This window comes from Leucopleurus acutus (assembly GCF_964270905.1).
Source record: "Leucopleurus acutus genome assembly, chromosome: 16".
Classification (NCBI taxonomy): Eukaryota; Metazoa; Chordata; class Mammalia; order Artiodactyla; family Delphinidae; genus Leucopleurus; species Leucopleurus acutus.
Window position 1 is genome coordinate 57,489,746 of NC_139158.1, and position 64,368 is coordinate 57,554,113.

The following is a 64,368-nucleotide window of genomic DNA, read 5'->3' on the forward strand; positions in this document are numbered from 1 at the left end:
ACCTCCAGCTGCCTCACCTCATTCAGCCTCAGGCCATTGAGCCTGGGCACATACAAGATGATTATATTCATATTGTCACAGCATCCCTGAGACTATATTAATTATATATTGCACATCATTACACTATTATAGCAGGTGCCAGATCTTGGCACACCGGGCAGAGATGTGATGGTGTGAAATCTTACTTTAAATGGAGTCCCAGGCTCCAGACACCTGATCAGCTGTGGGTCATGGGCATGGAGAGCATCCAACTCTGGGGCCCACAGGCCAGAGTCTTCCCTTGCATTGTCCCCTCTGGTCCTTTGTCCCTCCCAGTCTTGCAGATCAGCTGTAAATTGGGTCATACTTGTATCCGTTTCATAGGGTCATTGTGAGGATTAAACAAGTTAATACATGTAAGGCACCTAGCCCAGCACCTGGTATGCAAAAAGGTATGGGGTAAGTGGTAGCACTTTTTATTATTGCTGTTATTAACAGCAGCAGCAGCAGCAGGGATGAGGAGTGCTGAGTGACCATGCCCTGCACCAAGTGTGAACTTCATGGCCCTGGGCTACATGGAAAAGAGCAGAAAGGGGAACATGTGATTTTTATCCATAAAGAGCTATCACTTCCAGCACAGACTAGCCCAGGGACCCTGAACACTACTCTCCCTGAAGGTGGGGATGGAGGTGTTCCTTGGCCATCAGCTTCACGATAGTGCATTGGTAGAAAGCAAGGGACCTCAAGGCTTGAATGACTCCATTTCTAAGGAGACTCCTATAAGAGCAGGACACATGCTGTGAAGTTTGAATCTGGCCAAGAATGGGAATTTCTGCCTGCTGGAAGGGCTTTGTCAGAGCCTAAAGGAGACTCCTCGTGCAATGGGGCAAACTGCCACTGGACACACCCGTCAATCGTCACCTCTCTGGGACAGAAGCAGTAGCCAGATACTTCCAAGGAGCTTGTCAGTGAAGGAACCTCCTCTGGTTCTCTACTCCTAAGACGGAACCAGTGCTACTCACACTTTGAACTGGTTCAAGAGGGATGTCACCCACTGAGGCCAAGAAACCAAGAGGGGAATGCCTTGGAAGAAAAAAGAGGGCCTTTGCGACAGAATCCTCCTGTCCCAAGTCTTTCCCTTGACTTTCTGAACTCTTCACTTTCTGACTTACAAAAAGAACCTGTACAGAAAAGGGGGAATCAGGCAGGGATGAACAAGACTATCCATGAGTCCATAATTATTGAAGGTGTGTAATGGGCACGTGGAGGGGAGAGGTAATTATTCTAGTTTCTGTACTTCAGTGTGTGCTTAAAAGCTTTCCATAAAAAAGAAGCTATGAATAATCCATGGCCTGAAAGAGTAAAGGGCATCTTGCTGATCTTTTTTTTTTTTTTTTTTTGGCTGTACGCGGGCCTCTCACTGTTGTGGCCTCTCCTGTTGCGGAGCACGGGCTCCGGATGCGCAGGCCCCATGGCCATGGCTCACGGGCCCAGCCGCTCCGCGGCATGTGGGATCTTCCCGGTTCGGGGCACGAACCCGTGTCCCCTGCATCGGCAGGCGGACTCCCAACCACTGCGCCACCAGGGAAGCCCTCTTGCTGATCTTTGACTAGAAATTCTCCCAAATCAATTAAATCTGAGCACATCCAACCAGGGAAACAAGGTGAGAGTGTGGTATTAGTCTGGCTTCGGTGGGTCATCAAGCAGAATCGGCAGGTGTTTCCCAGGGAAAGAGAAGCAGTGGTAGCTCTTGGGCTTTGAAGGAAATGTTTCAACAGGAGAGAGAGAAAAGATGGAGAGGGATTTATATGTAGGTACCTTGGCTACTGCTGAGTCTGCCCTTAAGCGCTTAGGATGGCACTGGGCCCTCTGGCCCCATCCTGGCCTTTACACCGAGGTAAAGGGTGCTTCCCCATCTCTCTTATCAACTACCCCAAGCCCTCTCCTGGCCACAGGCCAATTCCCAATCCTCCTTGAAGTTGACATTTTATTGACAACAGCCAAAATAGGAATGCTGTTCAATGCAGGCCAAGTCAGGGCTTCTGAGCAGCATAATTTGAAATGTGCCAGGATGGTCCCTAAATGTTTCCTACACACCTTACCCAAAGGTATCTCCCACATGGCTGGTCACTGTGCTTAAAATTCTACCATTTAAGTAGCATATTTTGGGTCTACAAGCTGCTTTCTTGAGATAACTTTTTTCTAAAGCTACCTTGGGAGGGTAACACATTAAAACCAGTACCTATTCATGAACTGTTCACTGACCTGGGTACCTGGGAGGGAGGAAGCAGCACAGAGGGTTAAGAGCAAGAGTGATGGGGCGTGGTTGCAGACAGCTTGGGTAGGGACCACTCCTGGCTTCAGGGTACAGGTGGTTGCATTTGGAGAGAGGGTTGAAGAGAAGCTCAGAGGTGGAAGTAGAGGTCATTAGGTTGCTGAAGTCCCCGAGGGCAGCGTAAAGAAAGGCTGTAGCAGCCAGAGCAGGGTGCAGTACCCTGCAGACTGACAGTTTGGGGGTGGGCCACAGTGAGCCCTACCCCTTATGTCTCCACAGGGTTCTAGTTCCTATCCCTTGCAGAGCTCAGAAATGAAGGTAGCTCCCAAGGCTCCTATGCCTGGCCCTTGTCCAGCAATGGCTGCTAGGAATGAACCCACAAGGATATCCCTCAATCCGTCTGTCTGCTGGGCGGCACCCTAGCCCCCACCCTGCACAGTTGCCCCAGTGGACATGCCTCCCTCCTCACTCCCCAACAATTCCCCAGTGCATGGAATAAAGTAAGGGACAAATATAAAAGGGGCATAGGCAGTAGGGTTTGGGTCTGCTTCTAAAGGCACAGCCAAGTGCTCCAGTCCCTCCACATTTGAATAGAGATAATGTATCCACCCCTAGTAAATGAAATGTCAGGAACCATTCTAAGATTTATATAGATAAACTCATTTAATCCTCACAACACTAGGACATGTATATCTATACATAAAATTTTACTATTCATCCCCATTTTACAGATGAGAAAACAGGCACAGAGAGGTTAACAGCTTGCCCAAGAGCACAGAGTTAGTAAGATGGGATGCAGGCTTAGGCCATCCTACACTGCAGCAGTGCACGCTTACCCACTGGGCACTCTGCCTCTCATGCCCTCATCTCTACCAGGCTGGGCAGGGAGAGGTGAGAAAAGCATTTAGTGGCCACCTGCTCTGGACCAGGCACTTGACAAAGACGTGTATGCTTCAATCTCAGGAGAACCCAGTGAAGGATGAGCCATGATCCTCAGGGTCCACATGAGTAAGCAAGACCAGAGAAGGCTGATTATTTGCCAAGGCCACACAGCCCAAGAGGAGGTGGAGCTGAAATCCAAACCTTGGCCTGAGCTCTGCCCTGCATGTGCTCCCTCTCCAACCCCCATATGGAGCTGAAGAGAACAGAGACCAGGATGAGAAGGCTGGAGAGGGGCACTTAGGTGGTCCTCAGGCCTAGCACCTGAGCGGGCTCCCCAGGGGTCCATGGGAATCTCCAGACCTCCTCCCCAACCTTGTGTGGCAGGGGAGGGGAACCAGAGAGGCAGGGGACTAAGTCCTTGAAGATGGGCCACTCCGCTGCTCCTGGGGCAATAGCCTGAGGCTGGGCCACTGGGGGCTGGAGTGATGTTCTGTGGGGTCTCCTACCCCCCCCCATTGGCTGCCAGGGACCAGGGCAGGATGGGGGATGTTTCCGACCCCCTGCGGTCTCCAGTAGCACCTCCTGATCCTTGCACTTGGGTAAAGAGGGATAAGGCCTAGACGGGGGCACCTCCTCCAGAGGATAAGGGCAACAACCAGATGGCCAGGTGGGCGAGGTCTGGAGCACTCAGGGCGGCCCAGGGCCCAGAAAGCCAAGGATGGTGGGGGAGCTGCCAAGGGCAGGAGCTGGGATGGAAATGCTGCCTCGCCTCTGACCCAGCCTCTGCCAGCCCAGAGATAGCGTCAAGGATGGTGGGACAGCTCAACTCAATGGCTCAGGCAGATGTACCATGGGAAAGGGAGCAGATGCGTGATAGGGAGGGCCCAGGAGTTTCACTGGAGTGGGCGCCGCCGGTACAGTGTGGCCAGGAGCGCAGCTAGGAGCACCCCAGCCACGGCCACCCCAAGCCACGGAGCCCAGGGCAAGTTCCTGACCACCAGCAACTCCTCCAACTCTTCCTCCTCCCGGAATTCTGGGGCTGTGTGTGTCCCAGGGCTGTCCCCCAGGATGGGGGTACTGGGGCCCCCGTGGATCCTAATGGTGTCCTCCGACTCGTACTCGTTTTCCTCCGGAGCGTTGTCAGGCCCCACGCCCAGGGAGTTACTGTGGCTGATGGCGAGGTCTGCGGAGCAGCCCGAGAACGGTTGGCTGTCCATTCTGGATACCAGCCTGCCAGGCTTGCTCAGCTCCAGCTCTGAGCCCCAGCAGTCAGAGCTGCTATCTGGCCATGGCGAGGTGCCTCCAGTGGCAGTACCTGTGGGTGCTGGAGATGCTGGAGTCTCCTGGGAAAGAAAGGAGGGACTGGAGGGACTGAGGATGGTGGGGGGCAAGCCCAGGTTGGGTGGCCCCATTCCCAAAACAGGCCAACCCCTCAGTTCCCAGCCCATAGTGCTGTGAGGCAACCCTCTCTTGGGGACTCAACCCACTGATGGTGCAGGAGGACAGTGGGGGAGGAGGGGACTAAGGCCCTGCAGGAGCATCAGTGGTGAAATCCTCCAGGGCTGAAAGCTCTACTCACTGGCCTGCCTGTGAGCTCACTCCCACCCCAGGGAGCACTTGGTCATGTGTGGCCCCATCTACTTTGACATTATGCCTGGGCATGATGGCCATGAAGCAGCCACAGGGTCAGAGGCTGGACCATGCACCCAAGGGGCCCCATGGACTTGGTTCTTCCAGACAGACAGCAGCAGTAGGGTTAGACATGCAGGCTCCGAGCAGGCAACTGTGGAGGTTGCTAGGGTCAGAGATGGATGGGCTGGGACTGCAGTTTGTAAAACCCTGGTCATGGTGGGGCAGGCCAGATATCCCAGTGGTGAAGAGCAAGGCATCGAGGCAAACAGGCTACCCTGCTCTACCCCTCAATGTTTCCTCACCTGCAAAATAGTATTGATGAGCTTAAAAGGGAGCTGTGAGCTCTAAATGGGTTAATGCATGTGACCAGTGGAGGTGGCCCAGCAAGCCTGACCCTCCTGAAGCATTCACACTTAAGAGTTCTAATGATTATTATTACTCTAAAGGACATGGTGTTAGGTCTGGATGAGGCTAGGTCTCAGCTGTCCCTATGCCCTCAGAAGAAGCCCTGGACCAGCCTAGGCTGGAGACAGAATGGAGACTGGAAAGGGTACAAGGAAGAGGCCTGGATCACTGCTAGGAGGGGCGAGGACTCACCTCCACAAGTCTGTTGCTGTTCCTGATGGTGGGCCCTGTGTTGGCAGGCAGCTTTCTGGGCACCGTGCACATATGTTTCCTGTGGCCAGGCACCAAGCCAGTAGGCACTTCGGGTGGCACCACGCCAGAATGCACTGAGTTGATGGGCAATTTGGATGGTGCTAGACTGGTGAGCACATTAATGGGCATTGCACCAGGGGGCTTCAAGCTGGTGGACAACTTGGAAGGCACTGTGCTGCCAAATGCTGAGTTGGTGGGCACCCCTGCCCCGCTGGAGCAGATGGTACCTTCAGCCTGGTCACCAGCACCTCCTGCAGAGGCCAAGCCAGTGGAGGAGGAGGAGGTGCCAATAGATGGAGCTGACACTGGGGGTCCAGGCAAGCAGCTTGCCCTGGGGGTAGAACGGACCAAGGGCTGGAAGGAGACAGTCGGAGACACAGGCCCATAGGATGATGTGAAACTGGAGACCACGCCTGCAGGTGGCAAAACAAAATGAGAAACACAAACCCACAGGAGTGTTATCCTAAAATCACAGTGGCCTTGGGATCAGAGGGCTGGAGAAGGGTCTCTCTGTCCCAGCTCACACCATCCCTATTGCATCCAAGCCTCCCAACCTCCTACCCATGGAGGACTCTCCACAGTCTCTTTGGTTCCCAGGGCTGAAGGCCCAATGGTTGCAGATAAATCCTTGGTCCTGTCCCTCCTTAGTCCTTGACGTGTTCTCTCACGTCAAAATGATCCCTCCCTTTAACAGGGTCTAGGAGCTTGAAAATCATTATTAATTTTCCTCTCTGCTTTTTCTTCTCCTGCCTAGGACACCCCCCTTTCCTCTTGTGTCTGCCTCTTCCATCCTCTCCTTAGACAAGTGGAATCCTGGATGTTTCTCCCACTGCCATCTTTCCTCTCAGCAGGAACAATCCTAGGCCAGGGCAAGAGGAGCAGGATGGCTCTTCTTAGAAGAGCTCACACCAGTCATGTGGCACCAGAGGCCCAGTCAGCCCCCAGTGTGTGCAAATCTTCTAGGAGGCCCAAGGGCTTGGGGGTACAGGGACAAAGCCACCCCTGGGAGGAGAGTCTGAACTGGGGGAATCAGGAGGGAGCAGGTGGTGATGGTCCATAAAGGCAGCTACATAAGGATTCACCATGGAACTCTTGAGAACACACATGCCTGGCCCTACAGCTGACAAAGGTCGGGAGTGATTCTGATGTCCACCACCCCCCATCCCAAAGCTAACACCACAGAATCTCATGGGACCTGTGTCCATACTCATACTGAAATCAAAGTGCCCTCTGCCTCCCTGGTCCACAGCAGCATTTCTTGAAAAGATGTTCCACAGCAAGCTGACAATGCAAAGTGCAAAAGGATACGTGGGTTAGAGTTTGGTGTGACAGGAGCATGGGACGCTAAGGTGGCTTCTCTGAGCTCCTGTGTCTTGTGGCTGTTCCGTGGGCACTGTGGGCTGGCTGGGCATCACTGTCATGTGGAACACAGTTTGGGAAATAGTGGTGCAGAGATGCCAGCCTGAGACATCAGAGTAGATAGCACTATATTCCTGAGATGTCTGATATAAGGGTCCAGGCCCTTGGCTGATGAAGAACATACTTCTCCTGGGGGCTGAAAAGTTTTAGTGATTCACTGGGAGCTAGAGACCCCTTTAGGGTAGGGCAGTGCTCCCTGACAACAGCTGGCCCAGCCCTGTACTCTTCTTGCACTGTCCTCCAGGTCCTGGCGGATCCCTACATAGTCCCTTTGGTATAGCGCAGGCATGGCCCTAATTCACTTCTACCTGTATCCACGCCCTCTGCAATGTGACCTTGTCAGTCCTCTCATGTAGGGATGGAGTCTATCTTTCTACTCCTTGATGCTGGGCTGGCCTTGTAACTTGCTTTGTCCCACAGAAAGAGGCAGGAGGAAAACTGCGCCAGTTTTGAGCCTATGCCCCAGAAGCCCACTCTCCCTCTCTCAGAACTCTGCTCAGGTATATGAAATGGGCTTGACTGCTGGAAGGTAAGAGACTCATAGAAGAGAACTGAGGTGCCCCAGCCAACAGCCGTAAACAGCTTATATGTACCCTGATGCATATATAAGAGGGAATTCAGCCCATCTGAGCCAGCCCAAATTGCTGACCCACACAATCATGAGCTAAGTAAATAGTCGTATTTTAAGCTACTAAATTTTGGGATTGTATGTTACAAAGCAAATACTAACCAATATGCCCTCTGAGGAACTGGGTTGTTCCCTGGGGTGAACTCATTTCCCTGGGGAATACCACCTTTGCCTCCTGTCCAAGAAAACCAGAGGGGCAACTCTAACCCTTACCCTCACTGGGAGGTCAGAAAGGCCCTATAACTCCAGGGTCCATGCATACCTGCTGTGTGGGTAGTGCCCAGTTCTGTGTCTTGCTCCTGATGTCCACTGCAGGTCAGAGGGCTGAGGGCCACCGTGTCAGATGAGGGCTGCAGGGGGCCACCCAGCCTCTTGAGGACAGCCCCAGAGCTGGGTGGCTGTGGGGCTTTCTTTGAACTCTGCACGAAGGAATATATGAATAAAGCAGTTGCTTCTCCCAGGAGCTGGCAAAGGGCAGCTTATGCTTGGGATGGCTCCTACAGGCCACAGCCCATGCCATAAAGCACAGGACCAAGGAAGCCCTTGCCTCGGCTTTGGTCATTGCCAGGACTTCTATCTGCAGGTGACTTTGAAGCCACCTCATAGAAAATCATCCTATGGGGGGTCCCTATTCATCTGTCTGGCCCTAAAGAAAGGTCCCCATCTTTGGGGCCACTGCACAGACCCCTTTCTTATGCTTCAAGTCCAAGTGGTGTCTCCTGGACACCTCACTGCCCACTCATCCTATCCCAATAGAATCAGTCATCTTAACCCCCAAACTTTACTGGCAATGATTACAGCTCCAAACATCCCCCCCTTCCCCCATCACCTCCTGCTCCCTCACTCTCCCTCATCTGGTCATCCCCTGATCCCTTGACCCAGCTCAACATCTCACATGGACCACTGCAAAGACCTCAGAATTGTGACCTCACAGCTGGCTGATGACAGAGGGGTGGGGGCTGCCACATAGTGAAGACCTGGTTGGCAGTCTGGGAGCTGGGGCAGATCCATATTGGGGGAGCCCTGGGGTTCTGAGCAGAGATTAGGCATGATTTGTCGGGGACTTCCAGAAGGCTGGGTGAGCAGAAGTGGGCAGACGGGAACACAAAAGCAGGAGGTTCAAGGTAGATCGTGAGGACACACCTCTCCCAGGGACTCTGGTGACTGGGTGTCCTGGACAGGCATAGGGTAACTTGGCTCGTCCTCTCTGTAGCCATTGCAGGGGATGCTGGGGGCCACAGCAGGTGTGGATGGCCCTGGAACCCCAGCAGGAACTGATGGCCGCTCCAGTGGGGATGGGGAGTTGTTCGGATTCCCTGAAGGACAAAGATATTGTGATGTCAAGGAGGAATTGGGGTGCTCTCAGTGACAAGAGAGGCCTGGGTGCTCCTAGAACTCCAGGTCCATGGCTATCAGTCCCCCACAGCATCAAACTCTATACTGACGTGGGCAGTACTCCTCAGAGGAGACCAGCTTCCCGAAGCAGGAGGCAGGTATCGGAGGGAGTGGTGGTGGAGAGGACAAGGAGAGGTAGGAGGAGTAGTGGGGGAAGTGAGAGTGTTGGGGGCACCTCGCAGGCCTCTCACCACCCAGACTGTGTCAGCAGTCACCACTTCTCTTTCCCCAGGCATTCTGGGACACCGTGGCTTTCTTCTCCTCCTCGTGGGTGGCTTTCACCACTATCTGACCCCTGACCTAAAGCTTCCTCCTCAGCCCCTCCCCTTTGCCCCCACCATCCACGCCTGGCCCTACCACAGCTGTTTTTATCTGGGGGAATCACTGGTAATCTCCACAAATGAAGAGATGTTAGAAAGGAAGGAGGGGAGGAAGGAAGGGAGGGGGAGGAAAAAAAAGAAAGGCAAACATGGGGATATTTTAAGGCTGTAAATCTGAGCAGTGTCTCAGGAATTGTCTCTAGTCTGAAATATATATAGGGCTGGTGTGAATTTTCTTCCTGCCTCAGCCCCTGAGACCCTGGCCTCAGCAGACCCCCTCTGAGTACTTGGCCTGGCAGGGAGCATTGAGAGGGCTTTGAGGGATAACTGGGCAGCTGCGGGGGTGGGAGGCAGCTAAGGAGGCTCTAGGGGAAACCAGTGGGAGGGGAAGAGATGAGGGGAAAGGAAGTAAGGAGCCCATAAGGAAGAAAGAAGAGACAGTGAAGGGAGGGGGAGAGAAGAGATGAGCAAAGAGAGGGAAGGCAAACTGAGGGAGAGTAGACGGGAGGAAATGAGAAAAGCGTGGGAGGCAAACGTCACAGCCACAAAAATTAGAGGAGGCTCCATTTGCTGAGCACATGGAAGGTACCCAGCCCCAGCTAAGCACTCAACATGCCATCATCCCATGGTATCCACTGCAGCCCTACAAGGTAAATGTTGCCATTAGCCCCATTTTACAGAGAAGAAGACTGAGACTTAGGGAATAAAGGGGCTTGGCCAAAGGGTTAATAAAGATTAATAAGTGGCAAAGCATGGATCTACACTCAGGTTTGTCCACTGCCCAGGAGTGATGGGAGGGAGGATGAGAGATGAAGACAGCAGGTATGGGGTGAGAGGAGAGGGAGAGTGGAGGCCAGGGAATCAGACAGGAGTTCCAGAAGAAGGGCCAAGGTGGGAGGCTCACGTAGCAGGTTGCTCTGGTAGACTCGGTCCACTTCATCAGCGAGACTGGACAGTTCACAGGCCCTCAGTGCCCCAATGAAGGAAGGCACCCAGCCGTTCCTCCGCCGAAGGCTGTTGAAGAGGTCCCAGAGAGTGCCCTGGTTCCCCCAGCGCTCATAGGAGGCCCGCAGTCGGTCCTGAAAGACACAGCCCTGCCACCAAGCTCAAGCCTGGTAGCCCTAACCCCCTCCCCACTCTGGAGGGGACAGCTGCAGATGGAGGTACCTAGAAAGCTACAAGATGGAAGCAACCATCTGAAACTGAGTCAGAGCCCAGGACAAGGCCAGAGTTTAAGCCCAAGTTTAAAGGTCCAGGAAATAGGCCTTACTGTGTCCCAGGCTCTCTGCTCAGGGCTTTGCATGAATTATCTTATTTAATGCTATTATTACCCCTACTCTACTGATGAGGAAACTGAGGCTTAGCACATACAAACAAGCAACCAGATAGCAGAAACAAAAACCCACAGGAAAAAAAAAAAAAAAACTCACAGAAAACATTTACTGCAGAACTAAATGGCAAGGTATTCCCACAAACACCAAAATACAAGAGGGAGGAGCCAAACCCTACCAGCCACAAACTCACATACCACCGGTATCTGCATGGAGGAAGCAGAGGGAGGCCTCAGGGTTCAATGTGGGGACAGCTAAAACTGGGAGGGGCCAGGCTCACTTCACTAGGGGCCCACAGCAAGTGCTGAGGGAGCTAGCACAGTCTGGCTCCCAAAGACTCTCAAAGTTGAGCCCCAGGCGCCCTGCCAGGATGGGTCCCATGACTAGGAGAATGCAATTGAAACTAAACAGGAACAAGGACAAAAGAGATAAAGAAAAAGAAGGTTCCGATGAAAGTGGGTGAGGGGTCCCAAGCCCAGAAATCTCAGTGCCATATTTTGGAGCACTATACCAAAACGACACAAGAGGGAGCTCAGTGAGGTTGGAAAGGACACCCTGAGCCACACTTCATTCTGAAAGTTAGAAAACTGTCAAGGATGGGAAGCAAGATACAACAGAGAAGGAAGGAGTTGGTCCTGGCTTGGGAGAAGCTCTGAATTCCACAGCCCTGCCCCCAGTCCATGCCTGGTTGTCACGCCCCGGCTCACCTGGTCACTTATTGTGAGGCAGGATAGGTAAGGCAGAATCTCCAGAACATGAATATTGCAAAAATTGCCATGATGGTCGCGGATATACTGATAAGTCTTGTCCTCAGCAAACGTCATCGCTGTCTGGGTTCTGAAGTGGCAGAGGGCTCTGGCCCATGAAGGGTGGATGGACTGAGAGAGAGGAAAAAAGACTGGAAGAAAACAGACCACACATGGCAACAGAGTTGGGAGTGGAGTTGGACAAAAGGCAATTCTCTCTTTCTTTTTCAACTCTTTGGAATTTTTGCTCTTTTCTTTAATCATCCTATTTTACTGCTTAAGTCTCAGAGGCCCTCAATGAATTTGCCTAAAAACAAATTGGTGAAAAAAAAAAAAATCAGATCTAGAAGACCTAGGGCCCATTTCTGCCCTGCAGGTCGGTCATTGTTGGGGAGAGCTCTGGCTCCTGCCCCATTATCCCCAGGTCTGAATGTGCCCCTAGCTTCTGATAGCAAAAGGGCACCGCCTAGAAGTGCTGCTCCTTTGGAGTATACTGAGGGGGAAGGGGAGGAGAGGGAGGAGGAGGGGTAGGAGGGAGAGGATGGGGAAGAGGAGAAGGCACCCAACATAATAATAGGATCTATCCTATTCTTACCGTGAAGAAAATGAAGCACCAAGGAATTAAGGGGACTTGCTAGTGAGTAGAAGAGCAAAGAACTGAGGTCTTCAGGATCTGGGATCAGGTTCTTCCCAGAACATGACTGCAGGCCCACCATTACACTAAAGCTTGCTACACACATTTTTTAAATTAAAAAAAAATTTTTTTTTTTAAATTTTTGGCTGTGTTGGGTCTTCATTGCTGCACATGGGCTCTCTCTAGTTGCAACGAGCGGGGGCTACTCTTCGTTGAGGTGCACAGGCTTCTCATTTTGGTGGCTTCTCTTGTTGCAGAGCATGGGCTCTAGGCGCACGGGCTTCAGTAGTTGTAGCACATGGGTTCAGTAGTTATGGCTCGCAGGCTCTAGAGCTCAGGCTCAGTAGCTGTGGCGCATGGGCTTAGTTTCTGCGCAGCATGTGGGATCTTTCCGGACTAGGGCTCGAACCTGTGTCCCCTACATTGGCAGGCAGATTATTAACCACTGCACCACCAGAGAAGCCCTACATACATATTTTTTCAGTAGGAGGCTGAGTTCCACTTCTGGGTGTGACCCCAGGCAAGTTATCAGCCTTTTCCAGGCTTGTCCTCACCCCTAAAATGGCTCAGAGAGGTTGTTTTGACAATACAGTAGTTCAGCCTTATAAGCCTGAAATTTAAAAGTACCCCCAATAGAATCAATTGCCGCAGGTTGCTTATGTAGCACTTAACACAATTTTCAATTATAGATCTGTTTGTTTGCTTGTTTCTTATTTGCCTTTCTCATGGGAGAGAGCTGCAGGGAATAAGACAGACAAGATCTCTGCCACCATCCAATTTACATTCTACTGGAATGAGACAGATAACAAATCAGAAAACATACACATAAATAAGAATTCCAGACAGTAATAAAGGTTACAGAGAAAATAAAGCAGATGGTGAGACACAGCCCCTGAAGAAGGGCATGCTGCTTGAACTGGGATGGGGAGGGAAGCTTTTCTGAACTGACATTTGAGCTGAACTCGAATGTAAGAAGATCAGTGTTTTGGGCAGAGGGCACAGCAAGTGAGAAGTCCTAAGGTGAAACAAGCTTGGCATGTTTGAAGAATAGAAAGTAGATTGGAGTTGTCCAGGTTTAGAAAGCTAGGGGGAGGGGCAGAGTTCAAGTCAAGGAGGTTGGGAAGGGCCACTAATGTAGGGCATTATAGGAAGGGACTTTGGGTTTTATTTGGAGTGAAACAGGGAGCCATTGGAGGGCTCTGAGCAGGAAAGGGAGAGGATTTTATTTGATTTGACTTATTTGATTTATGTTAAAGACCTCTGTGGTGGTTGTGAGGATCCTGGACTGGGGAGGGGGCAGGACGGAAGCAGGGAGACAAGTCAGGAGGCCACAGCAGGAAATACATGATGGGTATGGCCAGGATGGTAACCATGAAGGTGGCAAGAGATGGCTGGATTCCTGGTATTTTGTGGATATGGGAGGTGAAGGAGAGAGAAGAATCAAGGCACTAGGTGGATGGAGGGTGCCACTTAGCAAGCCAGAGAGTCTGGGGGAGAAGCAGTGGTGCAGAGAGGACTCCAGAGTTCCATTTTGAACAAGTGAAGCTTGAGATGCTATTGGATGTCCAAAGGGGTTTTCAGGGAGGGAAGTGGGCAGAGGAGAGGGGCAGGCTGGAGTAGAAACTTGGATGTCAAGCTTGGGTGGGACCTCTAAGAGACAGTGCTGCAGAGTAGAGAGTGCCCAGAAGCTGCTGAGGCCACCAGTCCCCTGCCACATGGGAAATGGAGCAGTAGTCCTCCCTACCTGCAGCCCACCAGCCTCATAGCCACATGCTGCATGACCTGCTTTGCCAACCACCAGGTGCTACATTCCTGGTGGGGCGAGTACCAGTGACGGAAATCAAGAGGATCAGAGAGGTGGGGCGGGGGAACAACTCTGTGGTGGCGAACAGATCCCTCCTTCCCTCCCATGGGACCCAGATAAGTACCAGGAGAGAGTCAGGTGATACATTCTTCTGCATCCCAGCCTCAGCCTTTGAGGCAAAGAGTTTGGGGAGTATGGGTGTATGTAATTGTCCAACCAAAAAGAAAGGAAGCCCATATTTGTTCACATTTATTGAGGGTCCACTATAGGCAGGCACATCCTAAGTTTCTTTCATTTAATTCTTGCCACAATCCCAAGAGGACAAGCGATGCCAAGTTGCACAGCTGACCAGTGGCCCAACAGGATTTGAACCCAGGACTTGCTGCCTCATTGCAGCTCACCATACACCTTGCAGGGCTTAGAGACCCCTGCGGCAAGTGAGACTCACACAGCCCCCTGCCTTCAAGCCCTGGAAGGGGCCAAGGACACTGCCTGGGTGAGGGGGGTCGCTAAGTGACTGTGTGCCTCGGAAGATGCACTATTTAGTCCCTTCTCTTGCGAGGTATGGAAATCTTTCGGACACGTCTGAGGACGTTCTAACCCTGCCCTCCACAACAGCCGGGTTCTCAGGTTCTTCCAGATGTCCTTCCAGATGTTTTGAGCCTCCAAACGAAGAATGTCGGTTTTGTTTTTTCCAGTGTTTTCCAGGCACCTCCTTCCGGCCTCAGATAAGATGTGGGGCGGATAGTTCCTGACCGTCGCGTCTAGGAGAGTTCTGACCCGACTGCGCCAGAAGCTGAGTTCAGAGCGCTCCGCCCTCCCGGAAGGGGCGAGGCCTCACAGTCTCGGCTCCTATTCCTGAATTCCCGGGCCAGACCCAGGTCCGCGGAGGACCGGGAGGCTGTTCTGAACCACCGAAAACAGCCAAGAACCAAGGGAGGGCGGCAGTCCGCGACCCCCAAAAGCGCGGCCGCCAGAGATTGGCGCACCCGGGCTAGGCCTCGCCTGGGAGTCACCCTGGGCCTGTGGGCAACTGGAGGAGCTCAGTAGCCAGCGCCCTTCTCCTTCCGGCCCAACCTCCCCTCCAGCCCGAGCAGGCGCCCGCGCCACCCACCTCCCGAGCCCCCGGTGCTGGATGCGGTGCACGGAGCTCTCGCTGCCCCGAACACCCTATGCTTTAGTACCTGCTCTTCCCAGCTCCCCGCGCGCCCCAAGCCCCGTGCACCCCGGCGGACTCCTAGTCCCACTCGGCTCCTGCGCCGCGTACCACCTCCCCGAAAGGCATCTGTGCGCCCTGAGTCCAGAGGACCGAGCTCCCAAGGTGACGATCTTACCTTGGGTAGCCACGACCCGGCGACCTGCCTCCAGTCGCGGACAGCCGGGAACCCTCCCCTTCAGGGAGGGAAGGGCGGGGGGTAGGGCCGCGCGGCCATTGGGCAGACAGCGGGGGCGGGCACTTGGCCTCTGTTTGCGGGGCCTCGAGGCTCTGGACGCGCGCTCGGGACAGACCTGGGTTCCTACTAAGTCCACGAAAGTGCAGATGATCTTTCCGTCTTCGTCTCGAGCAACTTCCAGGGGAAGCCCAGGGTCTGACTAGAAACCAAGTAGAAACCGTGGTGGGCTCGATCCCGACGCTTCCCACGCGAAGCTACCCCCTCCTTCCGCCGAGTAATTTGAGGGGTGAGGGTCTGTATGTAGTTCGCTCCTGGACGCCCAGGGCCTAAGCACACAGTCAGTGCTCAATAAACGTCCGGTGTCACGCAGAGTTCACAAGGGTATGAGTGCCCAGCCAGGCGACACTCATTCTGGACCTGAGGAGGCAGGATCGGGGCATGTAGCTGTATGCAGGGCAGGGGCGCCAAGGTTGGCTCGCCCGGCTCGCAGGGTGTGGGCCTTGAGTGCTGCGTGGGAAAGGCCTCCTCCGATCAATGATTTAGGGCGGTACCTCACGGCAGTGCTCGCCTACCACCTCGCCCTTCCTCTGCTGGGCCAGAGGCCAGCAATTATTGAGTGCCCACTGAGTTCCAGGTACAGACTTAAAGTCTTATACCTTAGGGCCCATTAAATATCCTCAAAATAACCAGGTAGAGGTTTATTTTTTCCTATTTTAAAGAAAGATTAAAAGATTTGGAAAAAAAAAGATTTGGAAAAACGTTTGGCAGTTCTTAAGTTAAACATATGCCAACCCTATCACCCAGCAATCACTCCTGGTTGACCTATGAGTCCACCTGGAAACATGCACAATAGATAATGTTCATAGTGGCTGTATTGACAATAGGCAAACTCTGGAAACAACCCAAATGTCCATTAATAGAATGAACAGACAAACTGTGGTGTACACAGAAGTGAAAAACAACAAAGGCGAAAAACTATCGATACAACATGCATGAATCTGACCAGGATGAATGGGCAACATGGCTAAACAAGCCCAGCACAAAAAGTACATGCTGTCTGTTCCCAGACACAAGGTACGATAAGGTTCAAAAACAGGCAAAACTCGTCTACATAAACAGAAATCATATCACTGGTTACCTCTGGGGAATGTTGAGGAGTGGGTACAAAAGAGCGTTCTGGAGTGATGGAAATGTTCAATATCTTGATGTGAGTGGTGGGTACCTGGGCTTGCACATATGTAAAAATACGTCATCTGTACACTTAAGACTGTTACACTTTTTAGGACTTCCCTGGCGGTCCAGTGGTGAAGACTTTGCCTTTCAATGCAGGGGGTGCAGGTTCGATCCCTGGTCGGGGAGCTAAGATCCCACATGCCTCATGGCCAAAAAAAGGCCAAAACATAGAACAGAAGCAATGTTGTGACAAGTTCAATAAAGACTTAAAAAAAAAAAGTCACATCAAAAAAAATTCTTTTAGAAAAAGTGTTGTTACACTTTATACTGCAACTTTGAAAAGAAAGACAGGGCTTCCCTGGTGGTGCAGTGGTTAAGAATCCACCTGCCAATGCAGGGGATGGGTTTGAGCCTTGGTCCTGAAAGATCCCACATGCCACGGAGCAACTAAGCCCCTGTATCACAACTACTGACCCCGAATTATAGAACCCACGAGCCACAACTACTGAACCCCTGTACCACAACTATTGAAGCCCACACACCTAGATCCCATGCTCCGGAACAAGAGAAGCCACCGCAATGAGAAACCTGGGCACCTCAACAAAGAGTAGCCCCCGCTCGCCGTAACTAGAGAAAGCCAGTGCGCGGCAACGAAGACCCAACACAGCCATAAATAAATAAATAAATAATAAATTTTTTCAAAATAATAAAAAAAATTTTTTTAAACTTAAAAAATAATGACAGACAACTAAGGGCTAAGAGGTTTGGCTGAGATCACTTGCAAATGCCTGAGCACACACCTGTCTCCAAAATCAGTGGTACCAAACTGAATCGTAGAAAGATGCCTGAACACCATTCAGATGAGATTACTTTATGTAGTAACCCTGTGGATATTTCACAACATTCAGCATTTACAAAATGTTGTTAACATCACACCTGAACTCAACTGTGATAAAGCCAGCTCAGCCAAGACAGGATGAATGTTGATTAGTTTGAGAATTTACTCCTGCTTGCTACCCACCCCAAATTCAGTGACCTCATATCTAATTCTTGCAGGAAGACCATTGGGAGTATGGTGACTGGCTTTCAAATGCAGTTGTCATCCTCTGTCTTTGCTGGACCTTGCAAGGCTTTAAAAAATACAGCTTCCTGAAAAACACAATGAGATACTGACTTACTGCATTTGGGCTGATCTAACAAATATACCATAGGCTGGGTGGCTTATACAACAAACATTTATTTCTTGGTTCTGGAGGCTGGGAAGTCCAAGATCAAGGTGCCAACAGATTAGGTGTCTGGTAAGAGTTGTCTTCCTTGTTCACAGACTCAGTCTTCTCACTGTGTCCTCAGAAGGCAGAAGGAGCAAGGGAGCTCTCTTAAAAAAGCACTAATTCTACGGACTTCCCTGGTGGCGCAGTCGTTAAGAATCCGCCAGCCAGAGATAAACCCACGCACATATGGTCACCTTATCTTTGATAAAGGAGGCAAGAATATACAATGGAGAAAAGGCAGCTTCTTCAATAAGTGGTGCTGGGAAAACTGGACAGCTACATATAAAAGAATGAAATTAGAACACTCCCTAACACCATACACAAAAATAAACTCAAAATGGATTAAAGACCTAAATGTAAGGCCAGACACTATAAAACTCTTAGAGGAAAACATACGCAGAACACTCCATGACATAAATCACAGAAAGATCCTTTTAGACCCACCTCCTAGAAAATGGAAATAAAAACAAAAATAAATAAATGAGACCTAATGAAACTTAAAAGCTCTTGCACAGCAAAGGAAACCATAAACAAGATGAAAAGACAACCCTCAGAATGGGAGAAAATATTTGCAAACGAAGCAACTGACAAAGGATTAATCTCCAAAATATACAAGTAGCTCATGCAGCTCAATATCAAAAAAACAAACAGGGCTTCCCTGGTGGCGCAGTGGTTAAGAATCCGCCTGCCAATGTAGGGGACACTGGTTTGAGTCCTGGTCCGGGAAGATCCCACATGCCGCAGAGCAACTAAACCCATGCACCACAACTACTGAGCCTGAGCTCTAGAGCCCGCGAGCCACAACGACTGAGCCCGCATGCCACAACTACTGAAGCCCGCACGCCTAGAGCCCATGCTCTGCAACAAGAGAAGCCACGACAATCAAAAGTCCACTCACTGCAAGGAAGAGTAGCCCCCGCTCGCCGCAACTAGAAAAAGCCCATGCACAGAAACGAAGACCCAACACAGCCAATAAATAAATAAATATCTTTTTTTTTAAAGAACCCAATGCAAACATGGGCAGAAGACCTAACTAGACATTTCTCCAAAGAAGGTACACAGATTGACAACAAACACATGAAACGATGCTCAACATCACTAATCGTTAGAGAAATGCAAATCAAAATTACAATGAGGTATCACCTCACACCAATTAAAATGGCCATGATCAAAAAATCTACAAACAGGGCTTCACTGGTGGCGCAGTGGTTGAGAGGCCGCCTGCCGATGCAGGGGACACAGGTTTGTGCCCCGGTCCGGGAAGATCCCACATGCCGTGGAGCGGCTGGGCCCATGAACCATGGCCGCTGAGCCTGTGCGTCCGGAGCCTGTACTCCGCAACGGGAGAGGCCACAACAGTGAGAGGCCCGCGTACCGCAAAAAAAAAAAAAAAAAAAAAAAATCTACAAACAATAAATGCTGGAGAGAGTGTGGAGAAAAGGGAACCCTCTTGCACTGTTGGTGGGAATGTAAATTGATACAGCCGCTATGGAGAACAGTATGGAGGTTCCTCAAAAAACTAAAAATAGAACTACCATACAACCCAACAATCCCAGTACTGGGCATACACCCTGAGAAAACCATAATTCAAAAAGAGTCATGTACCACAATGTTCATTGCAGCTCTATTTACAATCGCCTGGACATGGAAGCAACCTAAGTGTCCATCAACAGATGAATGGATAAAGAAGATGTGGCACATATATACAATGGAATATTACTCAGCCATAAAAAGAAATGAAATTGAGTTATTTATAGTGAGGTGAATGGACCTAGAACCTGTCATACAGAGAGCAGTAAGTCAGAAAGAGAAAAAAAATACCATATGTTAGCACATATATATGGAATCTAAAAAAAAAAAAAAGGTTCTGAAGAACCTAGGGGCAGGACAGGAATAAAGATGCAGACATAGAGAATGGACTTGAGGACACAGGGAGGGGGAAGGGTAAGCTGGGACGAAGTGAGAGAGTGGCATGGACATATATACACTACCAAATGTAAAATAGCTAGTGGGAAGCAGCCGCATAGCACAGGAAGATCAGCTTGGTGCCCTGTGTCCACCTAGAGGGGTGGGATAGAGAGGGTGGGAGGGAGATGCAAGAGGGAGGAGATATGGGGATATATTTATATGTATAGCTGATTCACTTTGTTATACAGCAGAAACTAACACACCATTGTAAAGCAACTATACTCCAATAAAGATGTTTAGAAAAAAAGAATCCACCTGCCAATGCAGGGGACATGGGTTCGAGCCCTGGTCTGGGAAGATCCTACATGCCGTGGAGGAACTAAGCCTGCGAGCCACAACTACTGAGCCCACGTGCCACAACAACTGAAGCCCACGCACCTAGAGCCCGTGCTCCGCAACAAGAGAAGCCACCACAGTGAGAAGCTCACGCACTGCAACGAAGAGTAGCCCCCACTCGCCGCAATTAGAGAATGTCCACGCACAGCAATGAAGACCCAGTGCAGTCAAAAATAAGGAGAAAAACCATATGATCATCTCAATAGATGCAGAAAAAACTTTTGACAAAATTCAACACCCATTTATGATAAAAACTCTCCAGAAAGTGGGCATAGAGGGAACCTACCTCAACATAATGAAGGCTGTATATGACAAACCCACAGCAAACATCATTCTCAATGGTGAAAAACTGAAAGCATTTCCTCTAACATCAAGAACAAGGCAAGGATGTCCACTCTCACCACTATTATTCAACATAGTTTTGGAAGTCCTAGCCATGGCAATCAGAGAAGAAAAAGAAATAAAAGGAATACAAATTGGAAAAGAAGAAGTAAAACTGTCACTGTTTGCAGATGACATGATACTATACATAGAGAATCCTAAAGATGCCACCAGAAAACTACTAGAGCTAATCAATGAATTTGGTAAAGTTGCAGGACACAAAATTAATGCACAGAAATCTCTTGCATTCCTATATACTAATGATGAAAATTCTGAAAGAGAAATTAAGGAAACACTCCCATTTACCATTGCAATAAAAAGAATAAAATACCCAGAACAAACCTACCTAGGGAGACAAAAGACCTGTATGCAGAAAACTATAAGACACTGATGAAAGAAATTAAAGATGATACCAACAGATGGAGAGATATACTATGTTCCTGGATTGGAAGAATCAATATTGTGAAAATGACTACATTACCCAAAGCAATCTAAAGATTCAATGCAATCCCTATCAAATTACCAATGGCATTTTTTACAGAACTAGAACAAAAAATCTTAAAATTTGTATGGAGACACGAAAGACCCCGAATAGCCAAAGCAGCCTTGAGGGAAAAAAGCAGAGCTGGAGGAATCAGACTCCCTGACTTCAGACTACGCTACAAAGCTACAGTAATCAAGACAATATGGTACTGGCACAAAAACAGAAATATAGATCAATGGAACAAGATAGAAAGCCCAGAGATAAAGCCACACACCTATGGTCAACTAATCCATGACAAAGGAGGCAAGGATATACAATGGAGAAAAGACAGTCTCTTCAATAAGTGGTGCTGGGAAAGCTGGACAGCTACATGTAAAAGAATGAAATTAGAACACTCCCTAACACCATACACAAAAATAAAACCAAAATGGATTAGAGACCTAAATGTAAGACCAGACACTATAAAACTCTTAGAGGAAAACATACGCAGAACACTCTTTGACATAAATCGCAGCAAGATCTTCTTTGATCCACCTCCTAGAGTAATGGAAAGAAATACAAAAATAAACAAATGGGACCTAATGAAACTTAAAAGCTTTTGCACAGCAAAGGAAACCATAAACAAGATGAAAAGACAACCCTCAGAATGCGAGAAAATATTTGCAAACGAATCAACAGACAAAGGATTAATCTCCAAAATATATAAACAGCTCATGCAGCTCAATATTTTATAAATAAACAACCCAATCCAAAATTGGGCAGAAGACCTAAATAGACATTTCTCCAAAGAAGACATACAGATGGCCAAGAAGCACATGAAAAGCTGATCAACATCACTAATTATTAGAGAAATGCAAATTAAAACTGCAATGAGGTATCACCTCACACCGGTTACAATGGGCATCATCCGAAAATCTACAAACAACAAATGCTGGAGAGGGTGTGGAGAAAAGGGAACCCTTTTGCACTGTTGGTGGGAATGTAAATTGATACAGCCACTATGGAGAACAGTATGGAGGTTCCTTAAAAAACTAAAAATAGAATTACCATATGATCCAGCAATCCCACTACTGGGCATATACCCAGAGAAAACCATAATGCAAAAAGACACATGCACCCCAATGTTCACTGCAGCACTATTTACAATAGCCAGGTCATGGAAGCAACCTAAATGCCCATTGACAGATGACTGGATAAAGAAGATGTGGTACATATATACAGTGGAATATTACTCAGCCATAAAAAGGAACAAAATTGGGTCATTTGTAGAGACGTGTATGGATCTAGAGACTGTCATACAGAGTGAAGTAAGTCAGAAAGAGAAAAACAAATATCATATATTAACGCATATATGTGGAACCAAGAAAAATGGTACAGATGAACTGGTTTGCAGGGCAGAAATTGAGACACAGATGTAGAGAACAAACGTATGGACACCATGGGGGGAAAGCAGCGTGGGGGTGGGGAAGGGGTGGTGTGATGAACTGGGAGATTGGGATTGACATCTATACACTGATGTGTATAAAATGGATGACTAATAAGAACCTGCTGTATAAAAAAATAAATAAAATTCAAAAAAAAAAGCACTAATTCTATTCATGAGGGCTTCACCCTTATGATCTAATCACCTCCCAAAGACCCCACCTCCAAATACCGTCACATTGGGGATTAGTTTTCAATATATGAATGGGGGAGTGGAGCAGACAAAAACAGTCAGTCTACAGCAAATATCAACCAGCTATTATAGAAGAAACAAACAAAATGAGGTGTCAGCAAGGATATGGAGAAATTGGAACATTTATACATTTCGGGTGGGAATGTGAAATGGTGCAGCTGCTATGCAAAACAGTACGGCAGTTCCTCAAAAAAGTAAAAATAGGCGGGGCAGGCCGGAGCGTGTCGGGAGTGGGCCCCGAGGCCCGAGCCGCGGGACCCGAGCGAAGGCCGCGCCGAGGTATCAGGGCCCAGCCCGGCTGCCCTAGCCGCCACCACGGGCATCAAATTTTTAGAAGTTATCAAACCTTTCTGTGCAGTTCTACCAGAAATTCAGAAACATGAAAGGAAAATCAAGTTTGGAGAGGAGGTACTACGGACTGCTATAACTCTCTTCATCTTCTTAGTATGTTGTCAGATACCACTATTTGGAATCATGGCATCAGATTCTGCAGATCCTTTCTACTGGATGAGAGTTATTCTTGCATCCCACAGAGGAATGCTAATGGAATTGGGTATCTCCCCAATTGTAACATCTGGTTTGATTATGCAGTTGTTAGCTGGAGCCAAAAATCATTGAAGTTGGAGATACACCCAAAGATAGAGCCCTATTCAATGGAGCCCAGAAACTATTTGGTATGATCATTACCATCAGGCAAGCCATTGTGTATGTCATGACGGGCATGTACGGGGATCCCGCTGAAATGGGTTCTGGAATCTGTCTCCTTATCATCATTCAGTTGTTTGTTGCTGGTTTGATTGTGCTGCTGTTAGATGAGCTGCTACAGAAGGGTTACAGCTTGGGGTCTGGGATTTCCCTCTTTATTGCCACCAACATCTGTGAAACCATTGTCTGGAAGGCCGTTAGTCCTACTACCATTAACACTGGCAGAGGTACCGAGTTTGAGGGTGCAGTCATAGCTCTCTTTCATTTACTGGCCACCAGGATAGCAGCATTATTCACAATAGCCACAAGGGAGAAGCAACCCAAATGTCTATTGATGGATGAATGGATAGAACAAAATATAGTATATACATACAATGGAATATTATTTAGCCTTAAAAAGGACAAAAATTCTAACATATGCTATTACATGGATGAACTTTGACAGCATTATACTAAGTGAAATAAGCCAGTCACAAAAGGACAACTGTATGACTCCACTTACATAAGGGATCTAGAGTAGTCAAATTCACAGAGTAGAAAGTAGAATGGTGATTGCCAGGGGCTTGAGGCAATGGAAAATGGAGAGTTAGTGTCTAATGGGTAGAGAGTTTCAGCTGGGGAAGAGGAAAAAGTTCTGGAATGGATGATGGTGATGAACGCACAATGTAAATGTACTTAATGCCACAGAACTTTACAATTAAAACTGGTTAAAATGGTAAATTTTACATTATGTATATTTTGCCATAATAAAAATCCAGGTCTAGGTAGTTTCCTGCCACCTTTTTCAGGGAACCAAAGGAGGGCACAACATCACATCTATGGTATTCTTGCTAAAACTCATAATCTGAGGAAACCCAAAATAAGGAACATTCAACAGCTGTCCTACACAATACCGTTGCCACTTGCCACATATAGCTATTTTAATTAAAATCAAATAAAATGTAAAATTCATTTGTTATAAAGCAGAAACTAACACACCGTTGTAAAACAATTATACTCCAATAAAGATGTAAAAAAAAAAAAGTAAAATTCAGTTCCTCATCCCCACTAGCCACATTTCAAATGCTATTTTCATGTGGCTAATGACTATCATATTGGACAGCATAGATATAGAGTATTTCTATCATCACAGAAAGTTCTATTGGCCAGTTTTTTTTAAGTTGTATTGGACAGCACTGATTTATAGAATAACTCTCCAAAAATGTGAAGGACATGAAAGACAAGGAAAGACTGAGGAACTGCTCCAGATTAAAGGAGAATAAAGAAACATAACAACTAAAAGCAAGGTGGGATTCTGGGTTGGACCCTGAAACTGAAAAGGACATCAGTGGGACAAATGATGAACTCTTACTAAGGCCTTTGGATTAGTTAATATTCTATTACGGTTAATTTTCTGGTTTTGGTCATTGTACTGTGGTTACGTACGATGTAAACATTTGTATTATTTTTGCAACTGTTTCGTAAGTCTGAAATTATTTGAAAATGAAAATTTTAAGTGAAATTTAAAAATCATCTTTTGACTCTATCCAGCTATATTCTCTTTCACTGTTGACTGCATCCCACCCTATTTCATGAATAAAATTTATTGATCATTGTGCATTTATTAGGCGAAAGGCAAGTCCAGAGAGTGATCTATACTACAGGTCGCCCCCTGCTCCATTGAGGTCCTAGGAGGCCCCCTCACCAGTAAAGTTCATCCCCAGGCAGGTGGCCCATGTCTCCAGACCAGTGCTCCAAGGAAGGCTGTGGCTCACATGCTATGACTCAGCAACCACCAGCTCATGTTTCCCCCCAGAGACCAAAGTCAGGCCCAAAGATAGTGCCAGAGGGCCCCAAAAATGTACATGTTCAAACGTCTAAGTTCCTTCAGGGGACTCTCCAAACTGAAAAACAAAATATAATCCCTGCCTTTACAACCTCATTTCAAGTAATAAGTTTTTAAATTGTTATTCTTTAAACTATTTTTTTACACTGTCAACTTTATTATGAAAAATTAATACATGCTTATAAAGTTAGTACGGGGAAAAACAGAAATGTTTGAGGAAGAAAACCAAAATTCATACTTATAATCCACCACCCAGAAAAAACTACTGGTAACACTCTGGTGTCTTTTCTTCTAGTACTTTCTCTTCTACAGTGCCGGATCCCTGAGTCCTCTGGCTTCCTGGAATCACCCTTGCCTCGCCCAGCCACATGGGAAGGACATAAAAGGGTCTGGTCTGGTATGAGTCCACCTTACCTCTCAGGGGTCTCAGGAGGAGGAAGGGACTTGGTCTGTGTCAGCTCATGGGTCCGATCCCTGCTGCAGCCAGCGCCTCTGGGGCTATCCAACCCCCTATGGTCTGTGTGGCCTCACCAACCTCAGGACATTGTGTTACTCATCACCTGCCACTCAGGGGCTGCCATCCTGCCCTTCCTTTCTGAGAACTACTGACATAAGTTGCTTGGCAACAGACATTTACTTGCAGTTTCGGGAAAAACAGGGAAATGAGTGCATGGGTAGGACATGCCTTCAAAGTTAGATATTGGAGTTCCTAAAATTCACACACCTCCCCCAACGCAGAAGGCCATTCCCTGGCCACATCCCTCCAAGAGCCCAGCTTCCTGCCACACTTATTGGTGCCTGACTTGCTTTCAGGCCTTCTTGCTGTCTCTTTTCCTAGGGCCCCTCCCCCAGGATCTGGAGCTCAGTGCAGAAAACAGAAATCACTGTAGGTATTATGTGCACAAAAGGTTTTTGTTTCTTGAAGCATGATTTACATTTCGTGAAATACATCCATTTTAACTGTGAAAATTGATTACCTTTTATCCAAGTAAATACCTGTGTAACCAGCTCCTAGATCAAGATCTAGGATATTTCCATCTCCCCAGAAAGTTCCCTTGTACTCCTTTTTCAGTCTCCATCCTCAGTCACTATTCTGATTCCATCATCATTGTTTAGTTTTGCCTGATCTTGAATTTAATATAAATGGAATCATATAATACATACTGTTTTGTCTCTGGCATCTTTTACACAACATTGTTGACATCCATCTATGTTGTTCCGTGTGTCAGGAATTTCTCTTTCATTGCTGAGCAGTATCCCATTATATGAATATATCACAATTTGTTTATTTATTCTACTTTTAGTGGAATATTCAGCCTTTTTGGGGTTTAGGCTATTAGGAATAAAGCTGCTATGAACATTCACATATAAGTCTTTTTGTGGAGTTATGCACGCATTTAAAAATTGGTGAACAAGAGGGTAGGGTATGTTTAGCTTTATTAGAAGCTTCCAACCAATTCTCCAAAGTGGTTGCACCACTTTATACTACCACCAGCAAGTATATCGATGGATCCAGGTTCTCCAGCACAGTCCTCTTCTTCACCAACACTTGACAGAGTCAGTTTTTTCACAGGAAGGAATTTCATACAGGGAATTAGTTGGTGCAAAATGGTGAGGGGGAATGGAGAAGCAGGAGTCAGAAGGCTGCCACTGGAGTAACTGAGTTCAACAGCACATTACCATAACCATGGTCAGAACTGAGGAGGCCACTGCTGCCACCCTCAGCTCCACATGGCTCTGTCTCAACATCTGGTTGATGCAGGAACATGCTGAGTCCGGCTGCTGAGACTGGCTCTGGACCTTGCATCTCTGTGTCCTTGCTGTCAGCATAAGTGACAGCAGGAAGATGGCCTCTGCCCCCGACCCCCAATCTCTGGTGGGGCATCTAATTGTCAGACCTTAATACTCATAACTCTAGCTGCAAAAGAATCCAGGAGAGACTTCCCTGGCGATTCAGTGGTTAAGACTCCACACTCCCAATGCAGGGGGCACGAGTTCGATCCCTGGTCGGGGAACTAAGATCCCACATGCTGCACAGCGTGGCCGAAAAAAAAAAATCTGGGAAATGCAGTTTCTTACTTTCTAGCCTCTGTCCAACATAGGAAAACACTCTAGAAGGAGGCAGAGGGAGCCAGTTGTATCAGTTGGCTTTTGCTGAGTAAAAAAGCTACCCCAGGGACTTCCCTGGTGGCACAGTGGTTAAGAATCCACCTGCCAATGCAGGGGACACGGGTTCAAGCCCTGGTCCGGGAAGATCCCACATGCCGCGGAGCGGCTGGGCCCGTATGCCACGACTGCTGAGGCTGCGCTCTACAGCCCGTGAGCCACAACTAGAGGAAGCCTGTGCACAGCAATGAAGACCCAACACAGCCTAAAATAAATTAAAAAAAAAAAGCTACCCCAACATGTAACAGACTAAAATAGCAACCACTTATTTAGCTCACAATTCTGTGGGTTGGTGATTTGGGGCTGGGCTTAGCTAGGTAGTTCTCATCTTATCTGAGCTCACTCATGACTTTGAAGTCAGTTGCCAATTCTGTTGGGAACTGACTGGCCTAGGATGGGCTCAGCTGAGATGGATCATCTCCGCCCATGTGGTCTCTCATCCGCCAGCAGGCCAGCCTAGGCTTGTTTTCATGATGGCTGGGCAGGTTTCCATGAGAGAGCAAAATGCTCTTTAGGCCTAGGTTCCAAATGGTACATCACTTCTGCCACATTCTATTGACCAAAGCAAGTCACAAGGCTAGTCCAGATTCAAGGGGAGTGGAAATAGACTCCACCTCGTCCAGAAGGTGAGGTAAATTCACACTGCAAGGGTGTGATTAAACGGTGGGTTGAAAAGTCAGGGTAATCTACCACACTAGTCCACAGCCCCCACCATGCCTCCCACTTCTGGAACTAGCTAGCAAATCCCAAGTACTCAGATCCATTTTTTGGGCAAAGCAACAAGATTCCCTGTACCTTCCCTTTTCTGTCCCTTTATTTTATCCTGTTTCTTAGGTTCCTTAACTTTATTTTCTAAATCTTCTAATTAATTTTTAATGTAAGGAATAACATTGAGAACTCATTCTTGTTGTCTGTTCTTCCTGCTTTTGCTTTATGGATGTGATATCTTTCTGAAGCTAATTACTAAAGAGAGCAATTAGAAAGCCTTCTTAAAAAAAAAAATCTTTTATGTTCCCTGCATGGTTTTCCTCTGAAACCATTTCTTGCTGTTTATTTAGTTTCTCTTTTATGTTGTAGGCTTTCCCCAAATGTCTGGTGAACTTTGTTCACATTAAGAGTGAGGCAATAAAAAGCATGAAGGAAGTTCTGCACACATCCATTGGTTGGCTTGTTTCTGAAAGGGCCATATGGGGACTGGCCTGTGGAAGAGCCCTACAGGCCAGAACATGAGGGTCTCACACATGGGGCTGTTCTGTTTCTTTAGAACATGAGCACTTAACTTGGTTTGGGACAGTGACTCCTTGGGCTGTCTGGTAAAGTCCATAGGCCAGAACAATGTTTTTAAAGGCATTTAAAGATACATAGGGTTACAAAGAAACAAAAGAAAACAAAACCCAATACTGAAATACATTAAAGTATTAAACAAATGTTTCAGTAAATAAATATGTAAATAGTGTCATGCAAAGATGATAATCTGAGGTATCTGCATCAATTCTATAATGATACTAAAACACCCAAAATTTCTTTTGGTGACCAAGTATCAGATCCTGCTAATAGCATTGTCACTTGTAGCCAACATTTTAAAAGGGAGGAAATTACAAAAGGCACACTTTAGGGGAGAGGTGATAGATGTGTTGATTATCTTGATTGTGGTGACTGTTTCATGCGTATATACATACGTCAAATCTCATCAAATTGTACACTTTAAATATGTGTAATGTTGGGTAAATACAGAATCCTACCAACAGAAAGACCTTTATGCACCAACACAGAGGGGAGAGAAAACACTATTATTGAAAATGCAATCAGTTTAAACCATGCAGGTACTTCACAATACACTACAAAGTCTCAGCAGCACTTCATACATTTTACATAATAAAGTAGAACAAAGAACAATTAAAACTTAATTTCAGATAGTAATTAGTGAAAAAGATGCATTTTTTTCCCCATCTGAATTGCAGAATCCCATGAATTCTGTCCATGAATCCCTTGAAAGTCTGTGGCTTCCAAGTCCCATCATTGTCCCAATAATGCCCAGACAATAACAATTTTTTCCTGATTCAGTATCCAACTTTGATCACCCATTGCTTTGAGTTGTCATGTTTTTTGATCTCCTTTAATCAGAAGCAGTTCCTCGGCCTTTCACTGCCTTGGTATTTTTAAAGACTGCAGGTCAGAATTTTCCTCTATTTGGGTTTGTTTGGTTTCATCCTCCTGATCAGATTCAAGTTAAACATTTTTTTTTTTTTTTGCGGTACGCAGGCCTCTCACTGTTGTGGCCTCTCCCGTTGCGGAGAACAGGCTCCGGACGCGCAGGCTCAGCGGCCATGGCTCACGGGCCCAGCCGCTCCGCGGCATGTGGGATCTTCCAGGACTGGGGCACGAACCTGTGTCCCCTGCATCGGCAGGCGGACTCTCAACGACTGCGCCACCAGGGAAGCCCCCAAGTTAAACATTTTTAACACTCAGAAGTGACACTGTCCTTCCTGTACATCAGGAGGCACAGGATGTCCATTTGTCCCATTACTGGGGATGTTCACTTCGATCACTTGATAAATGGGGTGCCCTCCAGTTTCTCCACGATAGATTTACTATTTCCTCATTTGTAACTAATAACTAATTCACTGAAAGGCTACATAAAAGTCCTGTTCCTCATCAATCTTTCACTGACTGGTTTTAGCATCTCAGTAGATTTCATAGATCTTCTTTGTATAGACACAATGTATTTCTAATTATGTCGGATCCTAGGTATTTTGTATTTTTGTCTTTATCCTGAATGAGATCTTGTCTTTCATTATATGTACTAACTCATTATTCATGGACATAGGAAAGTTATTTTTACTGATCATTTTGTTATCAACCACCTACCTTAGGACCTCTCCGGATCAGAGAAGGCTCCTCTTGCCCAGGACTTACTTTTTGTTTTTTGTTTTTTGCGGTACGCGGGCCTCTCACTGTTGTGGCCTCTCCCGTTGCGGAGCACAGGCTCTGGACGCGCAGGCTCAGCGGCCATGGTTCACGGGTCCAGCCGCTCCGCAGCATGTGGGATCTTCCCGGACCGGGGCACGAACCTGTGTCTCGTGCATCAGCAGGCAGACTCTCAACCACTGCGCCACCAGGGAAGCCCTGTTTTTTGTTTTTTAAGATTTTTTTTTTTAATTATCATTTATTTTTGGCTGCGTTGGGTCTTCATTGCTGAGCGCGGGCTTTCTCTAGTTGTGGCGAGCGGGGGCTACTCTTCATTGCGCTGCGCAGGCTTCTCATTGCAGTGGCTTCTCTTGTTGCGGAACGTGGGCTCTAGATGAGCAGCCTTCAGGAGCTGTGGCTCGTGGGCTCTAGAGCGCAGGCTCCATAGTTGTGGCACATGGGCTTAGTTGCTCTGAAGTATGTGGGATCTTCCCGGACCAGGGCTTGAACCCACGTGCCCTGCACTGGCAGGCGGATTCTTAACTGTGCCACCAGGGAAGCCCCTTACTTTGTTTTTATCACATGGATATTACAGGGCCACATGAGCCAGAGACCTATCAAAGGGTTTTAATGTCCTTTTGCTTCTGATTAAGTATCAATTACAAACAATGCCCAGACAGTAAATGCTCTGCTCCCAGCTCTAGCTGAAGGTGGAATCTCTGCTGGTCCAAAGACTTCTGGGCCCTCAAGCTTGTGTGGCTTGTATAACTAGGATGGATAAAGCCATCTCCAGGTGACTTTCAGAAAGAGCAGGAGTTCTGACCACTTTTTTACTCACCTTTCCTAGGGGCAGAAATCATAGGCCTGTAGTAACAGCCAATCATAACTCTAACCTCTTTCAGAACACTGAGGGGAAAGATCATTCTTATTCATTAATAGAAATGAGAAAGCAAGCCAGTGTAACTCATAACTTCTGAACACAGAGGGCCTTGCAGCAGGAAACTTGCAGATGCTACATGATATTTCCTTTGCTGCAACAAGCAGCTTATCACCTGGGAAAGGGACTTGTGATCCTGGGCAGTACCTACCTTGAGAGATAACACAGTCTTTTGTTTCTATCTGCTTCGCAGGAGAAAGAAAAAGTTGTTACTTGGTGATGTTGCAGAATCCTTGGCCCCAAGGGGCTTCTATAAACCACCTATTCATTCATGCATTCATTCATTCAATATGAATTCATTCATTCACCTGGCCTGCTATGTGCCAAGGTGTTAAGTATAATGTAGAAAACAAGAGACAATATAAACCCTCTTGGAGATTATAATCTGATGGGAAAAAGAAACATTAAACTATAAAACACATAAATAAACACATATAATGGGGGTGGGGTGAAGAAAGCTATTAAAAATTAGTACAGGATCTTCCCTGACAGTCCAGTCATTAAGACCCCGCGCTTCCACTGCAGGGGGTGTAGGTTCAATTCCCCACCAGGGAACTAAGATCCTGCATGGCACGCAGTGCAGTCAAAAAAAAAAAAAAAAGATACAATAATGTAAAAGTGTACTTAATGCCACTAAATTATACATTTAAAAAATGGTTACAATGGTCAATTTTATGTTATGTATATTTCACAATAAAAAGAAGAAGGAGAAACAGTTTTTAGTAAAAAAAGAAATAATAATAATAAAGCAGAAGGGAGCAACCTGGAAGTTGATGGGAAGCCAAGGACCAGGGGGAACTAGGAGTGAGAAGACTCCCTTGGGGGGAATGGTCAAGAGACTGAGGGAACACAAGTGTCTAACAATCAATCTTAAGTTTTTTGCTCGGTGATTCTATAACTCTCCTCTATCCCCCTAAACTTTAGTAAAAGTCTGCTATACTCAGATACCTGATTCTTTGGGGGCCTGCTATGTGCCAGGTGTTAAGTATAATGTAGAAAACAAGAGACACAATATAAAAGAGCATGTATTCTTTGCAGACACATCAGGGCAGAGAGAAGGGAGGAGCCACATGCACTGAGACCCAAGTGAGAAGGACAATGCCGCAAAATCAGAAGATGAGAACAAGTGATGGCCAGGAGACATATGATGTGCTGGGGCAGTACCGAGTATCCCACTTCAGGCAGGATGAGGGCTCAAGCAACTGGTATTGGAATACTGAAGGATGGGCCAGCTCCACAGGGGTGGAAGACCTCAAACCACCCAGAAGGCAGAGATCTGAATCACATGGGTGAACCTTATGAACTTCGTAGCCTGCAGGCTCTCTCCTACGTTAAGCTAAACTGAGTCCAGGGGTGCCATTGTGATGCAGTTCCTACCTCACTGAAATACAAGATTCATCTTCAGGGCGTGCTTTTTCTTTTCCTGCTTCCTGGGATCTGCCATGTTCAGAGGATTATGGGGGAAAAAAGAAAGCTATGGATGACAGGCAAAGGAGAGCCAAGTAGTGCACAACTGGCATACCTGAAAGGAACAAAAACAATGAAATACAATAGCTATTTAAAAATATAATTCAGGAAAATGTTTCTAAAATAAAAAAGGATTTCAATATACATTTGAAAAAAACAATGTTTATACTAAAATATATAGTCTAGTAATATTACTAGAAAACAAAGAATCTTTGGGGCACCCAGGCAAAAAGAGCAAGTATAAAGGCTCCAAAAAAATGTTTTTTAACATATAAGAACTCAGGAATATTGTTCTTAGGAAATTGTACAAAAATAGGGAATCAGAGAGGAAAAAAAAAAAAAAATGGGGCTTCCCTGATGGCACAGTGGTTGAGAGTCTGCCTGCCAATGCAGGTGACACGGGTTCGTGCCCCAGTCCGGGAAGATCCCACATGCCGCAGAGCAGCTGGGCCCGTGAGCCATGGCTGCTGAGCCTGCGCGTCCGGAGCCTGTGCTCCACACAGGAGAGGCCACAACAGTGAGAGGCCCGCGTACCGAAAAAAAAAAAAAGAAACTAGATTTTCTAGAAAATATCAACAGTGAAAATACTAAATGTCAGAACCCCTGTAGGATACAGCTAAAGCAGCAGTCAGAGGAAAATTCATAACTTAAACACTAATACCAATTTTTTTTTTCTTTTGGCCACTCTGCACAGCATGTGGGATCCTAGTTCCCCCACCATGGATCGAACCTGCACCCCCTGCAGTAGAAGCGCTGAATCTTAATCACTGGACTGCCAGGAGAAATCCGCTAATACCAATTTTGTAAAAAAGACTGAAAATAGAAGAATTAATAAGCACCCTTAAAGAGTTATAGATAAACCAAATAAAAGCAGAAGGAAGGACTTAATGAAAATAAAAGCACAAATTAATGAGTTGGACTTCCCTGGTGGCGCAGTGGTTAAGAATCCGCCTGCCAATGCAGGGACATGGGTTCGAGCCCTGGTCCGGGAAGATCCCACATGCTGCGGAGCAACTAAGCCCGTGAGCCTGCGCTCTACAGCCTGTGAGCCACTACTACTGAAGCCCATGTGCCACAACTACTGAAGCCCGCATGTCTAGAGCCCATGCTCCACAGCAAGAGAAGCCACCTCAATGAGAAGCCTGCGCAATGCAAGGAAGAGTAGCCCCCACTCGCCACAACTAGAGAAAGCCCATACACAGCAACAAAGACCCAACACAGCCAAAAATAAAGAAACAAAATAAATTTATAAAAAAAAAAAAAAAGAATCCGTCTGCCAATGCAGGGCACACGGGTTCCAGCCCTGGTCTGGGAAGATCCCACATGCTGCGGAGCAACTAAGCCCATGTGCCACAACCACTGAGCCTGCGTTCTAAAGCCCGCCAGCCACAACTACTGAGCCTGCATGCCACAACTACTGAAGCCCCCGCTAGCCGCAAGTAGAGAAGCCCCCGCTAGCCGCAAGTAGAGAAAACCCGCGTGCAGCAACAAAGACCCAATGCAGCCAAAAATAAATAAATAAATTTATTTATTTTTAAAAAGTTGAATGATTAGTACTTAGATGCTCATTTTATAATTCTAAGCACTTTTTTAATGTGAACTGTTTTACAGTAATTTTTAGTTTGCTAAATGAACTACAATATATCCACACAATGGATAAGAATAAAAAAAGAATAATAATACTATGTACTGCTATAAAAAGATCTCCAAGATACATTGTTAAATGAAACAAACAAGTGCAGAATCCTATATATAGTAGGCAATCTATTGTGTAAGAAAACCGTGCAAGCAGGAAGTAGAATAAAAATACACGTACGGGACTTCCCTGGTGGCACAGTGGTTAAGAATCCGCCTGCCAATGCAGGGGACACACGTTTGCGCCCTGATCTGGGAAGATCACACATGCCATGGAGCAACTAAGCCCGTGCGCCGTAACTACTGAGAGCCATGTGCCACAACTACTGAAGCCCACGCACCTAGAGCCCATGCTCTGCAACAAGAGAAGCCACCACAATGAGAAGCCCGCGCACTGCAGAGAAGAGTAGCCCCTGCTTGCCGCAACTAGAGAAAGCCCATGTGCAGCAACAAAGACCCAACGCAGCCAAAAAAAGTACGTATTTGCTTATATTTGTATAAAGAGAGATAGAAAGATATGTAGGAAACCTAGAAGGCTATTATACATTAGGGCAGAGGGGGAAACAGGGTAGATGAGGACAGAGGCAGGACCAAGTTTTTCAGTAAAAACATTTTTATCATTTTGATTTCTAAACCATGTTACCTGTTTAGAAAACAAAATTTAATTAAAACAATAAACATTTTAAAAATTCAAGTAGAAATTAACACAACATTGTAAAGCAACTATACACCAATAAAAATTGATTTAAATAAATAAATAAATAAATTTTAAAATAAATAAATAAAAATTCAAGGCTGGCCCAAATGGATTCACTGGTAGTCTGCCAAACATTTAGGGAAGAAAATATACCAATTTGCTAAAATCTTTTCCTGAAGATATAGAAGCAGAGGAAATACTTCCTCATTCCATGAGGCCAGCATTACCATAATACCAAAACCAGACAAAGGCATACAGGGAAACTGCAGACCAATATCACTCATGAACACAGATGCAAAAGTCCTCAACAAAATATTAGCAAATAGAATCCAACAATATGTAAAGAATTATACACCATGACCAAGTGGGATTTATCCCATGTATGCAAGGCTGGCTCAACATCTGAAAATTAATTAATGGCATCACATCAACAGACTGAGGAAGAAAAATCACATGATCATACCAATAGATACAGGAAAAGTATTTTACAAAATCCAACATCCATTCATGATAAAAATGCTCAGCAAACTAGAAATAGAGGGGAACTTCCTCAACCTGATAATGAACATCTACGAAAACCTACAAGAAACATCATACTTCAATGGTGAGAAACTAGAAACCTTCCCACTAAGATCAGCAACAAAGCAAGGATGCCTCGTCTCACCACTCCTTTTCAAATTGTACTGGAAGTCCTAATTAATGCAATAAGATCAAAAAAAAAAAAAGAAATAAAAGGTAAGTAAATTGGGAAGGAAGAAATAAAACCATATCTGTTAGCAGATGACATGACTGACTATGCAGAAAATCTGAAAGAATCAACAAAAAAGTCTTGGAACTAATAAACAATCATAGCAAAGTTGTAGGATATAAGGTTAATATGCAAAAATCATTCCCTTTCCTCTATATCAACAATGAAGACATGGAATTTGAAATTAAAAATACATTACCATTGCAGCCACTATGGAAAACAGTATGGAGGTTCCTCAAATACTAAAAACAGAGTTGCCATATGATACAGCAATCCCACTCCTGGGCATATATCCAGAAAAGAGAAAACTGTAATCTGAAAAGATACATGCACCCCAACGTTCATAGCAGCACTACTGATTTATTTATTTATTTATTTTTATATTTTATTTATTTTTGCCTGCACTGGGTCTTCGTTGCTGCGTGCAGGCTTTCTCTAGTTGCGGTGAGCAGGGGCTACTCTTCCTTGCAGTACACGTGCTTCTCACTGCGGTGACTTCTCTTGTTGCAGAGCACAGGATCTAGGCACGCAGGCTTCAGTAGTTGTGGCTCACAGGCTCTAGAGCGCAGGCTCAGTAGTTGTGGCACACAGGCTTACTTGCTCCGCGTCATGTGGGATCTTCCTGGACCAGGGCTCGAACCCATGTCCCCTGCATGGGCAGGCAGATTCTTAACCACTGCACCACCAGGGAAGTCCCCAGCAGCACTATTTATAATAGCCAAGACATGGACGCAACCTAAATGTCTATCAACAAATGAATGGATAAAGAAGATGTGGTATATATACATACAATGGAACACTACTCAGCCATAAAAAAGAAGGAAATAATGCCATTTGCAGCAACATGGACGGACCTAGAGATTATCATACTAGGTGAAGTAAGTCACAAAGAGAAAGACAAGTACCATATGATATCACTTATATGTGGCATCTAAAATATGACACAAATGAACTTATTTACAAAACAGAAATAGACTCATAGACATAGAGAACAGACTTGTGGTTGCCAAGGGGAAGAGGGTTGGGGAAGGGATAAATTAGGACTCTGAGATTAGTAGGTACAAACAACTATATATAAAATAGATAAACAGCAAGGTCCTACTGTATAGCACAGGGAAATATACTCAATATCCTGTAATAAGCCATAATGGAAACAAATATGTATATATATGTATAAATGAACCACTTTGCTATACACCAGAAACTAATGCAACATTGTAAATCAACTATACTTCAATGCTAATAAAAAATACATTACTGGGCTTCCCTGGTGGCGCAGTGGTTGAGAGTCTGCCTGCCGATGCAGGGGACACAGGTTTGTGCCCCGGTCCAGGAAGATCCCACATGCTGCGAAGCAGCTGGGCCCGTGAGCCATGGCCACTGAGCCTGCGCATCCGGAGCCTGTGCTCTGCCACGGGAGAGGCCACAACGGTGAGAGGCCCGTGTACCGCAAAATAAAAAAAACAAAAAAAACATTACTATTAACACCCCCAAAAATGAAATACTTAGATATAAATCTAACAAAATGTGTACAAGATCTCCTTAAGGAAAACTACAAAACTCTGATGAAAGAATCAAAGAACTAAATAAGTGGTGAGATATTCCCTGTTCATGGATAGAAGACTCAATATTGTCAAGATGTCAGTTCCTCCCAACTTCATCTTCATCTATTCAATGCATTCCCAATCAAAATCCTAGCAAGTCATCTTATACCATGCATAGCACCCAGCAGAGTGTCAGGGCCAAGGCAGGCTCGATGAAAGTGAAGCAAGCATAAGAAGTTGTGGTGGAAACCCGGCTCAGAGGTACTGGGGCAAAAGTGGGAATATAAAGAAAGGGCACTGGGCAAACTCGAATGATTAAAGAAACCCAGGTACTAACTGGGCATCTGGAACCACGGAAACCAGGGGCTCAGTGGCCTCGGGGAAGGATCTCACTCTCTGCCATTCTCTGTGTATCAGTTTCCTCTACTTGATGAGAGGAAGTAGCCTCACCTCAAGCCTCACCACAAGCCTCACCTAACCCCAATTTCCCACAGCTTCTAGGGGAATAGGGTCTCACCCTCTTCCTCAAGTTCAGTTTGAAAAATAAGCAGAAAGGTTTCAGACCACCCAAGCTTGAGCCCTTCAACCAAAGTCAGAGGGGCCTGTTCTTGTAAGAATACAGCCACTCGGCAAGGACCACCAGCCTGGAGTGAGGGAAGTAGCAGGCCAAGAAAGCAGACTTTACAGGGCAGGGGTGTCCCACTGGGGGCCTCTGGGACATTTCCAGTGGCACAGCTTGCCACAAATACAGACTGAGGTCCCTTTAGTGCTTCAAGGTCAGAGGGTGATTTGTGGCACCCTAGGATGGAGAAGGTGGCCTTGTCCTAGTAGTGATGGTGGTGACGGAAGGCATGGCATGGCTGATGGCCTTCACTGCAGAATTGGAAGGGCAAAACTCCAATCACAGGTGCTGCCTCCAAAGTGAGTGTGGGTGGGTTCTTCCTGGGTGCCGAAAGGGCAACTAATACTTGGCAAACATGAGACCAGGCCCACACCTGCACACTGACCACCTAGGAGGAGGCCTGTTCTGCCCATGCAAGAAAGCCATACCTCACAGGTCACAAGTAGATCGTGAAAATAGATATAACTGAGGTTTTATCCAACTGAATCATTTTAAACCATCACTAGGAGCTACTGAGTAAAGACTCCCGAACAGCAGTTGGGTGCCCCATCCATAACCTTTTGGGCCTGACCATGGTGCAGGCAGGCCCAAGGGCTTTTTGTGGGGGCAGAAAAAGCCAGGGAATTTGCCTTGGGACCAACTCACAATCAGACGGAAGGGGGTTCCAGACAAACACCCACAGTCCTTCACCCCTCAGGTGAGGTCATTCAGAGGTGACTGCTGTGTACTGGCCCCCAGGGGCACTTAGTGCACTTAGCTCCCTACCTACCCTTGATAACACACCTGTATGGTCTGCCACCCCTTCCAGTGCTTTCTGGGATCACCTCCAACATAAACTGCTTGTACCTAATCCTTGTCTCAGGCTCTGCTTCACAGGGATCCACACCAACCCACCACATTTTGGTAGAGGACGCATGTGCTACCATCCGAAGGAGGCATTTAAGGAGACAGAAGTGATGAGGGGGACAAGAGGTGGAGAACCTCCCAAGAAGTCTCTTGGGGACATACTTGACCACGAAGGCTCAGACACCCAGCTCAGAGTGGCACAGGAAAAGACGTGAATTAATCAAACTCACAGAAACAGAGGATGAAATCACACACTCAGTGCTTTTAATTCAAACTGAGAAGGACAACATCAGACCTCTCTCACCCACCACCACCCTCTCTCCCTGCAGACAAAGTAAGCCCATGATTATCTCATGGCTGCCAGTGGGCATGGGCTGGGACCAAAAGGAGCTATGGAGCCTCTCTGCTGAACAACTCACACCTTTGTGAACTGTGGTGGGGCTGGACACTGAGCAGGCCCTCGCTAACAAAATCCTTGATGATGGCGCCTAAGTAGGTGCAAAGGCAGAAGCCAGCTCCCTGACCCTCGAAATCTCAGAGACTGCTTTTGCACTGCGATGACTATGGGTTTGGAAGAAAGTGGGCTGAGTTCCAAGCGGCCGTTCCTTACTGCCCCAGCACTAGTGGCTGGTGGACTGTTTGGGGCTGGCTGGCAGGGATGGGAGAAAGTGGGGTCAAGGACAAGCGGGGCTGGCCCGCTGCAGCAGTCTGAATAAGTCACGAGGTCACTCCAGGCATAGGAAGCTCTGTGATTCCTCCTCTCTACCCTCTCCCCGGCCCCCTTTTCTGCCAGCTTGTCCCAACCATTTGTCCTGGGTGTGGCAGCACACCAGAGCTGGGAGGAGGCTGGGAAGGAGGCAGATGCCAAATTTTACCTGGCTGTATTTCCGTCCATCTCCATCCTCCCTCCTTGCCCTCTTAGGGAGTCCCATCCCATTGAGGGGTCAGCGGGGCCAGGCAGCACTGAATTCTTTCTCCAGACCCTGGACAAACTGGTCATTGAGGAAGAGCAGCTGACCATGGGGCAGGAAGCGGGTGAGGATGCCCTCGATGTAGTCAGCCCGCAGCAGGAGGCTGGCAGTGGGGACCAGCAGCCGGAGGTGCTCAAGGAGAAGGCGGGCCAGCAGTCGAAGCGTGCCCTCTGCCAGCAGCAGGTTCTCGTGGGCATTCAGCACCAGGGCGAAGCCTAATGAGAGCACGCCTAGCCACACCACTGTCCGAGGCTCCTGGAAAGGGTCCCCTGCTGTCAGGCGGAAGGCCCCACATGGGGACTCACGCAGGTGCACTGGGTCATCTGAGGACTGGGGCTGCAGGTCCACAGCAGGCCGGCCACATGCCTGCAACTGCAGCTGGCACATGGACTCCACCTGCCTGTAGAGAATAGGTGGGTCACTGACCTGTCACCCTCAGGACCACCCCTGGAGCTGGGAGCTGCCATTATCCCCATAACTAGATGCAGAAATTGAGCCCCAGAAAGACTAAGTGAAGTGACCTGCCCAGGGCCACAGAGCAGGGAGCATAAGCCCAGATGGGAATCCAGGCTCCAGCCTCCAGGCCCTGAACCATTTCACTCCATGTGGCCAAGAGAAGGCAGGTTCTGAACACAGCTCCTCGGGCTGGGAAAAGGCACCAGGGGATGAAGATCCTGCCCCTACCTGCTTCACAGAGGCCTCCTCAACATCTCAACAAGAGATGAGAAGCGGAGTAAAAGCTATGTCCAACCCAGGCTGTCCAACCTCTCCACCCTCACCCCATCCTGCAGCCCTCTCCAAATAAAAAAGAAAAACCTTGCACTTGGACATCCAGCTTTTGAAATTACTCTCTTATCTCTCATGAATCACCTTCCAATCTGGGCCATGTACAGGCTGCTCTTAAAGACACGTTTGGTTTTCTGTGCCACATAAGGGGGAGGAAGCCCAGCAGAACAAAGAGATAAACAAGAGGCTGGCCCAGGGTTGTCCCAGAGTGTTAATCCCCCCACCCAAAACACAGAGGGGCCAGGAGATTTTGGTACCTGCTGGTTCAGACTGGGTCTGGGAGGGGAAGGTCCAAGGTCAGCCATCCCATCTAGAACAGTGTTTCCCAACTGTACCCTGTGGATCCTGGGCTTTTGGGAGGCTCTTGGCGCAGATTCCCATAAACCACATTCTCTCTCCTCCTTAGAGATTCATAAAGCTTAAAGGCACACTAAGGGCCCTGAAAAGTCCTGCACTGCAAAGCATATTTAATTTGTACTGCTTACACTCAAATCCCAACTCTTTCACTTTCTAGATGCATAACCTTAGACAGGTTAAATTTCTTTAACTCTCTGTAGCTCAGTTTACTCATCTGTAAGGTGGGGATAATGTACCTACCTCAAAAGACTGTTTCAAAGATAAAATGAGTTCATATACACGAAATGCTCAGAACATAAAATGCTTAGTACATACAGGTCAATAAATGCTAACTACAAAAAAATTACCATAAATGCTAACTATAATAAATGATGATGATAATAGCATTATTATGTCTTTAACTCTTTTTCATATAATACTTGTGACAACTGTGGAAGACTCTTTGAAAGCACTACTCTAAAACTTTCTCTCTGCTTCTTAGTCCTCCTGTTTCTCTGGGCCCCCCAGAAAACCTATCATAATCAGTGTGTATTCAATGGGCTGGACTGTGTTACCTGGCCACGGCCAAAATCTGCTCCTTTCGGAGAAGCCTGTCCCTCTCAGCACCATGTGGCTGTGCGTCATTGGGTGAATTCTCGGTACCAAAGAAGCAGGAGTAAAGCACTCGGCAAAGGCCCTCCTCAGCCTTCGTGGCCCGCAAGGTGTGGATGAGGAAGGCATGGACCATGGCTCTGGGATGGATGCTACAGGAAAGCCAGAGACCTCAGTGAGATGAGTGCAAAACCCCAGAGGGGAGGCAACCACAGAAAGGGTCTGGCCTAGCTAGGCCTGGGAGTGTGTCTGGAGGCTGGTGTGGCTGGTCGCTGGTCCTCCTCAGTCACCCAAGACACACGCCCAGCCTCTGAATGTGGTCAGCACCAACTCTGTCCATAGGAGTCTAGCAGCTAAGATATCTTAGACAACCCCAAAGCCAAATCTACAAACAACCGGCCAGGAATCTTGAAAAATGTCAGTCATCAGAGTCAAGGAACACTGGGTAGCTGCTCCAGACTGAAGGAGGCCAAAGATAAAAGACAGTCGAATGCATCCTGCGATACCAGATAGGAGCCCTGGCAGAGAAAAAGGTAGTTTCAACATAGGGCATTACTAGGACAACTGGAAGCATTTAAGTACGGATTACAGGTTAGGTAATAGATCGATGTTACCTGATTTTGAATGTAGGAGAATGTCCTTGTTTTTAGAAAATACACACTGAAGTACCTATAAATATAGAGGTAAAGGGGCATCATAGCTGCAACTAACTTAATTGGAAAATTAAGTATACAGGAGTTCTTTATAAGAACAGTCTTGAAATTTTCCGTAAGCTTGAGATGACGCCAAAATAAAGACCAAGAAATAGTAATAATAATGGTGTTTGGCTCAGTGACCAGCCCGGGGGTGAAAGGCAGCGGGTAGACGGTAAGCAGATATCTGTAGCTAAGGGTAAATAGATCGTGAGTTTAAACTGGTTAAACAGGAAGGTTCGCGACAGCGCTTTGAAACCCGTAGCTCGGAGACCTCGACTGACCTCCCGCGACCCTCTACCCGCAATCAGAGCCGTCATCAGCCTTCGCCACCGCGTCCCCACCCCCCCCGCCCCCAACAGAGAAACGGTAGCGGCCAAGACATTTTACGTCACTACTTCGCGCAACCCTGTGGCGCTGTGCCTCTGGGGGACTGTAGTTGCTTGCCCCAGCTAGCCAAGCCTAAGGAGGGGGCACCCTGGACTGAGTGTGCCCTGCAACCCCGGGCCGCTGTCCTCGAGGCGAGACACTCACCTTTTCTTCCGTGCACACGGACTTCTACTAACAAGCCACTTCACTCGGCTAAAGGGGCGATATGGCGGTTGCGCAAGCCAGTAGCGGGCGCGCGCGCGAGAGTGACGCGCTCAGGGTGGGCGGGGCCTCACATCCCGAGCTGTGCTCTGGATTCGAGGCGTGGGTGGCCTTCTGACACCTGGACCTCGGGCTCAGGCAACTTTCACCGTCGGACCAAAAGCCCCTTGCTCCGGGTTCACGGCGCGGCCCACACTGGTCACTCACTGACTGGGTACGCGGGGTTTCCACTCGAAGCCCTAGACCAGTCGAGCCCCAGGCCACTTCCCCTGGCAGCCACGAGGGGGCGCCCGACCCGGTGCGTGGCCTTTCCGGAAGAGGCGGGGTCTGAAGGTGCAGGGCCGAGGTCTCCAACTGGCCGATATGCGTGGGAATCACTGTTAAAATTCAGGTTGCTGGGCTTTAGCTCCGGGAAAGAAGGCTTGTGGGGAAACGTGCGTATTTACGTAGTTGGCGGGGAGGGCTTCTGGGTTGTGGGTTCTTGCGGTGGGTTAAGACTAGGGCTCGGTTTGGAATGGAAAGATTAAAACTCTGGTCACCAGCTATGCATCCTGGCAGGTCAGTCACTTTACTGGGCTCCAGTGAAGCCCCATATTAGTTTTTCCTTTCACACTCCCACCTCTAACAAGCTCTTTCCTTGTCCCCTCTTTGAGGGAGGGCATCAAAAGTGTAGGGAAAGGACTTGTACCTTAAGCCTGAAAGGGCCACTGCCAGGTGCTTCCCTGTTAGAGTCTTGGCCCAGAGGTGTTTGGGGCCCTGCAAGATTTGTGTGGGCCTCATTGCCTGCCCTGGGCACCCCGGCCCCCCACCTCCCCACATAATCCTTTTACTTCTTGGCATGTGAACTGCTGCAACCTCCCCAGATGTGTTCTGTGTCTCAGAACCCCACACTGGGTGTTTCCTCGGCCTGGCCTGACCTTTCTTCCCCTTTATTAGCCCTTCAAAAGGTACTCAGACCAAAACCTAGGGGAAGTCTTCCTGCTAGACTGCCCATTAGCATTCAGCTGTCCCCTTTATATCCGTTGTGAGGGTCTGCCTATGGTGTTGATGTCTCCTATGGGGTACACCCTGGCTGTGGTGTCTAGTTTCGTTCCCCACGTCCATGCACAAGGCAGGCCTGGAGCCAACCCAAACACACTTCTTGGTGACTGAAGAAAGAAGGGCAGGGCAGCTCAAGCAGGGACCTTGGAGTGCAATCTGGGCCTCTCTGGCCATAGGACGTGGGCAGGGGGGGCAGTGAAGGGAGGCTAGAGGAGGTGGCCTTGGGGCTGGCCAGAGCATGTGGGCATTCTGACCACAGATGCAACACATATATGTATTTGTAGTGGAGGGGCAGGCCCAGAGACAGTTGGGCCTCAGCCACAAGGCTGGGATGATGTTGGCTCAGTTCCTGGTCTTTATCACTCTCAGCCAGGACTCATGTCTGCCACCTGATTACAGCAAAGAGCTGGCAGAGGGCACTGGTTGCTGGGGGCCAAATGGCATCCGGAACACAGTATTCTGGCCTGTGTCCACTCCTCAGGCAGTGAGTCTACTCCAGGTCCCAGGCTGCTGGGGAGGCCAGCCTAGTGTGACATACACAGAGAAGACAGCAGTGAGAAGCCGGCCTGAGCTTCTGGAGGTCAGTGGGGGACCCAGATGGAGGTGGTGTCCAGATAAGTGAGGCAGACTCAGATGCTGCCCCCAACTTTTGGCAGCCCTCAGCCAACTTGTGCCCCCAAGGTCAAAGTAATTTGCTGGGGACAGTGAGGCAGGAAGGAGCCTGGGTCCCCCGAGACGCTGCAGAGCCTTCTTGCTGAATGAGGAGCACATATTGCAATGTATTTATTTTGTTAAACCGCTGTGTGGGGTTTCTGTTACGTGCAGCCTAACTCAAATGAGTTAAGTGAGGCAGCATGTGAAGTGGGCAGAGTGGAGCCTGACATGTAGTCGGTACTCAATAAATCAGTAAATGTTGACAAGCATTAATGCAGAGGCAGGATAGGAGAAGGTGTCAGAGAGGCCTTGGTCAGTCCTGGAAAGCAGGTGGGGCCTTCTGGTATGGCAGCAGCTCAGAGGCAGGGCGATGGACAGGCTGAACTTCTGCTTCCTGGTATGTGCATGTTCATGTTTGCCAGCCTTTTATAGCAGTTACCCTAGAAATTGTGGCGGGGCCAGGCACACAGTACATGAAGATGTGGGTTTGTGGCTAGAGTGTGTGTGTGTGTGTGTGAGTGATAGAGACAGGAGAGAAGGAGAAAAATTAAGCACTACAATTCAGTATCCTGTAATAACCATACTGGAAAAGAATATGAAAAAGAATATGTATATTATATATGACTGAATCACTTTGCTGTACACCAAAAACTAACACAACAACACTAACACAATCAACTGTACTTCAAAAAAATAAATAAATAAGAGGCTGGCTGGATTTGAGGCCTGGCCCACCTGCCTAGCTGAGATGAGGGGCCACACCTTCAAGTCATTTCCCCTCCCCCTTCTCTGGCTGTGGGCAAAGGTGCCCATCACTCCACTGCCCAGCTCTGCTCTTCTCAGTGGCCTTCTGAGTTGGGGGGGTTGCCTGAAGCCCCTCACATTGACCCCTTCCTCACACTCCCACCCTCCATTGCTCTTCACTCATTTCAGGGTGAGGTCTGCCCCACAGTGGCAGGCAGCCTGGTGTTTGCCCCTTCCGATCCCTGTTGATGCCCACCATCAGGATGCATGTGGTGTCTGATACTGACTCAATTTGGACTACAGTTTCCATTTCCTACTCACCCAAGCCATGCAGGGTCCTGAATCACTGATGGGCAGCCTGGCTTGGGAAGCTCTGCTGCTTCTCCCAGACAACAGGACCAACCCTCAGGTCCTGCTTAACACACCTCCAGGGACAGGGAGCTCACTCCCCCAAGATAGCCCCATTGTTTTTTTTCTTTTTTTGGCTGCATTGGGTCTTTGTTGCTGCATGCAGGCTTTCTCTAGTTGTGGCAACCTGGGACTTCTCATTGCAGTGGCTTCTCTTGTTGTGGAGCATGGGCTCTAGACCCGCGGGCTTCAGTAGTTGTGGCTCGTAGCCTCTAGAATGCAGGCTCAGTAGCTGCAGCGCATGGGCTTAGTTGCTCCTCTGCATGTGGGATCTTCCCAGACCAGGGATCGAACCGTGTCCCCTGCCTTGGCCAGCAGGTTCTTAACCACTGCAACACCAGGGAAGTCCCCCCATTGTTTTTTGTTTTGTTTTGTTTTGTAATTTATTTATTTGGCTGCGTTAGGTCTTCATTGCTGCGTGCGGGCTTTTTCTAGTTGAGGTGAGCGGGGGCTACTCTTTGTTGCAGCGCGCAGGCTTCTCATTGCGGTGGCTTCTCTTGTTGCAGTGCACAGGCTTCAGTAGTTGTGGCACATGGGCTCAGTAGTTGTGGTGCACGGGCTTAGTTGCTCCACGGCATGTGGGATCTTCCTGGGCTAGGGCTCGAACCCGTGTACCCTGCTTTGGCAGGTGGATTCTTAACCACTGTGCCACCAGGGAAGTTCCCCCCTCCCCCACTGGTTTTTGACAGCTGGAAACGCTTATTGATGATCTTTACAGACCCCCGAGACCTCAGGCCAGACCAGCTGGGCCACCACCTACTTCTGGATAAGGGGAGGGCAATTAGATGGATTCTGCCAGCCCCAGGCAATGGATTTTTTGAATGTCTGATAAGAATGTTTAGCCATTTCTCAAATTGTAGAGAAGGAAACTAAGAGGAAGAGGGGATCTGCTTTACTGAGAGTCCAGGTGGGCTGAGCTCGAGTGGCTATGGTATGCCCTAGAATTAAGGAGACCAAAGTAGGGCAAGCCTTATACTTCCATCCCCCTCCACCTCCCTGGGCCATCTCAGAGATGGCTTGCCCTATGTGGGTCACCAGACGGCCTCCTCCTCCTCTGCCTGCACCAGCCCCCATCCACAGTCTCCTAACTGCTACTTTGGTGCAGTAGGACACCAGTCTCCTACACAGAACAGCTGGGCTTTTCCCTTGTAACCCATCACCCAGGGGCATGTCTATGGGCAGAAAGGGGCCAAACCCTCAGGTTAGCCCCTTTCTTTTTTTTTTTTTTTTTTTTGGTGCGCGGGCCTCTCACTGTTGTGGCGTCTCCCGTTGCGGAGCACAGGCTCTGGACGCGCAGGCTCAGCGGCCATGGCTCACGGGCCCAGCTGCTCCGCGGAATGTGGGATCTTCCCAGACCGGGGCACGAACCCGGGTCCCCTGCATCGGCAGGCGGACTCTCAATCACTGCGCCCCCAGGGAAGCCCGGCCCCTTTCTTTCAATTAAGTGTTTTTAGGCTTATCCTTTTTACCTGTCTGGTCTTGTAATCCCCACATTGGCTCTAAGTAATAAGAGCCATGGCAGACTCTCTCGTGGCACTTGATGTAGGCAGGCCCTGTTCTTAGTGCTTTACATACACCAGTTCATTTGATCCAATCCACAAGCCTTTGAAGGAGGGGCTTTACTATCCGCATTTTGCAGACGAGGCAGTGAGATCAAGTAACTTTCCTGATATTACACATGTACTGAGTGAGGTGTGCATGTCCATAAATTTCAGCCTGTTTCATCCCCTTCCTTGTGTGTCCCCTTCTCCCCCATCCCTTCAGGGTCACCACAGAGACTATTGGCCCACACCCTCAGCTCCCAGAGGCCAAATCCCAGCCCTGCTTACCCGCTATAATCCAACCTTGGGAGCTCCCTTCCCACCCTGGTTGGATGATCTCCTTCCCTGGTATTCCCAATCCCAGCTCAGGAGGCCCCTGCCCTGAGCCCTCCCCTCAGGGAGCCCCAGGCCCCATGTCTTGGCTGGGCTCCAGAAGGACTAGGCAGTGTGTGATTCGTCCTTTCAAACGGCTGCTCTTCCTGCAGGGCTGAGAGCCAGGAGGCCCCACGAGGCAGCTCTGGCCCAGCCACGTGAGACCCTTTCCCCTCCGGCTGCCCCAGGCCCAGCTGACTCAGAGCCTGGCAGCTTCAGTCACCACCCCTCCCACGGGGTATGTGTGCTGGTATGGACTGGGTGGGGAGGAAGCAATCCTAGCAGCACTGCTCGGCACCCACGTTCTCATGTGGGTTGGGTGGGAATGCTTCTTAGCTTCTGTCCCATAACCAACTGTCTACTTTGAACAATAGGCTGAATAACTTCATGTCATCCAACATTCTCTCAAGGCATGAATTTTAAGGCTGTAGAACAGCAACTTCTCCATCATTGCTCAACTTCCCTCTCCTGATTGTTTCCAGATTCCACATGGCTATAGACCTCCTTGTCTAAACATCCTTCCTTTCTGTACCACCAACAGTTTTATTGCTTCTGGAAAGTAGGGTGCCTGTGTGTTCAATTCCAGGGATAAAGACTTTTTAAAAATCATGTTTTCTAGGTGGTTGTGAGCTATTGTCACTGGAAGACTCAAGCCAGTGATCTACAGTCAGTTAACTCCAAAGAGTCACTTTAACTTTTTTCAGAATCTGACTTGAGAGACAATTAAGACTAAGATCAGTATTTCAACGTAGGAGAATCAGAAAACAGGCTGGAACTCCTGCTACTGCCACATCACAGCATGTAGGTTCAGCACTTGACAGTTAACAGAGCTTTTTGCTATAAATAACCACATTTTCTGGTTGAGAGAGAAATTAAAATTTACCCATCTTAATGAAAATATGGAGCAACAGAACTCTCAGACACTGCTGGTAGGAAGGTAAGTTGGTATAGCAACCTTGGAGAACTATGTGGAAAACACACATGCTACAAGCCAGCAATTCCACTCCTGGTATAGTTCCACCACAATTTGAAATAGTCCCAAATTATTAATTGAGGGCAAAATGAAAATGTTCTATATCTTAATCGTGGTGGCAGTTACCAAACTGTGCATTCGTCAAAACTCACTGAACTATATACACAAGAGGGTAAATTTTACCTTAATTTTTAAAAGATTTAAAGGCCAGGGAATTCCCTGGTGGTCCAATGGTTAGGACTTGGCACTTTCGCTGCCGGGAAAGTGGGTTCAATCCCTGATCAGGGAACTAAGATCCTGGAAGACATATGGCATGGCAAAAATAAGTAAATAAAAGCCAGAAGAAAAAAGTAGAATGAATAATTCAATTTAAGAATATATCCATATAGCTGATTTACTTTGTTATAAAGCAGAAACTAACACACCATTGTAAAGCAGTTATACTCCAATAAAGATGTTAAAAAAAGTCCAAAAAAAATTTCCCAGCATTGACTATTGCCTTTTAAAAATTATTTGCAAATCTTCTAAGCAAAAAGGAATATCCCACAATTAAAAAAAAAAAGAATATATCCATATAATGGAATACTACAAAGCAATGAACAAGAATAACTCTTGCTAAAAGAAACATGATGAATCTCAAAATCATTATGCTGGGTGAAAAAAGCCAGACACAAAAGAGTATGATTTCATATCTATGAAGCTCAAGAACAGGCAAAACTAATCTACCATGATAGAGGTCAAACTAGTGGTGACCACAGAGTGTGGGTAACTAGGAGGGAGCAGGAGGGAGCCTCCTGGGATGCTAGAAATGTCGACATCTTGAGCCGTATGGTACCTCCTGACATCTGTGCTTTATGCTTAAGATGTGTACCTTTGAGGAAATGTCAATCTTTACCCAATTTAAAAAGAAAACTTTTAAATTGTCATTGCAAGTTATCTTGCAAAGTTATGAGCAAATCCGATAATGCCCAGTGCCCAGTGATGCCTCCTGACTCTGCCAGGCCTGGCACAGGCTCCTTACTTGGGCCCTGCCCTGCACAGCTCTTTGTGAGTTGGCTGCACGTGGCTGCTCCCAGGCTCCTAGCCAGAGGTGGGAATTACTGCCCCACCTTGGCCCAAGTAAAACAACCTTTAAAACTGGCTGGCAGCCCAGTATTTTAAACCACTTCCTTGACTGATCCACTCCTCTTTATGAGCATCCAGGAATAAAGTTATAGCTTCTTTTCCTGGTGTAACAGGGGGTTGCAGCACCTCTGCCCCATCCCCGAAATTCCCAGGGGCAGGGAGGTCTTGGCCAGACCGGAATTGGAGAGGCGAACCCTGGCGCCCCCTCTACCGGACCCAGGCCCGGACCTCCCTCAAGGTAGATGTCAGCACCAGGGCCTTCTCTCAGGGAAGAGTTTCATCCTCGCTTGACCAGGGTCCCTTCCTTGCCTTCCTCTTTCTTCTGTTTCCCCTGCAAAATGAGCTGAATACTGACCTGGTGTGCGTAGAAGACACTAGGTAAAAGTGTCTGGAGCAGACAGACAGCAGCTATGACTCTGATGGGTTATGAGCGGGGCAGATGTGGCTGCAGCTGTCAGCACCTGGCACAGTCTGGGCAGTGTTAGACGCTCAGCACCCATTACTTTCTCCTCCCCATGTGGCCTGATCCAGATGGACAGAGTGGTAAGAGGACTCTCAGAGCAGAAGCCAGGCAGCCTAGCCCCACCACCTTGGCCCTCTGGGCCAGAGGTAGGAGGTGAGTGGGAGAGTCCTGGGCAGCTGTAATACCTGCTCTGCTTGTATCTGTTGTGTAACCTGGGGTAAGTGAGTGCCCTCTGAGCATCCAGCTGCCTTCCTCCTCATAAAACCAGACCACTTGAGCCCTCAGGGTGGTACAGGCAAGTCTCAGCATAACCGTGCCCAGGACTCACTCTCTCCCCTCCCTCTACTTCTCCCTCTTTCTCAGGCGTCTGCACAGATATTTTCCTTTATCTGGGGCAAATCCTCACCCAAATAAAGCTGGCCTTGGTGTCAGCTGCCTGCTCAGTGGAGGGGGCTTCTGGAGACTTCCAGAGTTCCTCTTCCTGAGTAGAAGTCCAGCCCTCAAGATACCGGCCCTCCCACAGGTTGTGCCCTTGCAGGGGGCTCTAGACCAAGAGTGAAGACCAAGCCTTGGAGCATAAGAAACTTGGGGTGGGCAGGGGGACAAGCTAGAGACCAGGTAAGTGTCCTTTAGACCCGGCCTGGGAATCTCAAGTCCCTTCTTATTGCTATGGCAAGAAATAGCCTGTTTTCCCATCTGCAAAATGGAGCAAATAATCATGGCAAGGTAGATGAACTTTGACAGAAAGCAGTAATGACACCTGACATGTTCTGTGTGCACTCTGTATCAGGCAGCGTCTTAGTTGTACATTTGCAAAGGATTCCCTACAATCACAGCTCATATTTGAGGGGGAGAGTTATTTGCTGTGGTATTCCGAGAGGATTTCCTGACACACCCAGGTTTGGTCTGGGACTGGTTCTCCCAGATTGGCCCTTTCCCACTCTCTTAGATCTTGAACTTGGCACCTCTTAGGTGGTGGAACCTCTGCTGGGTGCTGGGGATACTGAAAGGGAAGTCATGTCCTTGATAGGGCAGGGAGCCTTCTGGGAGGAATTAACATTTGAAACCAAATCTTAAAAGAGGAAAAGCAGATTGGGGAGAGCATTTCTGAGGATAATACAGCAGATGCAAAGACAAGGAAATGTAACAGCAACTCTGTTGCTGGGATTTGATTCAGCAAGAGGTGAGGAATGAGGCTGGGGAGGGCCTAGGTCCTAAAGGGCTATGAGACTTTTAAGTTTACCTGAGGGCAATGGTGAGCCACTGACAATTCTAGAGGAGAGAACTGATGGCATCACTCTTGCCTTTTTGGTGCAGAATTTAGGAAGGGTGAGCCCAGAAGTGCTTGAGCAGCCAGATGAGGGAAATGGGGAGGCTGAATCCAAAATCTTGGCAAGACTTGGGAAGAGGGTAAGAGGCCACCTTCCCAGGGGTCTTCCAGCCTCAACCTGCTGACTTGCCCCTGCCATATTCCACCATCAGTGTCTGCCGCAGTCTTGTCAAGGGCTCCACAGGACACATGCTGCCTTACTCAACTTGCTCAGTGCTTTATTGAACCAAGACCATACCAGATGACTCATCAGGGCCTTCAAGCAGCCCTGCCCATTTCCTCAGATTCAGAATCCAGAGGTGGCTGGCCTTGGTTTAGCTGCTTCCATGACATTTCCTTTTGAATATCTCCAAACTTTAAAGTGTAAAGATTTTGTCCACACAGATACATGTATACTCCTGCTGCAGGCTGTCATCCTCACTGAGACACTTTCAACTCAGCGGTTTGTAGACAAGGCATTGTGCATCCATGGCCATCCATCCATCCACTCTTCCATTCGTCCATCTGTCCATCCATGACAAGACAGCAGCAAGTTCTGACATGGTTCAGGCCCCAGGGTTCACAGCAGTGAGGGCTGGGCTTCCAGTGGGCTCAGGATGCAGGCCTTAGCCCTCACCCAAGGGCCTCCGCAGATAATAACATCCCTTTCTGAGGCAACAGAAGCCAGGGCCAAGTGGGTTATGAAATTTGAGTCTTTAACCCCAACTGGACGGGGGAACCTAAACCTTAGCCTGTGACTATCCTGAGATGGGCAAAAAAAAAAAAAAAAAGACAAATCAAGCCTACAGATAACACTGAAACAGGAAAGAGTAAGAGCTCATGTCCGTGCTGGAGGTGTTCATATGGAGGGACAGGAAAGAGGAAAAGAGAAAGGGGAACATGGCGCACACACTCAGGAGTGCTGTCGAGGGCCTGGGGCATAGTGCTGAATCCTAGGGCAGCGAAGAGTTCAGCTGTGGCCCATCCCAGGGGGCTGTAGCTTTCTCTCAGCCTCATACATACAAACAAAGCCCCTAGAAAAAAGGGGGCTTTTCTGAATACAGGAAGACAAAGGGTTAACCCAAACAATAAAGAAAAAAAAACGAAAAGGCTCCTGCTAGACACAAAATACTTCCTTTGAACTAGACTTAATCCAATTTCACTAAGTCAGCAGGCTGGGCTCTTCCAGGGGTGCCAGGGGTGGGGGCGTGGGTGTCACCAGGATATGGAGTATGACTGGAGTGAGACAGGGGATCAGCACTGGGGTGGACAGACAGGACACCCTCACCGTCTTTCGCCCAGACAGCAGACCCTCAGCCCTGTAAGCCACCGGGCAGCTGACGCCCAGGCCGCACAAAGGAAGAAAGGCGGGTGGGACAGTTGCCAGCACTTCACTGGTCCTGCAGGCGGCTGCAGAGCTCCCGCCGGCTCCGCTCGCCAGCCCAGCTGCGCGTCTTGAGGCGGAAGGTCTTCAGCTCATCCTTGAAGGCCTCATGGTTCATGGGCCGGTAGTCTTGAGGCTCACAAAAGGTCTAGGGCAGGATGGGATGGGTTGATCAATACGGGGAAATGGGCAACTTCAGTGGGGTGACCCAGTCCTCCCTACTCCTTCTCCTAGGGCTACCGCCTGGCCGAGCCCTTTCCCTGTAGCCCAGCCCTCCCACGGAGACTATGGCCACCCCCACCCATGGTACCGGGTGCTGTGGGAAGAACTCCTTGTAGCCGCCTTTGAGGATATACATCTCAGGATAGTAGAGGCTGGGGTAGTCATTGGAGGCTCTGTCCCGTTCCCGGATGAAACGGCACCTGGGACAAGCAGGGGTGTGGGGTTCAGAGCTGGGCGTGCAGTGGGTGTACGTCAGGGGACCTGGTCCCCACGCCCACTCCTTTGAGGGCCTTGGGGAACCACAGAAGGCTTGAGTGGAGGAATGTCCGCCACAAGAACACTTTGAGATCAGTCTGGCTAACTGGGTACAGAAGAGGTTGGGGAGATAGAAGGAACGAAGCAAATCAAGGGGGTTCTGTGTCCAGAAGACAGTTGCTCTATCTCTGTCAGAGACATTTCTCCTGGGCTGAGAAAGGGGAGGCAGAAAGGAGAGAAGTGGACAAAGTTCAAGAGGTAGATTCAGAAGGTCTAGACAAGGCTTGGTGAGGAGGAGGTGGAGAGAGGAAAGGACAATTGAACTCTGGAAGGGTCAGTGTCACTGAGGACTGGGACAGGGCCCTTGGACTTTAAGGACACTGATGGAGACTGATGGAGAATTAGGTTTTGGGGAGGGGGGCGGCAAGGGATAGAGGGTAGATGGGAGGCCTGTTGGGAAGGACAGTGAGAGGGAGACAGGAGGAGGGTGCCATGCACAGGGAAGCGGGGATGAGGTCTGCTCCAAGGTATCGGGTGAGACAACAGGTCTAGGCCCAGATGGGGCCATGGCTGGGCTTGGGCGTCTTGGCCATTGGATGGCTCCAGCACCCGCAATCCCGGGCGAGGAAGGTCAGGAGCAGCACTAGCTGGCTGGGCGGAGCTGGGACTCACATGCGGGGCCCCCGCTCAGATGAAAATTCACAGTGGAAAACGAGGATGATTCTCTTGTCCAGGCTACAGGGTGTGATGGGGCTCTGTAGCAGGAAGGTCTCAGCATCCCTTTCCAGAGGCAGGTTCACAGCAGTCTGCCAAAGGAGCCAGAGGTCAGGCCACAGCCCTAGGCCTGGGTAGGAGACCCTGCCCTATGCGGTCCCCATCTTTCAGATGAGTGACCCCACCTCCTGAGGGGCAGAATCCCACGAGAGGGTGCACCCACCCCCTACTGATTCATTCTCCGGGCAGAGGAAGGATAGAACTGGGTGAGTCTTCAGGGCCTCTCCCGTCACCCTGCCTCACCTTGATGTGCCCGCCTTCATACTCGTAGGGGTATCTGCAGTCCACAATCACAAACCTCTCCACGATGTTGCTGAACTTGCCTGTCAGCAGGGCCACCATCTGTAGGAGGCCACGGAGGTGGGTTCCAGCAGTTCAGGCGGGCAGGCAGGGGCTGACCCATGCGCGTAGCCTGACCCCAGGGGAGGTTAACAGGCAAACAGAAGTCCCAAATGCACCAGAAAATAGCTCATGCCTGCATACCGTTTCTGGTGAGATGTACTTGAGGTCTTGGTGCTTTCCATCCACAGTCTGTAGGAGGAAGGCCTGAAGGGAAGAGGAGAGAGAGGGGAGAGAGAAAGTGAGATTGGTAAGATGGAAAAGATGGAGTTTTTTCCCAAGCCCAAAGGCCACACCTGCTTTGACCTTCAAATTCAGCTCTGGTTCCCATAGCAACCAAGAGGGGCCTCTAGGGTCTGATCCCCAGGGAACAACCTTCCAAGGGGAAATGAAGATGGGGAGAAGAGATGAACCCCCATGCCTCCTGCCCCCATGTATTGCCAAGCAAGCCCCAGGATGAGGCCCAAAGAAGCTCCAATCAAGATGTTATGGTTTGGAAATGTTTTCCAAGGTTGAGACACCACTGATGCCCTGTACAGATTTGGGTACAGTCGGGATATCAAGGAGAGTGAGAGAGAGGAGTCTAGATGAGAATAAAGGATAAGATGCAAAGGACAAAGCGAGGGGCCTCTGGGGAGAGAGGGAGTTGCTGAAGCAGCTGCTGGGCTCAGGGGCCAGTCAGTAAGGGATCGAGCCTCCTGAGGGATCCCACTGCTAGTACCTTGGAGTAATCCCCGATCAGTTCTCGGTGGTCACTGTCCAGGATGTTCTCAATCTCGTCATGACACAAGGACTTTGAGCGGAGAACGCGGGCTTTCTGTGAGGCAGGTGGCAGCCAGGGTCAGGGGTGAGGCTGCCCCTCAGTGCCCCGTCTGGCTAGGACCCCCCTTCCCTGCACTCTGTCCTCTGCCACAAACCCGGCTGAGAAGGACTTGCAGGGTGGACTTGGAGGGTAGCAGCTCAGCCCTGCCAAGCCCAGTCCTGCCCTAGAAGGAGGGCACTCACGGGTTCCTCAGCCTCCCGCTGCTCCTCCTCTGGAGGGGTCACGCTCCTTCTCCGCTTGCTCTGTATGGGCAGGTCCCTGTCCTGGGGCCGCTCCAGCCTCTTGAGGATGGGCCGGATCACGCTGCAGGGCATGGACGGAGAGCGGAAGAGCCGCTGGCACTTGCTGTACATGATGAGGTCCTGGCAGAGGTGGCAGGTCTGGGGTCAGAGTTTCCAGCCCCTGCTCTCCACCCCAAATCCCACCTGAAGGGTAGGGCCCCACCCCTCCAAATTCTGAGGGGCCTCTCCAGAGGCTCACCTGCTCCTCTTCCTTTTCTGAGGTCTTGACCAGTGGGGCACTAATGAGGCTCTCCATGCCTGGGGGGACTACATCATCCTCCTGAGGCCAAATCAGCAAGGATATGGTTACATTCGCAGGCAAAGGTCCAACCTCTAAGGCCCCGAGTCCTCCAGGATAGGCTTCCCAGTTCTCCCAGCAAACTTCAGGCCAGCAGCCCTCCCTGACCCTGCTCACACCTCCCTCGCTTTGCCCGAGCACAGGGCAGCCCCCCAGAACTAGAAAGCTGCAGGGCCCCACTCGCTGCAGGGGCTTGCATAGAACTGTGAGAAGTGTGCCATGCAGGAGGACCAGGCTTCCCTCTGCCCTGCCCATCCACCCTTCACTGCAGCACCAGCCACCTCCTCTCCTCTGATTGGCCAGAGGTCAGGCTGTGACTCAGTTACCTCCAATTCTTCTTCTGACATTGAAGTGAGGTCATAGTCTTGCTGTAGGAGCTCAGAGCTCTCCCCTTTTCTGAGATCCCAAGGAGGGAGAGGTAGGGGGCCTGACAGGGCAAGGCTGTTCACCTTTAAGTCACTCTCCAGGATATCCACGAATCCATCATCTTCCTCGGCAGCCCCCTTGGTTGGGGTCAGGGAGAAGCAGCATTGGGCCAGGGGAGTCAGTTCCTCTACTTCCATCTTCCGCTCAGGGGTGAGACACTGTGTGGGTGACGAATAGACACAGACGACTCAGGGGTGGGGCCCTGAGGCAGTCCCCACCCCAAACTTCTGAGAAAAGTTTCCCAACGCCTCAGGGCTCAGGATCACCCTCAAGTCCCCCAGGCTGCCTTCACAGGCACCTGCCCCGCGTGCATGCCTGCCCTGCATGGGTCAGCTCTCCTGATGTACCATCAGGTCGGGAGCCGAGCTTGGCCTCTGGGCAAAGGCTTCTCTGCGGCTGGCCCACTCTGCCAGGGCATGGGTGTGGCTGGGATGTGTGGGCTTCCCCGGCATCTTGAAGACAAATCCATCCTGCGGGCAATACAGGGAGCGGAGGGGGGTGCGTGATCAAATGCCAAAGAACCATCCCAGCAAGCCCGCTTCTCTCCCTGGAGTGCTCCCACTCTGGCCTTCTGGAAGCGCACATTCTCTTTGTCCTCCCTAGAGCTGTGGGCAGCTCGGCCACATGCTTCACTCTTCCTCCAGGTGCCAGGTGCTTGGGAGTTGGTGATGTTCCGTAGCACAGGGCTGTGGCCCAGAAGCCTCCCCTAGAGAGCCAGGAGGGCAGCAGGTACAGAAGGCTGCATTCCTCTGGTGCCAGCCCAGGCCCTACCTTCTCCCATCCCTCTTCCAACTCCCCCAGCTTCCCTGTCCACCTCCAAAGCCCCAGCTCCCAGAGCCAGACCAGGGACACCCAACCGATTCAAGTCCACCCTCTGGGAACCAACCACCCTCAAGTCCACCCTCTGGGAACCAACCACAGTCCCTCCTGCCCCTCCACAATCCTGGCCAGCAAGCCCGAGCCTCCTCGGGCCTCAAGGACACTCACCGGCAAGGACTGGAAGCGTCGGATAGAAAACTGCTCACTGCAGAAGGAAACAGGGACACCTCAGGGCTGAAGAGTTGGGCCGTGACAGAGAGCATGCAGGGTCCCCCTCCACCACAGAGCCCTGTGCACCCCTTTGGGAGGACCTGGGAAAGCACCCTCCCTGGGCCTACTCCACCCACACGGGGCAGGGGAGCCTGCGTGAGAAAGGCCCAAGCACTTACTTTCGAATAACTCGGCTGGCTGTCTGGATGGCCTGTTCAAATCTAGGAGAGAGAAGGGTCCCATGCATCCCAGCTCCCCTCACAGCCCATCGCCCACCCCCAGCATTACGTTTTTAGTCCACAAGGGCCAGGGCCAAGGTTCAGGCCAGGGGAAAGAGGAGGGAGGAAGAATGCAGACTATCAGGGGGCCCAGGTATAGGGGAAGGGGAGATGAGAGGCAGCCTGGGATTTTAAAGGCTGCCGTGAATGAAGGAGGCCTGGAGAATGGCAGTGACAGAGACAGCTGGGGTAGGTTGCAGGGTGGCTGAGGAGTTACCAAGGCAACAACAGTCTCACCAGCCTGCCCACAGGCCTTCCACCTGTATGCAAATCACCTCAGCAGGGCCATATGGCTGCCAGGAAAGGCATCCATCCATCCTATGATGACAGGCCTTGTCCTGACAATGTGGATATCTCCAGGGCCTGGATGCCAGAAAGGCTGGGCTTCCCTCCCTTGTGTGGGACTGTCCTGGATCCTCCAGGACAGGGGCCTGGTTCAGTCTGCTGTACCAGACCCCCTAGCGACAAATGTGCAGGGTCACAACCTCTCCTCCCTCCTGTGGAATTTTCCAGGACCCAGACTCTGTCCTACCCCCTCCTCCTGCCTTAGAAGAGGCCAGCAGGCAAAGAATTCCAACAGATGTTCCTTCTGAGGCTAGCTATGTTACCAGAGACCACCTGCCAGGCGGGGCTTTTGTGTGTCTATGTGTACACACACACACACACACACACACACTTCTTTCTGTGTAACCATCAAAGCAGGTGCAGTGGTGGTGGGGGGAACTGAGGGCTAAAGTGTCAGGGGGATGCCCCTGCCCCGAGTAGGGGGGTGGCTGTGCCCAGCCAACCTGGCATCAGGATGACCAATTTAATTGGCTTGGTTTTCAGTCTGCACCTGGGCCCTGGGGGTAAAGCAGGGACAGTTCTGTGTTACCATCAAAACCCAACGTGCAGTCCCCACACCACCACCCAATGCTCTCCCCATTTCCTGTTTATGAACAAACCTGCAGCCCAGCCCAGTCTGATCAAAGGCAATGGGAGGAAAGACAGCCACTGCCCTAAACCCAAAGCCACAGTCCCTTAGCCCAGGCCACAGATGCCCAGCTGTTCCCAGTAATGCCTGACAGCTGCTCTCCCTGCTGGGGCATGATCAGCTGGATGGGAACAGCTGTGCTCTGGAAGGTACTACTCATGCCCCACAACCAAGAAGCAGGGAACTATGCTGAGCAGAGCCCACCAACTTCTCTACTCCCCCCTCACAAAAGGCCTGGTCCAGGGGTTGGCCAGAGGGTCAAATGTCACTGAAACCAGAAGTTACTGATAGGATGACCAAGGGCCAAACCAGCTTGCAGCAACTGTTTTGTTTGGCCTAAAGTAAATTAAAAACTTTGAATTAGTTGGACTATATTTTCCTACCACCCCAGCCCTGAACCCACTCTAAGCTGCTCCCATGAGAGCAGACCCTTCCATGAGACAAGGAGCAGAATTCTAGGACATGGGAAGGTCAATTAGTGCCCCCATTGGGGATCCAGAGAGGTCTGTTTGCTCTCCCAGGATTCCCAGCGAGTTTACGGTAGAACTGAGATTCCCCAAGGCAGGTTCCCCGTCCTTGGTAGTGTGGTCCCTCTTCTCTACTCACGTCTGCTCCACCACCTGGGGGTCCATAGGGCTGGGAGAGTCCATGCACAGACCTGAGGACAGAGTGCATTGGTTTGAAAGTAGTGGCATTTCCTGCACACTTTCCCCCACCATGTCCCAACCCTATTCAGAAAAGGGAAAAAAGCCTGTTGTTATTTTAGGTCTTGACATATTGAAAAATGAAACAAAACCCACCCATGGACCCCAAGGGCTGACACACTGCCAAATCACACAGGGCTCCACTCCCTGTTTACTATGGAAACTCCTCCCTGTAGGCTTTAAACCAGAACTCTGCTAAGCATTTTTCTAGAACTGGTTTAAAATAATCTGTTCTAGAAGAGATAATGGCTTTTTAAAGGAAAAAGTTAAAGCTGAAGGCAAGTGAATGTTATAAAATGACAGACTTTCAGCCCTGATGCCTCCCAGGTGGGGCTGTGGTTCAGGATTTTGGCGCCTGGTTTTAAATAGGTAAGATCTCATCTCCCGCAGAGGACCCCACCCAACACCCACCTTGCCCAGCCAGTCTGTGCTGGGCGTGGTAAGCCCCACCAGAAGTGGGCAGAGGGAGGCTGCTGGGCCCACCAGGTTGTGGTAAGGATGTTAGTCTGATCAGTAGTGAAGTGGGGAGGCTAAGGCAGCCACCCAAACTCCCCTGGCACCCCTGGGCCTCACCTGCATCAGAAGATTCAGAGGACTCAGACGACAGGGAGGATTCAGACGCCCGACGGGACAGGGATAGGCATGTGAGCAGGCTGCCTACCTGACTCTTTGGGGTCTCGCTGGGAAGGGAGCAGGGACCCAGGGAAGGAGAAAGGTAAATATGGGGCTCAAGGGCTGGCCGGCCCATGTTCCCACCAGCCACCCACCTCTGAAGGGCCCATCCAGCCTCTGCACTGTCCCAGGGAGGTGATGGCATCAAGGGCCTACCCTTTTCTCAGGCCTTCTACAGAGACTCTAAGTGTCTTCTCTTTGTTGACTGATTTAACGTTCTCCTGGGTGCAGGGGAAGGTGAACCCGGAGCAAGAGCAAGGAGGTAGGCTGGAGGAGGTGGGCTGGGATCATCCTGGGGGATTGTGGGGCAGTAGACAGCCCTGGAGGGCTTTCCCCTAAACTCTTCAGGCCCCTACCCATCCACAAGCCTTTCTGGAGGAATGGCCAAGACTTTGGTCTTTATTGCTCCAAGGACAACCCAGGCTGGAGCTGCAGGCTTGCTCAGGGAGCAGGACCAGAGTTTAACCCCTTAACCCCAGGAAAGAACTGGGGGTGGAGGGAACAGGGCCACCCTCAAGTTCCCCCTCCAGACTCAGAATCCCCTGCCTGGGGCAAAATGGTGGAGATTTGGGCTCAGATTAGGAAGGCAGCATGGTGGAGGTGGGGAAGAGGGTCTCCAGAGGCTTGTGCGGGCCAAGAACAAGTCACCTGGAGGGTGTGAACAGCACAGCCCTAGTCCTGGGCCCCTGAAGCAGTCTCTGTCCCGGATGCCTCCCCATTTGGCACCCAGGCAGGGCTCCCAAGAGGCCTGGGACTAAACCCTCATGCGGGCCTCTCACCCCACATCCAGTATCCTTGGGGCGCCCTACCTGCCGAGCCCGGCGAGGTCGTGCATGGTCTGGGTGAGGGTGGTGACCGGCGAGGAAGCGGCGGCGCGCTTCGGAGACCCCAGGAGGCCATGAGCCCCCAGCCGGAGGCCCGGGAGGTGGCCGGGACGCTGGGCGCCACCGCGCACGCCGGCCGGACTGAGAGTCGAGGCTGCCGCGGGCTCCGGCTGGGGCAGCTCCATCTCGGTGGGGCGGGAGGGCTGGGCGAAGGGCGACCCACAGACGCCGGGCACAGCTGGCCGGGACGAGGTAGGGAGCCGGCCCGGGGTGGAGGGGGGAGGGAGGGAGGAAGGAAGAGCAACGGGGCCGGAGCGAGGGAGGAGAGGGAAGCGGGGAGGGTGGGGAAGGGAGGAGGGACGCAGGGACCAGCCACCAGCCCGGGAAGCCTCTGGCAGAAGCTGCCACCTCCACCTCCTTATATATTCGAAAAATAACAGCGGCCGCGCCGCCGAACGCCACCAATGGGGGTGCGGGTTAGAAGAGAGGCGGGACCGAGGGCGGAGCCCGTGTGGTGGAAGGCGCGGAGGCTGGACCAGCCGGGCCTCGCCCAGTTCCAGGCTTTGGGTGGGGTGGAGGAATTAGGGTTTCTCTTACACCCCTCGCACTCCCTCCCAGCTACGGTTCGAGGAGCCTGGCTTCCCAAATTCCGCTTCTCAGTATGTGGTTTGGAGCTACACCCCCCCGCCCCCAGCGAAGAGGGTGTGTAGAGGGCCTCCAGCGAAGAGGGCCTCAGAGGATGCAACAACCGCCCAGGGTGGCCTCAGAGGGTCCCCCGCCGTTTAACATCACTCACAAGCACCGGTTGGCATCTTGAGAGCCTCCATTCCCGGAGTCTGCAGAATACAGCTGTGCTGTGCGGTCTGTTTTCTCCATTCCACTTTACAGACGGGGACAATGAGGCATAGAGAAGTTCATTAACTCGTTCAAGGTCACATGGTTGTGCAGATGGTGGAGTTGAGATTCACCCCAGGTGCCTCTACTCCCACAGCTTCCCTGACCCTGCAACTGGCAGCTCAGAGCGGCCCCAAAGCGTAATTCCCACGGGGAGCCCCCAGTGCAGGAGGTGGACCCGCGGTGGGGGCTGACACGTAACTGATGGGTGCTTCCATAGCCTCTGATTAGATGTGATGCCAAGGGATCCAGTTTTCTCCCGCAGTCCCAGAGGAGGCTCTAATGGTTGGTCTAGCCATGAGTTTGGGCCGTAAGGGCCAAAGAGGGTGTCAGCAACTTCAGAACCCAGTTATGGAATTATCTCATGCCCACTGACGGTTTGGCTAATGTGGTGCCAACGTTTAATTGGTGTTTCTTTAATCAGGGAGGCTGAATTTGTCACTAGTTTTAACTGAACATCTTCTAATTATCTGATCACCTCCTAGGGAGCCATCTTTCCTGGACCGTGGTGGGAAGGCTGAACCCAAAAGCGAGTGGGTGGTAAGCTACTCTTGCACCCCATCTCCCCCAGGGAGAGGTGCCCTCCGGCTTGTCAGGTCGCAGCTCAGGAATGCTGGAGCCGCGGCCTTGAGTCCCTTCCCCTGCAGCCCCAATCCTTCAGGCCAAGGAGCAGTGGGTGGGGGTGGCAGAAGGGAGGGCATGGCGGTAGGGGGTTGGGTGGGCCAGGAGACATGTGGAGGAAGGGAATGGAAAGACCCCAATCCCATCTGAGAGGGGTGAGGAGGGTGGGGACGTGACAAAAGTATGTCTCCCACCCCACCGAAATCTTCAGGGCCCCTCCCCAGAGGCAGTCACTACTATAATTTGTTGCATATTCTTCTGGAGTCAGTCTAAACAGTCCTAGCTAATAGAAACAAAATGGGAGGCACAAATACGAGCCACATATGTAATTTAAAATTTTCTAGTAACCGCATTTAAAAAAGGACTTCCCTGGTGGTGCAGTGGTTAAGAATCCGCCTGCCAAGGCAGGGGATACAGGTTTGAGCCCTGGTCCAGGAAGATCCCACATGCCATGGAGCAACTAAGCCCGCATGCGACAACTACTGAGCCCGCGTGTCACAACTACTGATGCTCGCTTGCCTAGAGCCCGTGCTCCGCAACAAGAGAAGCCACTGCAATACGTCCACACACTGCAACAAAGAGGAGGCCCCACTCGCTGCAACTAGAGAAAGCCTGAGCACAGCAATGAAGACCCAACGCAGCCAAAAATAAATAAATTACAAAATAAATAAAGGAAGGGTGTTTAAAACAAAAAAGGAAAAAGAAACTTTAATATTTTATTTAACCTATTTTAAAAGTCATCATTTCAACATGTTATCAATATAAAAATTTTTAATGAGATGTTTTACATACTTTTTTTTGGTACCAAGCCTTCAAAATCCAGTGTGCGTTTTACACACACAGCACATCTCAATTTGGACTTGCCAGAATGTTTTATACCTTGCTTTCTTTTACTTGATATTTTTACTCAATTCCCTAATGCTGAACATTTATTTAAATGATGCAACAGATATGCATAGAATGAAGTCCTAAAGAGAAACTGCTGGAAGGAATGGACTTTATTTATCAAAATCTCCTTTTCCCTTTCCTGAATCTCATTTTCTCAATCTGAGTTATTGAAGAACAGGGACCAAGTCATTTACCTCTCCTCCCGTCTCCCAGAACCTTGAATAGGCCCAAGCCCAAGGTTGGTCTCTAACCCCCATATCCTACTTCTAGAGATTTCTCTTAAGAAGGTGATAAAAGTACACAGAGATGTATGTTCATAATAACAATGAAAAATGGAGAGCAAGCTGAGTGTCCTTCAATAGGGAACTAGACAAAAAAGTGGTTCCTCTATACTGTGCAATAGCTGAAGCATTTAAAGAGAACAGGTATTGGGAGGGTCGGGATGCCTGGCACCTGGCAAGCCCAATAATAATTGCTGATTATTGAATGATTACCTATTGGGCTCTTGGAAAATGATCTTTTGGAGAAAGGGTTCCTAGAGTAAAAGAATTTTGAAAGTCATTGATGTAGATATTTATTGACATGAGAAGATCTTTACAATACGGGCTAAAAAATATTATGCCAAGCGTGGTCCCATTAAAAATAATATGCACAGGGGACTTCCTGGTGGTCCAGTGGCTAAGACTCCATGCTCCCAGTGCAGGGGACCTGGGTTTGTGCCCTGGTCAGGGAACTAGATCCCACATGCCATAACTAAGAGGTCGCATGCCGCAGCTAAAGATTCCACATGCCACAACTAAAAGACCCCCGTGCCACAACTAAGACCGGCGCAGCCAAATAAATAAATAAATAAATTTTCTTTTTATTATAAAAAAAAATGCACAGATAAGTATCCTAGAAGGGTATTCTCTGAGTGATGGAATTAATGGTGATTAAATGGTTTTATCCTAAAACTTTTCTGTATTTGAAAATATCTTCCAAAGAACATAATTTGGAATAATATTATAATAATAACATAATTATAATTTTTAGATTAATTAAAAGAACATGATCGGGCTTCCCTGGTGGCGCAGTGGTTGAGAGTCCGCCTGCCGATGCAGGGGATACGTGTTCGTGCCCCGGGTCTGGGAAGATCCCACATGCCGCGGAGCGCCTAGGCCCGTGAGCCATGGCCGCTGAGCCTGGGCGTCCAGAGCCTGTGCTCCGCAATGGGAGAGGCCACAACAGTGAGAGGCCCACGTACCGCAAAAAAAAAAAAAAAAAAAAAGAACATGATCTCCATCTGGCAGTTCCTCAAACATTTAAACATAGAGTTACCATGTGACCCAGCAATTCCACTCGTAGGTATATACCCAAGAGAAATGTAAACATATGTCCTTGCAAATAAATATTTATAGCAGTTATTTATGATTGCCAAAAGGTAGAAACAACCCAAACGTCCACCAACTGACAAATGGATAAGCAAAATGTCATATATCTGTACAACAGAATATTATTCAGCCATAAAAAAAGAAAGAAGTACTGATAAATACTATGTCATGGATGAATCTTGAAATATGAAGCTAAGTGAAAGAAGCCAGTC

The 64,368-nt window shown here is 49.2% G+C and overlaps 4 protein-coding genes across 10 annotated transcripts; 1 reads left to right on the plus strand and 3 right to left on the minus strand.

Annotated features, from left to right (window-relative positions):
• Positions 1-2,978: 2,978 nt before the first annotated feature.
• On the minus strand, positions 2,979-15,547 carry MAVS (mitochondrial antiviral signaling protein). Of its 4 annotated transcripts, none has more exons than XM_082857021.1 (7): positions 15,037-15,547; positions 11,226-11,396; positions 10,092-10,281; positions 8,616-8,788; positions 7,735-7,891; positions 5,366-5,838; positions 2,979-4,479 (listed from the first exon to the last, which is right to left on the minus strand). In XM_082857021.1, the coding sequence occupies exons 2-7, from the start codon at positions 11,340-11,342 to the stop codon at positions 4,030-4,032; spliced, it is 1,560 nt and encodes a 519-aa protein (XP_082713147.1). In that variant the 5' UTR covers positions 11,343-11,396; positions 15,037-15,547; the 3' UTR covers positions 2,979-4,029. The 4 variants fall into 4 exon arrangements, with proteins under 4 accessions (XP_082713147.1, XP_082713146.1, XP_082713145.1 ...); XM_082857020.1 differs by having other exon boundaries at positions 11,226-11,416; XM_082857019.1 differs by lacking the exon at positions 15,037-15,547 and having other exon boundaries at positions 11,226-11,719.
• A 569-nt stretch (positions 15,548-16,116) lies between these two features.
• Positions 16,117-25,523, plus strand: LOC309973518 (protein transport protein Sec61 subunit alpha-like; the record flags this gene model as incomplete). Its single annotated transcript, XM_082857806.1, is given in 4 exon segments — positions 16,117-16,170; positions 22,598-22,990; positions 22,992-23,372; positions 25,455-25,523. Coding segments are annotated over 4 exon segments (897 nt in total).
• A 13,285-nt stretch (positions 25,524-38,808) lies between these two features.
• AP5S1 (adaptor related protein complex 5 subunit sigma 1) lies at positions 38,809-42,487 on the minus strand. The gene is made up of 3 exons (XM_082856577.1): positions 42,415-42,487; positions 41,152-41,340; positions 38,809-39,854 (listed from the first exon to the last, which is right to left on the minus strand). The coding sequence occupies exons 2-3, from the start codon at positions 41,322-41,324 to the stop codon at positions 39,428-39,430; spliced, it is 600 nt and encodes a 199-aa protein (XP_082712703.1). The 5' UTR covers positions 41,325-41,340; positions 42,415-42,487; the 3' UTR covers positions 38,809-39,427.
• A 10,005-nt stretch (positions 42,488-52,492) lies between these two features.
• On the minus strand, positions 52,493-60,568 carry CDC25B (cell division cycle 25B; the record flags this gene model as incomplete). 4 transcript variants are annotated; one of them, XM_082857069.1, is made up of 16 exons in its annotated part: positions 52,493-52,633; positions 52,796-52,907; positions 53,635-53,768; positions 53,980-54,078; positions 54,220-54,282; positions 54,797-54,892; positions 55,081-55,260; positions 55,379-55,459; positions 55,927-56,061; positions 56,251-56,373; positions 56,487-56,609; positions 56,891-56,927; positions 57,112-57,153; positions 58,790-58,841; positions 59,461-59,540; positions 60,369-60,568. In XM_082857069.1, the coding sequence occupies 16 exons, from the start codon at positions 60,566-60,568 to the stop codon at positions 52,493-52,495; spliced, it is 1,698 nt and encodes a 565-aa protein (XP_082713195.1). The 4 variants fall into 4 exon arrangements, with proteins under 4 accessions (XP_082713195.1, XP_082713194.1, XP_082713196.1 ...); XM_082857068.1 differs by having other exon boundaries at positions 59,461-59,567; XM_082857070.1 differs by lacking the exon at positions 56,487-56,609 and having other exon boundaries at positions 59,461-59,567.
• Positions 60,569-64,368: the final 3,800 nt, after the last annotated feature.

What these genes read in the sequence shown, in the direction of transcription:
- AP5S1 (XM_082856577.1), bottom strand. Translation starts at nt 41,324, where the DNA reads ATGGTCCATGCCTTCCTCATCCACACCTTGCGGGCCACGAAGGCTGAG. An exon ending in CAGATTTTGGCCGTGGCCAG is followed by an intron (nt 39,855 to 41,151) that starts GTAACACAGTCC and finishes TATTCTCTACAG; the next exon opens with GCAGGTGGAGTCCATGTGCC.
- MAVS (XM_082857019.1), bottom strand. Translation starts at nt 11,528, where the DNA reads ATGATTAAAGAAAAGAGCAAAAATTCCAAAGAGTTGAAAAAGAAAGAG. An exon ending in GCCTCACAATAAGTGACCAG is followed by an intron (nt 10,282 to 11,225) that starts GTGAGCCGGGGC and finishes GCTTGGTGGCAG; the next exon opens with GGCTGTGTCTTTCAGGACCG. An exon ending in GGGCACTACCCACACAGCAG is followed by an intron (nt 5,839 to 7,734) that starts GTATGCATGGAC and finishes TGCCACCTGCAG; the next exon opens with GCGTGGTCTCCAGTTTCACA.